Source organism: Oncorhynchus gorbuscha, linkage group LG18 (assembly GCF_021184085.1).
Source record: "Oncorhynchus gorbuscha isolate QuinsamMale2020 ecotype Even-year linkage group LG18, OgorEven_v1.0, whole genome shotgun sequence".
In the NCBI taxonomy this organism is placed as follows: domain Eukaryota; kingdom Metazoa; phylum Chordata; class Actinopteri; order Salmoniformes; family Salmonidae; genus Oncorhynchus; species Oncorhynchus gorbuscha.
Window position 1 is genome coordinate 39,363,435 of NC_060190.1, and position 71,245 is coordinate 39,434,679.

The 71,245-nt window shown below is 43.9% G+C and overlaps 3 protein-coding genes and 1 pseudogene across 8 annotated transcripts; 3 read left to right on the forward strand and 1 right to left on the reverse strand.

The window, feature by feature from the left end:
• The first annotated feature begins 2,782 nt into the window (after nucleotides 1-2,782).
• LOC124003950 (serine/arginine-rich splicing factor 3-like) lies at nucleotides 2,783-11,930 on the forward strand. The gene is made up of 7 exons (XM_046312618.1): nucleotides 2,783-2,888; nucleotides 3,321-3,374; nucleotides 3,577-3,787; nucleotides 3,920-4,066; nucleotides 5,739-5,777; nucleotides 9,315-9,401; nucleotides 11,459-11,930. Exons 2-7 carry the CDS (start codon nucleotides 3,368-3,370, stop codon nucleotides 11,484-11,486), a joined length of 519 nt encoding a protein of 172 aa, XP_046168574.1. The 5' UTR covers nucleotides 2,783-2,888; nucleotides 3,321-3,367; the 3' UTR covers nucleotides 11,487-11,930.
• Nucleotides 11,931-12,083: 153 nt separating this feature from the next.
• Nucleotides 12,084-22,971, forward strand: LOC124003948. 3 transcript variants are annotated; one of them, XM_046312612.1, is made up of 10 exons: nucleotides 12,084-12,735; nucleotides 13,445-15,297; nucleotides 15,457-17,097; nucleotides 20,910-21,060; nucleotides 21,244-21,378; nucleotides 21,515-21,596; nucleotides 21,763-21,877; nucleotides 22,018-22,122; nucleotides 22,308-22,384; nucleotides 22,540-22,971. In XM_046312612.1, the coding sequence occupies exons 2-10, from the start codon at nucleotides 13,498-13,500 to the stop codon at nucleotides 22,631-22,633; spliced, it is 4,200 nt and encodes a 1,399-aa protein (XP_046168568.1). In that variant the 5' UTR covers nucleotides 12,084-12,735; nucleotides 13,445-13,497; the 3' UTR covers nucleotides 22,634-22,971. The 3 variants fall into 3 exon arrangements, with proteins under 3 accessions (XP_046168568.1, XP_046168566.1, XP_046168567.1); XM_046312610.1 differs by having other exon boundaries at nucleotides 13,445-17,097; XM_046312611.1 differs by having other exon boundaries at nucleotides 13,490-17,097.
• LOC124003949 (ectonucleoside triphosphate diphosphohydrolase 8-like) lies at nucleotides 22,701-34,422 on the reverse strand. 4 transcript variants are annotated; one of them, XM_046312616.1, is made up of 11 exons: nucleotides 34,223-34,422; nucleotides 33,794-33,936; nucleotides 33,310-33,466; nucleotides 31,974-32,091; nucleotides 31,279-31,429; nucleotides 30,125-30,284; nucleotides 25,634-25,864; nucleotides 24,808-25,083; nucleotides 24,088-24,198; nucleotides 23,702-23,833; nucleotides 22,701-23,352 (listed from the first exon to the last, which is right to left on the reverse strand). In XM_046312616.1, exons 3-11 carry the CDS (start codon nucleotides 33,436-33,438, stop codon nucleotides 23,143-23,145), a joined length of 1,518 nt encoding a protein of 505 aa, XP_046168572.1. In that variant the 5' UTR covers nucleotides 33,439-33,466; nucleotides 33,794-33,936; nucleotides 34,223-34,422; the 3' UTR covers nucleotides 22,701-23,142. The 4 variants fall into 4 exon arrangements, with proteins under 4 accessions (XP_046168572.1, XP_046168570.1, XP_046168571.1 ...); XM_046312614.1 differs by lacking the exon at nucleotides 33,794-33,936 and having other exon boundaries at nucleotides 34,349-34,422; XM_046312615.1 differs by lacking the exon at nucleotides 33,794-33,936.
• A 26,669-nt stretch (nucleotides 34,423-61,091) lies between these two features.
• On the forward strand, nucleotides 61,092-70,948 carry LOC124004154 (annotated as a pseudogene).
• The last annotated feature ends 297 nt before the right edge of the window (nucleotides 70,949-71,245 follow it).

The following is a 71,245-nucleotide window of genomic DNA, read 5'->3' on the forward strand; positions in this document are numbered from 1 at the left end:
ACAGTGTAGGTCTACCAGGGTGTTTGAAGTTTCAAGTTTTTATTGTCACGTGCACAAGTACAATGCCTTTCTTGCTTGCTCTTTCCCAACAATGCAGCAATCAATATCAGTGGTACTATAAAAAATACATCCAAAGTCAAGTAGAACAAAAACACACGAGAAATTGCCAATACCATATTTATAATGTGCAGGGATACTGGAGTGGTAGGTTTAGATATGTATAGGGGTAAGCTGACAAAGCATTAGGATACTGTATATGATACACAGAGTAGCAGCAGAGTATATGATGATTGTATGTGAGTGTGTGTGCATGTGTGTAGAGTCAGTATGAATGTGTGTGCGTGTTATGTGTGCGTGAGCAAATTAAGTGTGTGTATGTGTGAGTGTGTTGGAGTGTCAGTACGAGTGAGTCTAATTGAGTGTGTAGCGTGTGCATAGAGACAGTGCAAAAAAAAAACATTTTTTTTATAGAAGGATAAGTGCAGATTGTCTGTGTAGCCATTTTGATGGCTATTTAACAGTCTTATGGCTTGGGTATACAAGCTGTTCAAGAACATGTTGGTGTCAGACTTCGCGCTCCGGTTCCGCTTGCCATGCAGAACCAGAGAAAACAGTCAATGGCTTGGGTGGCTAGTCTTCAACAATTTTCTGGGCCTGATATAGAGGCCCTGGATGGCAGGGAGCTCGGCCCAAGTGATGTACTGGGCTGTCTGCACCACCCCCTGTAGCGCCATGCAATTGAGGGCAATGCAGTTGCCATACCAAGCAGTGATGCAGCCAGTCAAAATGCTCTCAATGGTGCAGCTGTAGAACTCTTTTCAACCTCTTGAGGGGAAGATGTTGCGCCTTCTTCACTAATGTTTGCATGTGTGTGGACCATTTTCTATGTCCTTATAGTGATTTGGACACAGAGGAACATGAAGCGCTTGATCCACTCCTCTGCAGCCCTGTCGATGGACAGTGGTCCACAATCAGCTCCTTGGTCTGAGGGAGAGGTTGTTTTCCACAGTTCACCACAGCGCCAGGTCACTGACATCCTCCCTGTAGGCGGTGCCATCGTCACCGGTGATCAGGCCTACCACAGTTGCGTCGTCAGTAAACTTGAAGATGGTGTTGGAGTCGTGCGTGGCCACGGGTGAACAGAGAGTGCAGGAGGGGACTAAGCACATACCCCTGTGGGGCCCCCGTGTTGAGGGTCAACATGGCAGAGATGATGCTGCCTACCCTCACCACCTGGGGTTCGCCCGTCAGGAAGTTCAGGATCCAGTTGCAGAGGGAGGTGTTCAGTCCAGGGTCCCAAGCTTGTTGATGTGTTGAACACTGAGCTGTCAATGAACAACATTCTCAAATAGGTATTCCTTTTATCTAGGTGGGTGAGGGCAGAGTAGTGTGCATTTGAGATTGTGTCGTCTATGGATCTGTTTGTGTGGTATGCAAATTGTAATGGGTCTAGGGTGTCTGGGAGTTGGAGTTGATGTGTGCCATAACCCGCCTTTCAATGCAAATCTAATCAAATTCATTTTTATTGGTCACATACACATATTTAGCAGATGTTACTGTGGGTGTAGCGAAATGCTTGTAAAAGTTGCTTAGGAGTTAGAAGCAGAGGTGCCATATCTGTCGGCTCCATCTTACTTGATGATTACAGATGTGAGTGCTACAGGGCAGTAGTCATTGTGGCAGGTGGCCTTAGGAAGGATGGTGGTCATCTTGAAACATGTGGGGATTACAGACTGGGACAAGGAGAGGATGCAAATGACCGTGAATATGCCTGCCAGCTGTTCTGCACCTGCTCTGAGAATGCCCCCTTGAATTCCGTCCAGCCCGCAGCTTTATGAGTGTTGACCTGATTAAAAACCTTAGTCACGTCGGCCTCAGAGAGCAAGATCACGCAGTCCCCTGGGTCAGCGGGGTCGCTCATGCACAGCTAGGTGTTGTTTTTGTCAAAGCGCACATAAAATGCATTGAGTTCGTCTGGTAGAGAGGCATTGTTGGGCAGATCATGGCTGGGTCTTCCTTAGTAATCTATAATGGACTGTATCCCCTGCCACACTCAGCAGGCGTCAGAGCCCGCTTAATAGGATTCCACTTTGTTCCTATATTGTCCCTTTACTTGTTTGATGGCTCTGCAGACGTCGTAGCAGGACTTCTTGTTCGTGTCCTCAGCTGTTACTTCAGGGTTGGCTACCATAACCCTGTGAGTGGTAGCCCTGTCCTTTAGTTTAGCGCTAATCCTCAATTTTAATCCAGGGCTTTTTGATTGGGGAAGCAGCGAATCTTCACTGTGGGGATAATGTCTGAAATGTACTTGGTAATGAAGCCGGTGACACGGAGGTGGTTAGCGATGTTCTATCTAATACCACACCCCCTTGGGCCTTGTTGATTAATTATAGACTTGGTGGTTTGAGTCCTGAATGCTGATTGCCTGGCAACGTTGGTAAACAATTTATTATAGCAATAAGGCACCTTGGGGGTTTGTGATATATGGACAATATACCATGGCTAAGGGCTGTGTCCAGGCACTCCGCGTTGCGTGGTACATAAGAACAGCCCTTAGCCGTGATACAGTATATTGGCCATATACCACACCTCCTCTTGCCGTTTTGCTTAATTATACCCCATGCTGGATAAACTATATATTACGTACCATGCAATGTATACTTAAGAAGAACCATTGTATAAATAAATACATGTTATTTAGCTATCTGGTCTCGACACAGCTCTTTTTTTTTTAAAGAAAAACACACTTGGTCAGGTAGTCATAATTCTCCACTCCAGTAGACGGCGATAGGCCACTGGTAAAGCACTTTACTGACCCCGAGCTGTCGAGATTATTTATTTCATTTCAACGCCATTTTCCAACACCGTGTGGAGACTACTGCTCGCAGGTAAGAATCGTTTGAGCGTGTTGGGAGACTTTGGCGCAGATATAACGAGTACAATTGTGATTAATAGATGTGGGAATGAAAACCGTTTACGATTTAAAAACATCATACACTGTAAAATTGTTTTGCTTTAGTCGAATAGTTCGATTGAACCGTCAACAAAAGCCATCATCTTGCTAAGCTAACCGCAATGCTCATCCACGGCTAATATTAGCTAATGGAAGCTAACAATGAGCAGCACTGCCAGATTAATACAATACATGTTTTTCCTGTCTAATGTATCCATGCACTTACTTAAAGCTGTAACTAACTTGCGATCGTATTAAGTTACATTTAAACAATCGCGTGGTTGGTAGCTAGCTAAGCACGTTAACTTGCTAGCTAACAATATAGTTAACTAATCAATGCTAACCAAGTCTCCCTCCTTTCTTCCAGATTGATATTTTTCGTCAACCCTTCAACGGAAACGAGTATCCTTCGAGATGGGAGGTAATTACCTAACGTGATATGTACCCAACGTCTTTTTCGGTCTTGTTTCTTATGTGTAAAAAAAAACGATTAGTTTGGTTAGGGGCGTTTGGCCACTTAACACAGCGTTGTCACAAATTACGTCGATGGGAGTGATGTGAATTGTGAATGACTGGATGTAGTACTTGTGGTATCTTATTTTCCTCTTTCCTTTCACTCTTAGAACCTGCTCATCTCAGAGATTGTCCTCTTGATTGTAAGGTATATGTTGGGAACTTGGGCAACAGTGGAAACAAGACTGAGTTGGAGAGGGCGTTTGGGTACTATGGCCCCCTGCGTAGTGTGTGGGTGGCGAGGAACCCCCCAGGCTTTGCCTTTGTCGAGTTTGAGGACCCCAGAGATGCAACTGATGCTGTGAGAGAATTGGATGGGAGGTAAGCCACTACTTAAATGCATTATTGTCCAACAAGAATGGGAAATTCAGTTCATTACTTGAGCAAAACAGTGAGTCATATGCCGTATTCCAGTCTAACTTGTATGCTTCTGCAATTATTTTATGTGAACAGGACTCTGTCTGGCTGCAGAGTGAGAGTTGAGTTGTCCAATGGTGAGAAACGCTCGAGGAGCCGCGGACCCCCACCCTCCTGGAGCCGTCGCCCTGGACGTGATGACTACAGCAGCAGGCGCCGTGGGAGCCCGCCTGTCAGACGCCGGTATGATACATCACCTTTCACCTAGATTTATTATCACTTATCTTTAACATGTAGGCCAACAAGTGTTTATAACCTACCTACCTTGCCAGTCAACCCCACACCCTCCCTTCCATCCCTTCCAACTGTGTCATATGTCCTATCATTTCAATTTAGTGGGCTGGATTTGGCAGGTAGACACACACACCTGCACTGTCTGTAGGTTCGTTAGTGCTGTGATACATTATAACATTTTTACTATGGACACAATCAGAGCTGGGAAAGGATCATTTACTCATCTGAGGGATTGGGTCCCATTTTCAGGTCAAAATTTAGGTGATTTCAAAAGGTTTAATTCAGGCATCATTTGTTGATCTGGGCAATACATTTTAAGGTAAATTCTTTAAGATAAACATCACCCATCAAATTTCGGAAGAAGGGGGCACTTGTTTGATCATTTAATTGCTATCTGGATGTCAGTTTTGTTTCATTTTCTCAGTTTCGTTTTTTGCCTTCGATCTATATTAATAAAAATGAACCCCGTTGCAGAGTCATCACCATGCCTCTTCTCACCACCCTCTGAGACAGTCAGTCAACTAGTCCTCTTACAGCATCATGTGACCACTGACCAGCGCCAGCACTGTGCCCCACCCAATCAGCTTCGCTGGTGCCGTGTCACATGACCCAGGCATGGCCAGTCGTCATGTTCCGCTCCAGCCTATTGGTTCCTGAGCATGCAGCTCTCAGCTTCCTCCTCCTCCAACCTTAACCCAATCGTCAGCGTCGCAGCCCACCTCACAATTCTGACCAGTCAGCGATTTAACTACTTTCCCCAATTATCAACACAACTACCTACAAGCAGCACAGCAGGCCCCGGCTAACCACACAAAGACAGGGAAAATCTACAACTACTGTACCCCCTCCAGCCAACCAACTCCATAACTCCAACATTTGCAACATGTGGCAAATCCTCTCTGCAAATTCTACCTCCCTCGCCATCAGTCTGACTTCCTTGCGTCATTTCTATCTTGTGTCCAAACCCCCAAAAATAGTAAGTTGCTTTTCTCCTGCTTTTTGTAGTGTCATGCTTACCACAGGTTTGGTTTAACAGCTGCTTGACTATGCAATTGGCAGTCATAGAAAGTGTGGCTTGAATTTAGTTTCAAACAACTTTTGAGTACAATTATTATCATTTAGAATCTCCCTCTCATAGATTACAAATAAAGCTTTTGTCCTGAAACTCAAAAGTTGTGGGGTCTTGGCGCTGCCCTGGTTAGCATTAACTGTGTATTACCATTTATGAGGACCAATATAGGTAGTGATTTAAGAAATGTGCCCTTCGTTTGTACAACAAACAGTACAGGTATGTAGCTTTTAAGTCTGCATACTTGTATTTTATAGCTTCTAATTCATTGTCTCACTTTGTTTATATGCTTGTGTTCATTTAAACTTCCCCGGTCTCCTGAGTTTATAAGAGGTCTCATTTTGACCTCAGTTGGTTGTCCAGGCATTCTGTCCTCTAGCAGGGGTGCAGAGGATCCCCTGATCTGTTCCGTCTGCAGAAAGAGGAAGGTTGTGTGTGGTATTGTGTAATGTTCGGAATGATGCTTCTTCGGGAATAAGGAATGTCATGATTGACAGGTGTTATTGATGCAATAATACCCTGTATTAAAACGGTTTTTCCTTCTCCGTCCAGCTCTCCTAGGAGGAGGAGCTTCAGCCGCAGTCGCAGCAGGTGAGCGTAAATGCCTCTACTACATTCTCCAGTGTTACTCTTTGCCCAGCCTCCACACCTTAACCTGTCTCGGATATGTGGGGCGGTAGCGTCCAACCTCTCCAACAGCCAGTAAAAGTGCAGGGTGCCAAATTCAGAACCATAAAAATCTCATAATTCAAATCCCTCAAGCATACAAGTATTTTACACAATTTAAAGATAAAATTTTCGTTAATCCAGCCACAGTGTCTGATTCCAAAAAGGCTTTACAGCGAAAGCACCACAAATGATTGTTAGGTCACCACCAACTCACAGAAAAACACAGCCATTTTTCCAGCCAAAGAGAGGAGTCACAAATAGAGAATGTATCACTAACCTTTGATCTTCATCAGATGACACTCATAGGACTTCATGTTACACAATACATGTATGTTTTGTGCATATTTATATATAAAAATATAATTTTACATTGTTACGTTCAGTAGTTCTAAAACATGCAGTGATTTTGCAGAGAGCCACGTCAATTTACAGAAATATTCATCATAAATGTTGATGAAAATACAAGTGTTACACGTGGAATTAGAGATCTAGTTCTCCTTAATGCAACTGCTGTGTCAGATTTTTTTTTTTTTATGGAAAAAGCAAACCATGCAATAATCTGAGTACATCGGTCAGACAACAAAGCAGCCAAAAAGATATCCGCCATATTGTGTAGTCGACATTAGTCAGAAATAGCATTATCAATATTCCCTTACCTTTGATCTTCATCAGAATGCACTTCCAGGAATCCCAGTTCCACAATAAAAATGTTTGATAAAGTATATAATTTGTCCAAATAGCTTCTTTTGTTAAGGCGTTTGGTAAACAAATCCAAACGCACGTGCAGGTCCAGCCGAACGTCGGACGAAAAGTTCAAAAAGTTCTGTTACAGCCCGTAGAAACTTGTCAAACTAAGTATAGAATCAATCTTTAGGATGTTTTTATCATAAATCTTCAATTATGTTCCAACCGGAGAATTCCTATGTCTGTAGAAAAGCAATGGAACGAGAGCTAACTCTCTCGTGACCGCGCGTCATGAGCCTGTGGCACTCTTCCAGTCACCTGGCCAATCCCCTCTCATTCATTTACATTACATTTAAGTCATTTAGCAGACGCTCTTATCCAGAGCGACTTACAAATTGGTGCATTCACCTTATGACATCCAGTGGGACAGTCACTTAACAATAGTGCATCTAAAACTTAGGGGGGTTGGGGTGAGAGGGATTACTTATCCTATCCTAGGTATTCCTTAAAGAGGTGGGGTTTCAGGTGTCTCCGGAAGGTGGTGATTGACTCCGCTGTCCTGGCGTCGTGAGGGAGTTTGTTCCACCATTGGGGGGCCAGGGCAGCGAACAGTTTTGACTGGGCTGAGCGGGAGCTGTACTTCCTCAGTGGTAGGGAGGCGAGCAGGCCAGAGGTGGATGAACGCAGTGCCCTTGTTTGGGTGTAGGGCCTGATCAGAGCCTGGAGGTACTGAGGTGCCGTTCCCCTCACAGCTCCGTAGGCAAGCACCATGGTCTTGTAGCGGATGCGAGCTTCAACTGGAAGCCAGTGGAGAGAACGGAGGAGCGGGGTGACGTGAGAGAACTTGGGAAGGTTGAACACCAGACGGGCTGCGGCGTTCTGGATGAGTTGAAGGGGTTTAATGGCACAGGCAGGGAGCCCAGCCAACAGCGAGTTGCAGTAATCCAGACGGGAGATGACAAGTGCCTGGATTAGGACCTGCGCCGCTTCCTGTGTGAGGCAGGGTCGTACTCTGCGGATGTTGTAGAGCATGAACCTACAGGAACGGGCCACCGCCTTGATGTTGGTTGAGAACGACAGGGTGTTGTCCAGGATCACGCCAAGGTTCTTGGCGCTCTGGGAGGAGGACACAATGGAGTTGTCAACCGTGATGGCGAGATCATGGAACGGGCAGTCCTTCCCCGGGAGGAAGAGCAGCTCCGTCTTGCCGAGGTTCAGCTTGAGGTGGTGATCCGTCATCCACACTGATATGTCTGCCAGACATGCAGAGATGCGATTCGCCACCTGGTCATCAGAAGGGGGAAAGGAGAAGATTAATTGTGTCATTCGCCCCCACTTCACAGTAGAAGCCTCAAACAAAGTTCTAAAGACTGTTGACATCTAGTGGAAGCCTTAGGAAGTGCAATATGACCCCATTTACACTGTATATTGAAATGGCAAAGAGCTGAAAAACTACAAGCCTCAGATTTCCCACTTCCTGGTTCGATTTTTCTCAGGTTTTTACCTGCCATATGAGTTCTGTTATACTCGCAGACATAATTCAAACAATTTTAGAAATGTCAGTGTTTTCTATCCAATACTACTAATCATATGCATATATTAGCATCTGGGACAGAGTAGCAGGCAGTTTACTCTGGGCACCTTAATCATCCAAGCTACTCAATACTGCCCCCCAGTCACCAAGAAGTTAACAGATTTGTGGTAGCTATCTAACTAGTAGGGATGTAAAGATTCACCAATCTGCATCGGTCCCTGATTTTAAAATACAAGTTCATATTACATTCTTTCCACCTTCCGAAAATACCTCATCTTTTGTGACTGACCACTAACGCATCCTCTCCTTTAGTGGCAAACTGTATGTAACTGTTGCCAGTCATTGATCTACCAGTCATTTTGCATGCCGAACAACCCCAGGCAATATCAGTAGCCTAGTCAAACTGCACTGTGCCCAGCTTTACGTGCTGACCAACATGAGTTAGTCGGCCTGTTCCTGATCGTGCACATCTGCTCGGCACCTTCAGCATTCAAATGCTAAAATGGCTTGTGTGATATTATGCTTTATTGGTTGAGTGAGAACCTGTGCAATTTGCTTGGTTGTTGTCTCTGCAAATGTTAAATGGTGTTTTACTGGAATGAACACTTATCTGGCTATACCTGCTGAACAGGGCTTACTATAGATTTGATTTTGATTGTTAAAGTTCACCATTAGCAGTAGTTTGGGTTAAAAACATTTTTACATCTTAAAGTTAAGTTCCCTATTTGGGGGACTTTGAGCGGTTCTGGGCTGGGCGTTTTGGTGTACAAAACACTTTATGAATGTTGTAGGGTCCCGTGTCTTATAGTGCAAGAAAGCCCCATCTCTCCACTCCTGCTCTACCAGTGGTGCTGAACTGAAGTGTCAGGTTTCAGATGCTACATTTGCTGGGTGACTTGTCACATTTCTGAGCCTATCTAGACTAACAAATTATTTCCTGTCTAATAGTGTTGCACAGTATACCGGTTATATCACGGACCAAAACAACATGGTACTTATGATACCAACATTTTTAGAATACCATAGTACCGTTTCATATGTTACTCCAAAAATGTTCGGCCCTCCCAATCTAAAGAACCCACTGCCGCCTGTTATAAAATGTTTATGCATGGCTCTGACGTGGTCAATACTAATCAATGCTCTAAAGCTTAGTGACCACTGTTCAAATGTAAAATTTCTGACAGTGTGAATACATGCGTGTACATCGGGAAACGCACTCTAATTGACTTGTTCTTCTCTAGGTCTCCGTCACGAGACAGAAGGAGAGATAGGTCTATCTCCAGAGACAGGAACCATAAACCTTCAAGATCCTTCTCAAGGTCCCGGAGGTAAGTGTGCGTTCATGACGTTAAATGGCGTCTGTTTCTTGTCTTTGTTTATCCACGGGCGTTTTCCTATATGGATAGGTGCAGTGGGGTTATTGACACCCTTGACACCCTTGATGAAGATGCACACTACGCTCTAAAATTCTTGTAAATTATATTAATACAATTGCACGTAAATGGATTTTGTTTAATTAACGAGTAATAAAAAATTGTAAAAAAGTTGTGTCAATTATCGACATCCCTGTTTTAATTTCCTTTCAATACCTCACCTAGTGAGGATAATGCCACTGAGCCTTTTTCAGAAATGTTTTATGAGTTGGTTGACACGTTAGAAGGAATCTTAGACTGTTCCTACATACAGAGTCCTTCCAGCGCCTTTGTCTGCCCTTATGGGCTGCAGTCTGCAATTCAAACTACAGGTTTTCAATGGGTTTCAAGTCTGGAGACTGAGATGGCCATTCAAGAGCATCATGAACTTTACCTAGTACCAGGACATTTTAGCCAAAAACCCAATGTGTTTGAATAAAATTATCTATATGCACTGAGCTTGGCCACGCGGTGTACAAAAATAATAAAATAACTGACTGGCGAACGTCACAGGCACTCAAACAGGTAGCACGGTGTTGTCCGGGCTGAAGCTGCAACATAATTAGAGCACGTTCGTTTCTTGTTTCTGACTGAAAAGTGCTGTTACCCAAATAGCTAATTTGTCTAGGAAATTTTCCATATTCCCTTAACCCTTGCTCTCTTTACGTGAAACATGTGTGCATTGTATGCATGTCACCAATAGGGCCTCGCCTATAGCATATCACATCAATAAATTAGTTATAACAAAGTCCGAACACCGCAAGAAACGCAAATGTTTACTGGTTGCTCAGGAGGGAAAGCGGAAGTTGAGGTATGAAAGACATTTGACTTAATTGTAGAAACTACTGGAAATCAAGAAAAATGAGGGTGTAGGAGCAAGTGCTGCGTTTGTATTGTTTGCCAAACAGGTGCTGTTAGATTAATCTATTTCCAAAGACCATTTGGAACCATATAAACAACATTAAGTAAATGATAAATGTTCCAGTCTGTTTGAACAAGAAAATACCATTTCAAAAAATATATATATTTTTTAAAGCCTTTATTAAAGCAGCGACTAAAAACAGTTGCATGAGTTGCGGTTTATTTATTGTCTAGGCTAATTATCCAAAGCACCCTCTTTATTTCGATTTAAAGCAAATGCTTGATAGCATACGAGCCATTCATGCTTTGAAATGCAATGTGATGAAATTAACGAATAAATGATTGCTATGAAATATAGGCCTATGTAAGTTACGGTATTAAGACGAAACAGGACGCGCTCTTAGACCGACAACATGATGGTTATACAGGGCCACAACTAAAAGAAGCCTGCTAACAGTTAAGCTATTCATTATGGACCTAATTAAGTTGGTATCTTCTGTAATCAGTTTTCTTAGACAATTAAGGCAAGGGCTGTTTTTACTCCGCTGCTGCCTCCGCCACATTGTTGGGTGGCAGGTAGCCTAGTGGTTAGGGCATTGGACTTGTAACCGAAAGGTTGCCAGATCAAATCCCCGAGCTGTCAAGGTATAAAAAATTTAAAATCTGTCGTTATGCCACTGAACAAGGCAGTTAACCCACTGTTCCTAGGCCGTCATTGAAAATAAGAATTTGTTCTTAACTGACTTGCCTAGGTAAATGAAGGTAAAGTAATAAATTGTTCAACACCAATATGCTGGTTCACCTCGCTGTTATCCACATGGCAACAAAAAAATCTATTTGACTGCTCGCCTACAGAAATCTCGGTTGACCAACAGTTTTTGACCAAACAATCGCAAAGTCGACTAAATTGGGTCAGCCATAGTATGCACAATACTGGACGTCGCTCTGGATAAGAGCATCTTCTAAATGTAAAATATCTTTACGCTGTCATTTTTGCTCGTCTTTATCAAGGCTGTCAATAATTTCGGACCCCACTGTATTTGTAGGGCTGTGGGCATTGGATTGTAGCGCAAGTTATTAATGTTTCTGACAGATCCTTGTTTTTCCCCCAGCCGCTCTAGGACCACGGAGAGAAAGTGAGTGACAGTCTGAAGTCCAACCCTGAGGATGTCTCTTGTATTGAATCAGGTTTTGGATGAGTGCGTTTCATTTTTAAATCATCTTTTAGATTTGTTTTTTCTTTCTTCCTTTTTATGAAGTGAAACGGCCGTGTCTATCCATCTTTGAAACAATTCCGTCTTTGCAAACTGTATCATTCACAAATTACTGTCTTTATTTTACCAAATGTGTCCTGTATTAATTTGTTTAAATTTACATGATGCATTGTCAAATGAGTTAAAGGATTGGTTTAGAAAATGTTTTCAGTCCACTTGGCAATTATTTCCCCCATAAATTCTGAAGTAGAATTCATACAGGAAGTAGCTGTCACACTGCATGTTGAGTAGAATGTGGTAACTCAACTACTTTGTATTTGTTTCTGTTAAACTGTTTGAAGTGATTGAATTAAACATTTGGTAACAGGTTTCCCTGGGTATAACTTTTTGGATTGTTTTGAGTTATGTTTAATTTACTTTTGATTGTGGCTCACTGAATGCTAGATTCTTGGATGGGAGATGGAGGGATTGATGTGTAAATCAAAGCTTAGTCATTAAATTGTTCTTAAAATGGAATTTTGTGACTCGGATTGAAAATCTGAGTCACAGATTGAATGATTTGGGTAGCTCCGTCTGCATTGCAAATGTATGTCTTTTCAATTTATTCTAAGTTGTATAACTTGCAATCCCTTAAGTCAAAGTGAAATAGGGCAAGGAAACAATGACCACTGCTAATTCAGAGCTGTATTTGGTTAAACAAAATCTGACTGGTATTCCCTTTCACCCATCCAGGATTTACTGTAATCATAACGCCAGTTAAACCATGCAGGGTAATAGGCCCATGTGTGTGATGTGTAAATACATCACTATTGGTTGGTAACAGTAAGAATAAAAAAAAAAAAAAAAAAAATTTAAACTTCGCCATAACGTATTCACAGTGAAGTTCTCATGACCAGAATTGCCTCAAAGCTATTAGTTTAGCAGTTTCAGGAAGGATCCTTTTTGCTCAAGGATGTTTGCACAGTTCAGTTTGTTTCGACATAAGAGCTAGTCTCAATTACACAGGAAGTCTTTGGTCACAGTTGCTGAAATCGGAAACGGTTTCAACAGAAGAGTTAAACCTGGCATGCTATACTAACTAGGACTTGACATCATACAGTGGTTTTTTGGAGACGTTTTTAAAGGATTTCCTGAACATCTCATCTGAAGGTAGAAGTCACAAGTGGATTCTGGAGGTGAGTACATAAAGTATTGTGGTTGTTGGTGGATGTCAGGTTAATTTGCATTGGAACATTTCAAAAGATTAGGTATTACACTGACTACAATTCTTTTAAACACATTTGTGATGACATGGTTTCAGCAACGAAAACACCAGCATCTACATTTACTCATGTCTGCAAATCTCCACCTTTTTTAAAAAGGACATTTGAATTTGAGAATTGTGAGTGGTCACGTTCATCTGCATTTTAAACATGTTTTCTTATTAGTGTGACTTCAAACCAGATCCTAGGCGATAAGCCGGAGCAGTTGAAAGTCGTGAGGCAATGCGGATGTCTAGAGAGACTGTTCTGTGTGACACTGGGGTGTTGACATTGGAAACAGGAAATTATTCATCATACAGTGTTTAAAATGGGGGGTAATTGCAAACCTATTGTTTGCATAACTTGCATGTAATTGATAACCCCGCTGTGATTATTAGCTGGTGCATTTAATGTAAATGTGTATTCGCCTTAGCTTTTGTGAATATCGTGTCTAATCTTGGCTTTGGGTTAAATAATCTTTCAGATAACATTTGTGTGTTAGTTATGCATTAGTTACATAACTGGGAGTGTCGGCTTAAACATCTTAGTGCCTAAACATCTGTGGTGCCTTCACAATAAGTTAATTGTAATTGTGTAAAAGATGCAAAGAGCATATCATAACTGGAAGCCTTTTTAATTCCAGCGAGATTTAAGGATTAACAACCTACCGTCTTGTGTGGTGATCTAGGAAGAACCATGTCTGACAAGAAATCAAGAAAAGTAAAAATGGGGTCGTCACGAAGACTCCCTCGGAATCGAGATGAAAATGAGACTAAGAACGATGAGTCCGAAATGTCGTCAGCGCAAAGGAAAGGAGTTGGGGCTGATTCGGTTTCGATAACCATACAAACGGACCTTTTCTCATCGAAGGGCTTATATTCAACAACGCCACAATTCATGGAAGATGTTAATCCATCACTAAATGACCTCGCAAAGGTGTCTCAACCTGGAAACCCATATCTTCTACAATCACCTGACACTGCAGGGAAGAGGAAGAAAATGGGGTCTACTCGTAGGAATAAAGGCAACCGAGAAGAGACAGACTTTGGGGAGAAGCACCATGACGAAACTGGAGACACCGAAACGTCCTTAGAACTTCAGGCATCTGTTGTGGAATTTGAGTCCCACAGTAACACTGAAGGGCTCCTGCGACCAAACAAAATTGAAATGGACACTGAGAGCAGAAATCAACGCAAGTTTCTTTTGTTTGCTTCTAACACACCCGACGAATCAGATGACAAATGTAAAGAGGAAGTTGGTGAGGATACTGAACCTAGTAGTGAAGCTGTGGCTAGTTATAGGAGTGAATTGCTTCAAGATACTCCTGGAACTGACTCACTCCCCCATCTGTCTCTTGACCTTGCGTTGCAAGCTGTTCAGGGATTCGCTGCTGAACCCATAGCAGAGGACTGGAAGAAACCGGAAGAGGGGAGGCAGGAAAGTGAGCATGCTGAGGCGGAGTCATCCACATTAAACATCTCTAGGCAGTCATCAGATCAATACCTTGAGTCAGACGCTTCAACCATCACAGAAGATTTTGAGTCATTCAGTAACACAATAGTCCTCCAAAGTGGAAAAGGTGAAGAGAAACTTCAACCTGATCTAAATGAGTCCAAAGTCCAAGATATTAACTCTATTGGACCAGGCAATCAGGAAGCATTGCACCAAAGAGATGAAGCAGAGGACTTTGTTGATCTGATAGTTGAAGAAAATATAGTACTGGCATATAGACCTCATTTTAGACAACTGGACAATGTAGAAGGCCATCAACCTGAGCGAAGTGAGGATATTACCTCCTTTTTAAAATCAACCCCCTCGGATAGCTCTTTCGGTCACGACGAACGTGCTCACACAGGATCCAGCTTTCCAGGGAGGAGAAGAAAGATGGGTTCCACTCGCAGGGTGGAAGAAAATGGAGAGGGTAAGATACGTAAATATCGGTATCTTTATGGTGAGGGTGAAGAGGCCATCGTGGGAAAAGAACAAGTGTGTGGCATCGAAGAGACTGAGTGTGAAATGTCTATGGAGCCTAAAGGCAGCGCCAGTGGAGACGAGAAGGAAGGCGAGCAGATGGGAAAGGGGAATTTCCAAACGGAGGAAGACACAGAAAACATAGGAGCGATAGGAGAGCAGTTAGAGTGGGACATGGGAACAGTGGAAGGATTTGGTGTTAAAACATTGGAAAAGCCTCTGATGTTATTGGAACCGGAGCATAGAGCCGATGATGAGAAAGGAGAGGATGTTCTGATTGAACCAACCCCTTTTGACCATGTCATCTATTCATTTGGTATTGATGATCAATTGTATAACAAAGACAACAGAGCCACTGTATTTATAGAAACTGGCCATATAGAAACTGAGAGCAACAGTGAAGCAAGCATGGCTCACATAGTTGACCCATTGTTCCAGTCCAACACTGAAGGCCTCCAATCAGGAGACCCTTTTCTCAGCGAGGAGGAAGTTGGCGATTCTACGTTGCTTGGGAATGATTCTGAAGTGAGTGACTGCAGCCAAATAATATATAATAATGCTCTTACAATCGAGTCCAATGACACCTTGAGCACTGATCCCAATATCTCTCCTAGTCAACTCATCCATACTCCATGTGTGGAAATCACTAACCCCTTTCTCATTCTCAACCCACTATTACTGCAGAGTATTCAAGGGAATGAGGAGGATGCAAACACTGACTCCAATACCACAAGTGGACTGGACACATCAGTCATTTTACTCAGCGAGGGGGAAGTTGGTGATCACGTGCTGCTTGTAAATGAAGTGAGTGTTGGCAGCAAAATTACGTATGATTGCGCAACTCTCACAACAGAGCCCCGCCAAACAGATGAGACTTTGAGCACTGATCCTAATATCTCTGCTAGTCAACTCGTCCAAGCTTCATACTCCGATGAAAGCACCCACTCCTTTCTCAAACCACCCTTACTGCAGAGTGTTCAGGACCAAGGTGATAATGCAGCAAACGCAGACTCCAATCAGAGTTCCTCTCCAAGCAGGAGGAGAAAGATGGGGTCGACTCGCAGGCATCCTGCACAAAGAGAAGGGGGCACAGAGGAAAAACAAGAAGAAATAAAACAAACTGACGTGATAGAAGACAAGAGAGAGGACATGGAGTTTGAAATGTTGATGGAATCAAAGGATGGAGCCGGTAAAGAGAAGAACGAAGGAGAAAAAAGAGATGAGAATGTCCTGACTGACCTCAGCTTTTCTGTCAGTACTTTAAATCAAAAGGGACGAATGGATGGTAACGAAATAGAAAGTAGGAGACAGTCAATCGTAAATGATGAATCCATGGCAACACAACTCATTCTTCAAAGTGAATCTGAGTTGACTGATAGTAGCCGAACTCTTCACAACCCCGATTTTCCCACTGTAGAGTCCTACCTGACCAATGACACACGGAACTCAAATCCTAATGTCTCTGGTTTGCAACACGAAGAAACCGCATTGGAGGTAACACTCTGTGAATCAAGAGAAGACACTGACTCCCCTCCAGATCCCCCCTCACTGCAGAGTTTTCTTGGTCCGAAAGAAACTGCAGGCGCCCCGCGGAGAAAAAGGAAAATGGGTTCCACTCGCAGGGCTCCTCGAGATAGACAAGGAGAGGAGAGACCAGAGGGAAAGGACGATGAGAAAGAAAAAGACACAGAGGTTCTAGAAGATGTAGGAGCGGTCGTGATGGCAGTAGAAATTGAGTCTAGCATAGAAAAGAATGAGCTTGAGGAACTTCTAGAAAAGGTGCCCGTGGGGCAGATGACAGAGACCATAGTAGGAGAATCTGCCTTAGAAAAGTCTGCGTTTGTAGAACTTAACGTGAGAGAGGCGGAGGAGATAGAAGTGAAAATAGCCGCTGAGAGCGAAAGCAACCAAACTTCCTGTGGTTTAGCAGCCCAAGAGTCAGGTGATATGGTTTGTATAGATTCTCATAGACTCACACAAACTGCTTACATGGAACGTCTTTCAACACCAAGCCCCAGTCTTCCTTCGAAATTATCTCTCTCTCCGAGTTGCCAATCTCAGAAGGATGTTAATCAATCCAAAGCTACAGGGAAGAGAAGAAAGATGGGCTCTACCCGTCGGACACCAGGTGGACAACACTCAGAGAAAGAAAATCAGGAGACGGGAGAAAAGGTAATGGGGGCAGAGATTAGAGAGGAAGCCATTGGAGATCCGGACATCAATGTTATTTCGGGACGATTTCAAGAGGAGCACAGGGTTAAAGCTGTCAGTCTGGAGGACCAACAGGAGAGGAAGAGCACAGAGAAGGAGACAATATTCATAGAGGTACTGTGGCATTCCTTACAAATGATTCTCATTCTTGAAAAATGTTTGAATAAAGAAAAGAGATTTGTCACAACTAGGATTGTGATGCGCTTATTGGAAGGCTCATTGGATTTTTTATTTTTTTTAACCTGTCAAGTCAGTTAAGAACAAATTATTATTTACAATGACGGCCTACAGTGGGTTAAGTGCCTGGTTCAGGGGCAGAATGACAGATATTTACCTTGTCAGCTCGGGGATTCGATCCAGCAATGTTTTGGTTACTGGCTCAACACTCTAAACACTAGGCTACCTGCCGCCCCAGAAAGAAGAACTTGTTTGAACCTCTTGTCTGTTTTTTTATTATATACTTGGATATTGTTCATAGGCTGTAAGTCTGACCTCGGCCCTAACCTTTCAAAATGCAGTGCCTTCAGAAAGCATTCATACCCCTTGACTTTTTCCACATGTTACAGCCTGAATTGAAAATGGATTAAATAGGTATTTTTTTCCTCCCCCATCTACATGCAAGACCCCATAATGACAGTGAAAACATGGATCAGGATTTTTTGCTAATTTTTGGTAAAATAAAATGCAGAAATATCTACATAAATATTCACACCCCTGAGTCGATACATTTTAGAATTACATTTGGCAATGATTACAGCTGTGATTGTTTCTGGTTACTGACCAGACCGCTCGCAGGACTTGCAGCACGTCAAGCCTCACAAATTTAACCAAGTTCTATATTAGCGTCTGGCTACGCAGATTAGCACGAGCAGTGTGGTGATTGAGTAACATATATGTGTACATTTATATTGCAGCGCACACGTTGCAAAATAAATGTACACACGTTATTCAATCACCGCATCCACACTGCTCGTGCGTAGCCAGGCGCTAATCTAGAACTTGGTTCTATTTGTGAGGCTTGACACGCTGCCAGTCCTGCCTCTCCTATCTCCTCATTGATTTTTAGGAGCATTTACCCACCTGGGTGATTGAAATATGAATTGAGGTCCAGTTGGTGGTGGTAACGCACCTTAAAGTTCGTCGCCAAATGTCCCCAAATGAATATAGTTGGTTCAGAGTTCGTTTTGATATTTCAACCTGTGTGTCCTGATTGCGTTTCGTGTGGGTTGACGAATCAACATGTGCGCGATGGCACACGCAGACGTTCTGGTCAGCATAAGCTTTGCACACCTGGATTGTACAATATTTGCACATTCTTTTTAAAATTCTTCATGCTCTGTCAAGTTGGTGGTTGATCATTGCAAGACAGCCATTTTCAAGTCTTGCCATTAGAATTTCAAGACAATTTAAGTCAACTTTAACTACACCACTCAGTAACATTTACTGATTATTATTGTCCGGCTGAAAAGTGAAATTGTCTCCGTGTCTGTTGGAAAGCAGACTGAACCAGGTGTTCCCTCTAGGATTTTGCTTGGGCTTAGCTCTATTCCATTTCTTTTTATCCTAAAGAAAACCTCCTCAGTCTGTGCCGATGACAAGTATACCCATAATATGATGCAACCACCATCATGCTTGAAAATGTGAAGAGTAGTAGTCAGTGATGTTGTGTTTGGATTTGTCCCAAACATAAAGCTTTGTATTCAGGATCTAAAATGATTTCTCTATCAGTTTTACTTTAGTGCCTTATTGGAATATTTTTTTTAGTCTGTACAGCCTTTTCACTCTGTCATTTAGGTTAGCATTGTGCAGTAACAATGTCGACCTTTGCCTCTCCTGAGTGCGTTGCAGCGATGGGACAAAAAAGTCTTTCCATAACAAAAGGGTTGAATAGTTAATGATTCAAGACACTTCAGCTTTTTATTTTTTATTAATCAGTGAACATTTCTAAAAACACAATTCCACTTTCACATTATGGAGTATTGTGTGTAAGCCAATAACATGGGAGTGGAAGAAACAGGAAGAGAGGAGGCAGGAAAGTGAGCATGCTGAGGTGGTGTCCTTCACATTTTCCAGCTCTGGGCATTTGTCAGATAATTTCTTTGAGTCAGATGCTTCGACCATCACAGAGGATTTTGAGTCATTCAATAACACAATAGACACTTCAACCTGCTCTGTTTTAAATTCAGGGTGTAACGCAACAAAACCTGGAAAAAGTCAAAGGGGGTGAATACATTCTGAAGGCACGTACAGTGGGGCAAAAAAGTAGTTAGTCAGCCACCAATTGTGCAAGTTCTCCCACTTAAAAAGATGAGAGGCCTGTAATTTTCATCATAGTTACACTTCAACTTTGACAGACATAGTGAGAGAAAAACATCCAGAAAATCACACTGTAGGATTTTTAATGAATTTATTTGCAAATTATGGTGGAAAATAAGTATTTGGTCAATAACAAAAGTTTATCTCAATACTTTGTTTTATACCCTTTGTTGGCAATGACAGGTCAAACGTTTTCTGTAAGTCTTCACAAGGTTTTCACACACTGTTGCTGGTATTTTGGCCCAATTCCTCCATGCAGATCTCCTCGAGAGCAGTGATGTTTTGGGGATGTTGCTGGGCAACACTGACTTTCAACTCCCTCCAAAGATTTTCTATGGGGTTGAGATCTGGAGACTGGCTAGGCCACTCCAGGACCTTGAAATGCTTCTTATGAAGCCACTCCTTCATTGTCCAGGCGGAGTGTTTGGGATCATTGTCATGCTGAAAGACCCAGCCACGTTTCATCTTCAATGCCCTTGCTGATGGAAAGAGGTTTTCACTCAAAATCTCATGATACATAGCCCCATTCATTCTTTCCTTTACACGGGTCAGTCGTCCTGGTCCCTTTGCAGACAAACAGCCCTAAAGCATGATGTTTCCACCCCCATGCTTTGTCCTCCAAACACGACGAGAGACGAGTTGAGTTTTTACCAAAAAGTTATATTTTGGTTTCATCTGACCATATGACATTCTCCCAATCTTCTTCTCGGTCATCCAAATGCTCTCTAGCAAACTTCAGACGGACCTGGACATGTACTGGCTTAAGCAGGGAGACACGTCTGGCACTGCAGGATTGAGTCCCTGGTGGCGTAGTGTGTTACTGATGGTAGGCTTTGTTACTTTGGTCCCAGCTCTCTGCAGGTCATTCACTAGGTCCCCCCCATGTGGTTCTGGGATTTTTGTGATCATTTTGACCCCACGGGGTTAGATCTTGCGTGGAGCCCCAGATCGAGGGAGATTATCAGTGGTCTTGTATGTCTTCCATTTCCTAATAATTGCTCCCACAGTTGATTTCTTCAAACCAAGCTGCTTACCTATTGCAGATTCAGTCTTCCCAGCCTGGTGCAGGTCTACAATTTTGTTTCTGGTGTCCTTCGACAGCTCTTTGGTCTTGGCCATAGTGGAGTTTGGAGTGTGACTGTTTGAGGTTGTGGACAGTTGTATTTTATACTGGTAATGAGTGGAGGACAGAGGAGCCTCTTAAAGAAGAAGTTACAGGTCTGTGAGAGCCATAAATCTTGCTTGTTTGTAGGTGACCAAATACTTATTTTCCACCATAATTTGCAAATAAATTCATTAAACATCCTACAATGTGATTTTCAGTTTTTTTTTTCTCTCATTTTGTCTATCATAGTTGAGTGTACCTATGATGAACATTACAGGCCTCATCTTTTTAAGTGGGAGAACTTGCACAATTGGTGACTAAATACTTTTTTGTTCCACTATGTTAAACATCTCATTTGTTACATCTAAATGTTTTTTTTTACGAACCGTGTATACCAGATAGTATGTTATTGAACACACAACAGTATCACACATTTCACGTTGAAGAGATTAGCATATCCCCCCCCTCCTTTCTTTTGAGAGAGAACGTTTTCTATTTGTCTAAGGTTGTTCCCTCAAGCGCTGCTTTGAGTGGAGGAGGGTTTGAACAAGTGGCTGCAGCTCCACAGCCAGGCCATGGGAATAAAAGAGTTCAAGAAAAGGCAGAGCGTGTGGAGAAGAGCCCGGTCACCAGAGAGAAGAAGAAACAGCCATCTGGTAAGAATAGAATGGCAGCAGTGAGGGGGGGTATAAGGTTAGTCTTGAGTAAGTAAATCGACCTAGAATAAATTTGCTGGAGATGCGTTGTTGAGGCCCTGTGCTTCGCTTGACTTTGAGTGAGATCAGAGAAGTGATAGTGACTGTAATAGACCAGTCTCTCTGATCCCCTTGCCTCCCAAGGTACCTTAGGAAGCAATGGCTCTCGATCAAACCCCTACAACGTGGTGATGGTTGGAAACAGCAGTGTGGGCAAAACGTCCTTCATGAAGCGCTTCCAAAGTGGCGAGTTCTGTATGGACCACTATGCTACCATTGGTGAGTAATCAGTATCCTATTGGTATGTTTGGCACCCTGCCCTTCCATGTCGTGTGAAGAAACAAACACCATGGTACAATGTTACTGTGCTGCTCTTTCGTCTGGTTTCATGTTTGTTTGTTTCTGGTCCGAGCAGGTATTGATACCTGCATACAGCCTGTGACGGTGGATGGCAGCCCAGTGACTTTACAGTTATGGGACACTGCAGGTCAAGAAAGGTGACACTAGCCCTAAGTTCATCACAGTTGGACGTTGTACATCAAGCATTAGATACAGAATCTGTTCCTCTGTTCTTATTTGAACCCATCGTGTGTTTTTATTTGTCAGTATATAATTATTCATATTAGACTATTGTAGCATCTTATTATTTACTCTCTTCCCCAGGTATCACAGTATCACCAGGCAGGTGTTCCACAGAGCCCAGGGTCTAGTGCTGATGTATGACATCACTTCCTCTCAGAGCTTCTGTGACATCCGCTACTGGGTCAACTGCGTTCAGGTAGGGGTCATTTAAATCGTGCCTTTCATTTTTAGAAGCAAAGAACAACTATGTAACAACACAAACAATTGTTTTTGCAGGATTCACTGTTTTCTTCCATTGGTATCTAGTGTGCTGTCATTAACTTTTGTATTTTGTAGGAAGGGGCCCCAGATGACGTCATCGTTATACTTCTTGGGAACAAGGCCGATTGTGCTGATCTAGAACGAGAGGTTCAGACTCGTGAAGGGGAAAACCTGGCAACGGTATGTTACTGTAACTTGAACAGCCAGACTTTGGGCAACTGGGCTGTAGGATTAACATGTGGTAAGGGACTTGTTCTAAATGGGTATTTTACAGTTTTGTAGCTGGTGCTGATATTGAGGTGTGTACCAACCTTCAGGATTTAAATAATTCATACGTACAATACTAATATTGATGTCACTTACAGGGGTACGGCATGCTCTTCATGGAGTGTAGTGCTGCCACAGGTGACAATGTGACTCTGTCTATGGAAACGCTGGCAAGGTAAGGCATGCAGACTGATGTTTAATGTGGAAGCTGTTGTTGGTAGGCGTAGTGTGGATTTGGCTGTTGTCTGTTTTGCGTGTGGTCCTCTTCTGCTTGTGGAAAGTGACTCTCTGTGAATAGTCGAGCATTGATTTGGTGTGTGTTGCTTCAAGGACGCTAAAGCAGTTGGGAGAGGAGACGCGACAGGAAGAGGAAAGCTTGGTGTTGCAGAAAGAACCCCCGAAGAAAAAATCCGGCTGCTGCTGATCAAGGTGGAGAAGATTGAGATGTACCAATCTGCAGCACAGTCTCACACACATTTGTGCCTCATATACCCTTGTGATTGTATTTTTATTTCTAAGTGTAATATATATCAAATGCATTGAACAAATCAGGTAGTAATAGTGATGTGACACTTGAAATGATCCTCCCTTTGGTACTTCCTTCAATTACTGTTTATGGGGGGAAAAGATATAAAATCATTGAGGAATACGTTCATACCAACACTATTCATTTATATTAGGTAGTTATATATTATAGTTGTAGGGTTTCTATTTGCATGAACAATATCAAGCTATGCAGCTTATAAATGCCTAATAAATTCATAATGCATTCAACAGCCTCCATAATTAGTCATATTGACAGAAAATATGACTATTTAACTATTACTGGGAGTTCCAGGAGCTGCCACACTCTTCTGATCTTATTGATCGCTGCTGTTACATCACATTGCATCTCATCATCGGTGACTAGAAGACCGAGACGTTCATCGATTGTCATTTGTTGCCTCGTCCCTCCTGTGGGCTCCAGAGCCACAGTAGGACCAGTACCATCAGGCTGAGGAACACGGCAAACACAATGAAGGAGACCTCCGCTGCCCACTGGCTGTGTTGCACACCTGTCACCACCAGGGGGAGCTCTGAGGGGATCAGGTTGGTCAGGTTCAACATGTAGCCCAGCGTCCAGCCAATGTCTGTGTCTGCCACCTGATAGACACCGATGATGTATATATAAACATATACTGTATCACAAGAGGTTGGTGCCACCTTCATTTGGGGAGGATGGGCTCGTGGTAATGGCTGGGGTGGAATTAGGTGGAATGGTATTGATGACATTCTATTTACTCCGTTCCAGCCATTATTTTGAGCCGTCCTCCCCTCAGCAGCCTCCACTGTCTGGTGTGTAATGTATGATACAGCACATCTATTCATATTGACTGCCGCACAAAAAATACTGAGTTTATTCTGTGGTATAATTTCATTCATTTTGTGTCCTGAAGTTAAATCTTTCAATAGGATGTTGACGTTCTTACATATGCTGTATAGTTAAACACACCTGTCTCTGGAAGTATATGTTTCCCCAGGTCTGGTTGAACTTGTAGCCGTCTAGTAGTACTGTCATTATGTAGTTGGCTGAGGCACAGTAATCACGAAGGTACTTGTCTTTTACAGTGTACTCTTTCTTGAGCTGCCAAAAAAGTCATTACGCACGTTGTAACAACACTGGGACTTAGATCATTACGAGGTAAAGTTTGTAGGCTACTGTGGATTGATATCTGTGCTAAAAAGAATGACATGTTATGGGATGCTCATACTCAATGTTCATTCTCAATCACCTGTTTAGCATGTGATTGAGTATGATTCGATGAATCTGAGTACTGCTATACAGTTTTAAGGAAGCGTACTGGCAATGTGAAAGGTCAGCAGAGGTCTCTATCTCACCGAGCTCCAGGTCCTTTTGCAGAAAGTGTCTATAGTGGTGGTAGCCTGAGACAGAGAGGACTGAGGTGCCAGACCAAGGAAGTCAAATGTGTAATAGTATGCTGAGAAAGCCTGGGGAAAGGAAACAGAATGATGGTGATGATACACACTGAGTGTACAAAACATTAGGATCTCCTTCCTAATAATGAGTTGCACCCCCTTTTGCCCTCAAAACATTGTCAATCCGTCAGGGCGTGGACTCGACAAGGTGCCGGAAGCATTCCACAGCGCTCCAATGGTTCCCACAGTTGTCAAGTTTGCTGGATGTCCTTTGGGCGATAGACTATTCTTGATACACACTGTAAACAACCCAGCAGAGTTGCAGTTCTTGACACAGTCAAACCGGTGCGCCTGGTACGTACTAGCATACCCCTTTTTAAAGGCTCTTAAATGTTTTGTTTTGTGTTGCCTATTCACCCTCTGAATGGCACACATACACAATCGTCTTAAATCCTTCTTTAAGCTGTCTCTTCCCCTGTACTGATTGAGGTGGATTTAACAAGTGACATCAATAAGGGATCATAGCTTTCACCTAGTCTGTCATGGAAAGTGCAGGCCTTCCTAATATTTTTGTACACTGTATATACTGTTAGACATCTTTCAAATACATGGAGTGTTCTATTGAGCCTGCCTGGAGTGCCAGTTGAGTGGGGTTTGCATAGATATTGGATGAATACTCACAAAGAAGTTTCCACTGACAGGGGGCTGGTAGACCCCGTTGAAGCCACAGTCAGGGGCCAGGGAGCAGGCAGCCAGGTTCGTGATGTTCGTGATGTTCTTTATCTGGTTGAGACACTGAAGTGGCTCACTGGTCCCTGTGAAGGTGACCACTGAGGCTGGGTCAAAGGTCACGGGTCTGGTCACGCAGGGGGAGTCGTAGAGGTCACCCAGAGTCAGGGTTAGGTTGTCACCCAGGTGGTAGCAGGGGTGGTTGACTGGGCGGGTAGACCCACTCATCTGGTAGAGGAGGAAGTTTGCTTGAATCGTACAAGAACTTACCTACGGCAGCCATGAAATGCTTCTGACTCAGACGCATTCAGTCGAACTGCTTTAGGGCAATTCTTCACTGAATTGACTGAAATAAATGTATGATGTGTCTTAAAGAAGGCCTGGGTGAGGCTGAAATGTCACATACTGTATATCCCAACTTTAATGAATTCTTATTATAATTATTTTGGATCCATATTTCAAAGGCATGCCAAACATCCTTTTCCCAAATGACCTTTCTTTGGATTTCATTTCAGGAAGATCCAAAACATATCTTTGTTTGTTCAGTATCTTTCTTTAGAACACTACAGCTTGTTTGCTTTTTCTTCCTGAAAACTGGTTTTATACAATATCTACATCTATGGGGAGTTTACCTGGTATTAATACCAGCATTTTGCTACACCTGCAATAACATCTGCTAAGCATGTGTATGTGACCAATAACATGTGATTTGATTTACCTGCAACCATTCTGCAATTCATTCCAGTTTCATCGAACTGGTGACCAGACAGCTACTTACCTTGAGAAGATGAACCTGTAGCTGCCTCATGGTCTGCTCCTTGCCAAAGCACAGGTAGCTGTGTGTGTACACCTCATATTGGTAACCATAGAGCTTGGGTCCCAGGGTGGAGGCAGGGTCCCGTACAGGCTGGCTGGGAGTAAAGGCTATCTGGGTGGAAGAGCCTCCCATATCCAGGGCGCCCCAGATCTTCCTTCCTTTAGGACGCACCCATCCTCCCTCAAAGCCGTGCTGCTTAGGAGAAGTACAAATACTGTATGTTAGCAATAGTTTTAAACTGCAGACCTGCAATTCACCAATGTAACAGGTTATTAGTGGTAACAAATGGTACTCCTTCGGTATATCCACAAACATCTGTTAATTTTGCCTAAACAAGCTTGATACCATTGTCTGAGGAGACCAAGCCTCTGTAGTTGGAATACTTCAGTCAAGGTTAACACTTTGACTCAACCTCACAGATGGAGAAGCCACTGGCCAAGGAATGGTTTGAGGGTCGACTGTGGGCGGGTCGTCGCCGGGCCGCCCCCTCCTACCACATGTTTTTCATTTGCAGAGGCATTCCAGACAGACAAGTGATGGGCAGCGCAGGGTTTGTATATAGCTGTGGGTTTGCCTGGGCATGTTCAGTACAAAAACATTTTTGGAACATTGCAGATAGGAATGCCATGAATAGAAATGACATAATTCCTTAGAATCGGAGGCATGTTTTGTTCTACATGATTTATTTTTGTACATTGGCCAATGTCCTTCTGCTGAACGCTAACCACTATAACAATTTGCCACAATGGAATTTGCGGTTCGCCTTTAAAATTTAATTGAAAGTGATGCAAACGGACTCAAATAGTGGAATCATGCCATATTTGAACTAGAATAATGCTCAACAAAGTTGGAATGTTGTTACATAATTTTAAATTAAATACAGTAATTAGTTTGACAACAAACATAAATTGTTTAAACCACACTGGATGTATTGTGGTGGGATTTTGTAGTGTGTTTTTAAATACTGTTTTCTCAACATCTCATTCTAATATTTCTACTACTATTGTATTTTAGTTGCACTGTTTATACACACTGCATATTTATTTATGTACTGGATTATTGACATGGCTCACTATCTACAATATGAATGACTGCAATGCCCTGATATCCAATGTTTCAGTACCCCTCCCTCGGAATCATGTAAACTCAGCTAAAAAAAATGTCCTCTCACTGTCAACAGTGTTTATTTTCAGCAAACTTAACATGTGTAAATATTTGTAAGAACATAACACGATTCATCAACTGAGACAAACTGAACAAGTTCCACAGACATGTGACTAACAGAAATGGAATCATGTGTCCCTGAACAAAGGGGGGATCAAAATAAAAGTAAGTCAGTATCTGGTGTGGCCACCAGCTGCATTAAGTACTTTGCCAGTTCTTGCTGTGAGGTGTTACCCCATTCTTCCACCAAGGCACCTGCAAGTTCCCTGACATTTCTGGGGGGGAATGGCCCTAGCCCTCACCCTCCGATCCAGCAAGTCCCAGAAGTGCTCAATGGGATTGAGATCCGGGCTCTTCGCTGGCCATTGCAGAACACTGACATTCCTGTCTTGCAGGAAATCACGCACGAACGAGCAGTATGGCTGGTGGCATTGTCATGCTGGAGGGTCATGTCAGGATGAGCCTGCAGGAAGGGTACCACATGAGGGAGGAGGATGTCTTCCCTGTAACGCACAGCGTTGCCTGCAATGACAACAAGCTCCATCCGATGATGCTGTAACACACCGCCACCAGAACATGACGGACCCTCCACCTCCAAATTGATTCCGCTCCAGAGTACAGGCCTCAGTGTAACGCTCATTCCTTTGACGATAAACGCGAATCCGACCATCACCCCCAGTGAGACACAACCGCAACTCGTCTGCAAAGAGCACTTTTTGCCAGTCCTGTCTGGTCCAGCGACGGTGGATTTGTGCCCATGTGCGACAATGTTGCCGGTGACGTCTGGTGAGGACCTGCCCTCGGTCCAGCCTCTCTCAGCCTATTGCGGACAGTCTGAGCACTGATGGAGGGATTGTGCGTTCCTGGTGTAACTCGGGCAGTTGTTGTTGCTGCCATCCAGTACCTGTCCCGCAGGTGTGATGTTCGGATGTACCGATCCTGTGCAGGTGTTGTTACACGTGGTCTGCCACTGCAAGGACGATCAGCTGTCCGTCCTGTCTCCCTGTAGCTCTGTCTTAGACGTCTCACAGTATGGACATTGCAATTCATTGCCTTGGCCACATCTGCAGTCCTCATGCCTCCTTGCAGCATGCCTGGGGGGCGGCAGCGTAGCCTAGTGGTTAGAGCGTTGGACTAGTAACCGGAAGGTTGTTAGTTCAAACCCCCGAGCTGACAAGGTACAAATCTGTCGTTCTGCCCCTGAACAGGCAGTTAACCCACTGTTCCCAGGCCGTCATTGAAAATAAGAATATGTTCTTAACTGACTTGCCTGGTTAAATAAAGGTAAAAAAAAAAATTAAATGCCTAAGGCACGTTCACAGAGATGAGCAGGGACCCTGGGCATCTTTCTTTTGGTGTTTTTCAGATTCAGTAGAAAGGCCTCTTTTTAGTGTCCTAAGTTTTCATAACTTAGACCTTATTTGCCTACCGTCTGTAAGCTGTTAGTGTCTTAACGACTGTCCCACAGGTGCATGTTCATTAATTGTTTATGGTTAATTGAACAAGCATGGGAAACGGTGTTTAAACCCTTTTACAGTGAAGTGATTTGAATTTTTACAAATTATCTTTGAAAGACAGTGTCCTGAAAAAGGGCCGTTTCTTTTTTTGCTGAGATTAGGTTCAGTCGTCCTTTCTTCTGACTGAAGGAAACCTAATGATTGGCACTCCCCATCATCACACAGTGCTATAATGATGGGCTGTTTTCGATTCCTTAAGAAGTATACAGTATCTTGTTTAAATTCATCTGGTGTAGATGTACAGATTGCATTTGGATTACTGTTACAGTGCTATTTGGGTTTATTGGATTAATTCCGCCATTTCTTAATTCAAAAAGTAAAAAATAATGTTTTTTTTATACACAAGCATTTCACTGCACCTGCAATAACATCTACACATCTGTGTACACGACCAGTAAACTTTGATTTGATTTAGACTGCATAATTGCATTTGGGGCATACTTATATTCACTGTACAGTCTGACCCTGTTTCATGGGTGCACAATCCATAGGTATCATGCTTCTCAGTGACACCGACTATGTAGAGTTTACACAAAGATTAGCGTCTTAGCTCTTATTGCCCACAGCCAAACCTGTCCCGTTCTGTGTGCCGCAGCAAGGGGTACTTGCATAGATGGCCCTTTTGTGTGTAACCTATTCTCAGTGGTGGAAAAGTACCCAATTGTCATACCTTTTAATAGAAAATGACTTGAGTGAAAGTCACCTAGTACAATACTACTTGGGTAAAAGTCTAAAAGTATTTGGTTTTAAATGTACATCAGTATCAAAAGTCAATTTAATTGAAAAAATATACTTAAAAGCTCTTGGATCCGCCCCTTTTTTATTCAATTTTTGCCTAAAATGACAGCCAAATCTATCTGCCTAAATCTCAGGCCCTGAAGCAAGCATATGCTTTTCTTGGTGCCATGTGAAAGGAAACACTTATGTTTGTGGGAATGTAGGAGAATGTAACATGAGATATGGTAAAAGATAATACAAAGAGAAAAAAAAACATTTTTTGTATTTTTTGTACCTTTTGAAATGCAAGTAATGTATTATTCCAGCCCAGGTGCAATTTAGATTTAGCAATGTATGTGCAAAGTTTGCCTAATTTGTTTATGACTAACGTTTCATGTTCAAAATTGTGCACTCTCCTCAAATAATAGCATGGTATTGTTTACCTGCTACTGTAAATTGCACAGTGCAGTTAGATTAACAAGAATTTAAGCTTTCTGCCAATATCATATGTCTATGTCCTGGGAAATGTTCTTGTTACTTACAACCTCATGCTAATCGCATTAGCCTATGTTAGCTCAACTGTCCCATGGAAGGGACACCAATCTCAAAGATGTTTTAAGTATCAAAAGTACAAGTATAAATCATTTAAAATAGCTTATATTAAGCAAACCAGGCATCACAATTTTCTTGTTTTTAAAAAGTGCGGACAGTCGGGCACACAGCATCATTTACAAACAAAGCATTTATGTTTAGTGAGTCCTCCAGATCTGAGGCAGTAGGGATGAACAGGGATTTTCTCTTGATAAGCACATGAATTGGGCCATTTTCCTGTCCTGCTAAGCATTCAAAATGTAATGAGTACTTTTGGGTGTCAGGGAAAATGTATGGAGTAAAAAGTGCATAATTTTCTTTAGGAATGTAGTGAATTGAAAGTTTTCAAAAATATAAAGAGTAATGTACAGATACCCAAAAAAACAACTTAAGTAGTACTTTAGTAAAGTATCTTTATTTAAGTACTTTACACCACTGCCTATTCTATAGGCCCTATACACACCTTAATGAAGCCCTCTTGTAGATAGTTGGTGGTGATCCATCCGTAAGCCCCTTCCTCCATCCCAGAGAGAATCCGTGCTCCCCGAAAGTCAAAAGGATACCCCTGGATCACCTTGGTTACTTGCTCCAAAACCTGATCAGACTGGGTCTGATTCTGTAGCCTGAGGAGAGGACAATATTCAGTCACTCTTGCAGGACAATGAAGTCTATTTCAGAAATGCTTATTTTTATTAAAAAAAACAAGTTTTGCAGCCTGGAAGAGCACACAGTACCCAGTCATACTGTACAGGAGGTTAAATAGTCACCACATAGATAAGTGGGATGTTTTCCTCAACCTGGTCTTAGAGCATTTCATATTATTCTGTAAATCCAAGAGACTATTTAGTACCATATGGTAAGCTTCAGGGTGGTTGGTCGGGGTGGGGGATGGGTGGGAGTATAACTTGAACATCTACCAACCCTGGATAGCAATCCAAAGGTTGAGTTCAAATCTCATCTGACAACTTTAGCATTTTAGCAACATTTCAACTACTTAACTTTTTTGCTACTTTGCGACTACTTAGCATGTTAGCTAACACGTCTCCTAACCTTAACCCTTTTAGCTAACCCTTCACCTAACCTGAACCTTTACCCTTTTAGCTAACCCTTCACCTAACCCTAACCTTTACCCTTTTAGCTAAGCCTTCCCCTAACCCTTTTAGTTAACCTTTCACCTAACCATTTTAGCTAACCCTTCACCTAACCCTAACCTTTACCCTTTTAGCTAACCCTTCACCTAACCCTAACCCTTTTAGTTAAACCTTTACCTAACCCTAACCCTTTTAGTTAACCCTTTACCTAACCCTAACCCTTTTAGTTAACCCTTCACCTAACCCTAACCTTTACCCTTTTAGTTAACCCTTTACCTAACCCTAACCCTTTTAGTTAACCCTTCACCTAACCCTAACCCTTTTAGTTAACCCTTCACCTAACCCTTTTAGTTAACCCTTCACCTAACCCTAACCCTTTTAGTTAACCCTTCACCTAACCCTAACCCTTTTAGTTAACCCTTCACCTAACCCTAACCTTTACCCTTTTTATTCATAAAGTCTGATTATTGGGATGTGGTAAATGGAAATGATTACATCAAGATAAAATGGTGCAGTCTTGACTTACTGCAAGAGTCGCATGCCAGCGGTAGCACCAAGGTACACAGGAGTTTCCCTCAGCTGGTTGGCAGGGATGACTGCCAGTGTACTGTCCAGGCACTTCCTCAGACTGAGCCCTGCAGCAGTGGGGTCCCGGGCATAGCTAGAGATGCCATATCCTATGGAAGAGCAAGGGATAGGGGTGTGAGACACTAAAGGCATACACTGTATGTTTTGATATGACAACCATTACTAAGTGATAAATTATGATTCGTCTTGGCCTTGAGATCAAGCTGCAATCAAAATAGGTATAAGATGGCTGAGGGGCATATTGTAACTTCTAAAGTACTGTTCCCCAGGCGCCGAAGACATGGATGTCGATTATGGCTGCCCCCCGCACCTCTCTGATTCAGAGGGGTTGGGTTAAATACGGAAGACACATTTCAGTTGAATGCATTCAGTTGTGCAACTGACTAGGTATCATCCTTTCCCTTTCTAGGGGCGAATCCTAACTCTTCTTCCATTGACATCAACTATTGTTGCCAAATTCTCTAGAAATCCCAGATGAGTAACTCCAGGTTGGGGGGGTCACTGGAATTGTGCAACACTAACGTGTTGACACATGACAAAGTGAACATTTGAGTTGTGTAAGTTAGGATTTACCCTTAAGAATGAGTCAAATAATATAGTAATAATGGTTCACAGACAGCCCTTGGCACTGACCATCAACATCACAGACCAGCATCTGTGACACCACCCCAGTGTTGTTTTCTTTGTTTCCAGGCCAACGGTACATGTAGAGAGAAGTGTGTGTGGATCCAGCGTCAAACACCATCCCGTACTGAAGGACACACAGACAGAGAAGTCAAATACCATTCCATATTGGGGAATCCTGTGTGTATGGGAGAGCCTGTGTGTTTGATACAGAGAGGGATACGTACAGGGAGAGATCTAAACTAAGATTAACATTGTCCTTACTGGGAGAATAAAACAAAACATTTTTGAGTTCAGTCCGTTAGTGATGATAGGAATTGTATTTGTACACTTCCCTTTTGATGTTGAAAACCATCCCATATTGGAAGATTTACAGAGGCCCCGTCTTATCCCGTGAGATACACTACCGTTCAAAAGTTTGGGGTCACTTAGAAATGTCCTTGTTTTTTCAAGAAAAGCATATTTTTCATGGAATATCTACATAGATGTACAGAGGCCCATTATCAGCAACCATTACTCCTGTGTTCTAATGGCACATTGTGTTAGCTAATCACATTTTATCATTTTAAAAGGCTAATTGATCATTAGAAAACTGTCGTCCTGATTAAAGAAGCAATAAAACCGGCCTTCTTTAGACTAGTTGAGTTTCTGGAGCATCAGCATTTGTGTGTTCGATTACAGGCTCAAAAGGACCAGAAACATAGAGCTTTCTTCTGAAACTCATCAGTCTATTCTTGTTCTGTAAAATGGCTATTCCATGCGAGCATGGCCAAGAAACTGAAGATCTGGTACAGCGCCATTTACTAATCCCTTCACAGAACAGCGCAAACTGGCTGTAACCAGAATATAAAGAGTGGTGGGAGCCCCCGGTGCACAACTGAGCAAGAGCACAAGTACATTAGTTTCTAGTTTTAGAAACAGATGCCACACAAGTCCTCAGCTGGCAGCTTCATTACATAGTACCAGCAAAACACCAGTCTCAACATCAACAGTGAAGAGGTGACTCCGCGTTGCTGGCCTTCTAGACATTTCAAAGACAAAGACATTTCTAAGTGACCCCAAACTTTTGAACGGTAAATGTATGTACTTTATAAAAATAACATTGAAATCTGAGATATGATGAAAGCAATGTGATATCCAGAAGGGACAAGGCTGAGAATTGTGGAGGGGAAAATGTTGGAATGGAATTCCCAAAGTTAAAGGATTTAAAACTTTTTCAGGTGAATTCTGGAATTTTACATGGGTGATTTCCCGTAGTGAATTTCCATCAATTCTGCCCCTGATAAGGGCTGTGAAGTCAATGACAGCAGTCACATCACAGATCACAGTTGTAATTTCTCATCACCTGCATGCGATGGGGGAGATCCACTGAGTGGTGCTGAACTAATGTGAGGATTAGAGCGATGACGGCCATGCTTCCCATCACTACCACCACCGCAGCCATTGCTGCCTGTTTCACCATTGACATCTTCATTCCAAACACACCTGTAAACCAACTCTCCCTGACACACGCACACACAACAAAGCAAATTACACGTTGGTGTTCTTTTTATTGCCACCAATGTGGAAGATAACATCCAGTTCACCGTTGACATCTTCGAACACACCTGTAAGCCCACTCTCCCTGACACACATACACACAGAGAGAGCCAATGTCACCCTAATAGACCATTTGTTCAGAACCAATCAACCTTTGGTTATCAAAAACAAATGACCCTGGAGTTGTTTCATGCCATCAATGTGAACATTGTAGAGTTCATGCATTTCTTCATTCATAGACCAGATGGATACATAGTGAATCCTAAAAAAACATTCAAATCTCATCTTACGTGTCTGCTTTGTCTTATCTGATTCTCATCAGAGGGTCATGGACCCTGTTACCACAGGAATTGTGAGTCTATCTTCTTTATTAAGCGACTTGTCTCCTCTGCCCCTGTATCCTCTTCTTCAAGGGGTAAAGAAATGACAAAGCCTGCCGCACAATATCTTATCTTAAAATGCTGTCTGCACATGCAAACCTCATATCACATACAGTATTTGTCTTGGTTTACTGCATATCGCTTTTATAGATGTTTAAATGATGCCTTGCATACTGAACAGATAATGCAGCCTTTAATATAATCATGAAAGACAAAAAGGAGCAGTGACTGACTAGTAGTCAACCATTAACAGAGAAAACTAAACTAACAAGCGATGACGATAGATGTTTTCCACTTAAATCCTCCACGGTTCAACATGGTCAAAACAACTGGACTTACCGACAAGGAAGTTTCTTCTCTGTGATCTCTACTCCCTGACCCCAAGGTCAAACTAGAACCATATGCGTTATCTTAGAAATTATCTGAATTGACTAAATGTTCAGTCTGTTAAGATCTTACACTGACCAGAGCATAGGCGTTCCACCTTTCTCTTGTGCTCTCACTCACACTCTCTCTCCCATTCACTTGCTCTCTCTCTCTCTCTCTGTTTCCGTCTCTCTCACCTCCCCTTAATAAACTCACATTCTCCCTCCTCCCCCCAAGATCTGATGTAAAGTAGAATGTGTCATCTTTATTCCTCACGTGGTAGGCTGAACTGTAATGTTAAAGCTCACAAATACTCACAAATGATATTACATTGATCAAGTGGACCTTTTTGACGTGTGTGATGTCTCATGTTTGGCCACTCAACACGTAATTGAAATGACATTTGCATACGAAGTTGCAAAGTTGGTTGGCCCTCTTTGATGTCGCTGTAAGTTGATACATTGCTATGTTTTCATTCATAAAGCCCATTTACAAAAGTCTCACTGTACCTAAACTTTAGACGTACTGTATGAGCTACCACAACCGGTCACAGGGATGGCTAACTCTGGAAATTCATTTGGTCTCTACTGAGTTAGGTACAGTAGAACAATCTTCAACACTTTGTGTTTTGGTGTGTGTTTTGGTGCCTCGAGGGCAATTCAGAAAGCTGATTGAGGACCTTATTACGGATGACTGTGTTTGTTTCTTATGACCGTGTTTTTCTCTCTTTCTTTCTGCTTGCATTTTGTATTTTGATTTCTGTATTTTATGTCATTTCTGTAATTCAAGGCTCATCTGTAAAAGAGATCTTGGTGTCAGTATGACTCCCTGATGAAGCTAAAGGTTGAATAAAATAAATACAGGGAAGGAGAGGGGTTCCAAAACCGCTATCTTATCTTCACTCTCCCGCCGAAACCAGACCAGACCCTAACTAAATTCAATTTGTACCTTTTATAAATACACACGCAATATTTGTATGTAACTTTAAAATCGACAAAATGAATTTACTATAGTTCCATAGTTTGTGCAGTTACTCAATAGGGTGGGGTTCCATGGGAAAGTTATGATATTTCCAAATATTTAATGTTTCATCACATAATATTATTTGTCGATGGTGTGATTGTTCATAGTGTGCATTGCATGTTTTGTTTCAGAAGTGAGTAACGAATGAAACGAATGTGTTTCTGAGCCAAGGACATTGACAGCCTTCATGGATCACACAACAAACTGTGATAGAAGTGGCACAGACAGCACACTGTTGTGTGCAGACAGAATGAGTTATTTGTAGCCACTAGCTCCTGTACACTGATAATACTTATATAAGTATTATTCAAGGATCTACTATATTCAAGGATGTACTCCAATGTTAAAATGTGTCATTCAATTTACATTGATAAACACTCCTATACTGTAAGTGGTATAGAGATATACACTATCAAAAACAAAAGTATGTGGACAACCCTTCAAATTAGTGGATTTGGCTATGTCACCAACACCTGTTGCCGACAATTGTATAAAATCGAGCACACAGCCATGCAATCTCCATAGACAAACCTTGGCAGAAGAATGGCCTTGCTGAAGAGCTCAGTGACTTTCACAATGGCAGTCATAGGATGCCACATTTCCAACAAGTCAGTTTGTGAGATTTCTGCCCTGCTTGAGCTTCCCAGGTCAACTGTAAGTGCTGTTATTGTGAAGTGGAAACATTTTAGGAGCAACAACAGCTCAGCCGCAAAGTGGTAAGCCACACAAGCTCACAGAATAGGACTGCCGAGTGCTGAAGCGTGTGGTGCGTAAAAATCGTCTGTCCTTGTTTACAGCACTCACTACTGAGTTCCAAACTGCCCTTGGAAGCAACGTCAGCACAAAAACTGTTCATCGGAAGCTTCATGAAATGGGTTTCCATGGTCGAGCAGCCGCACACAAGCCTAAGATCACCCTGCACAATGCCAAGCGTCGGCTGGAGTGGTGTAAAGCTCGCCGCCATTGGACTCTGGACCTGTAGAAATGCGTTCTCTATAGTGATGAATCACGCTTCACCATCTGGCAGTCCAACGGATGAATCTGGGTCTGGCAGAAGCCAGTTGAACGCTACCTACCTGAATGCATAGTGCCAACTGTAAAGTTTGGTGGAGGAGGAATAATGTTCTGGGGCTGTTTTTCATGGTTCGGGTTAGGCCCCTTAGTTCCAGTGAATGGAAATCTTAATGCTACAGCATACAACATTCTAGACAATGCTGTGCTTCCAACTTTGTGGCAACAGTTTGGGGAATGCCCTTTCCGGTTTCAGCACGACAATGTCTCTGTGCACAAAGCGAGGTCCATACAGAAATGGTTTGTCAAGATCGATTTGGAAGAACTTGACCTGCATGCACAGAGCCCTGACATCAACCCCCATCGAACACCTTTGGGATGAATTGGAATGCTGAATTTGAGCTAGGCCTAATCACCCAACATCAGTGCTCGACCTCACTAATGCTCGTGGCTGAACGGAAGCAAGTCCCCGCAGCAATGTTCCAACATCTAGTGGAAAGCCTTCCCAGAAGAGTGGAGACTGTTATAGTAGTAAAGGGGGGGACAAACTCTGTATTAATGCCCATGATTTTGGAATGAGATGTTCAACGAGCTGATGTCCACATACTTTTGGTTATGTAGTGTATCAATGTTAGATAACTTCCTCTAGCAGTTGCTGCATTTTTCCACATCTCCATGGCAATGACCCTCTGGACTCCGAGCACCTGTGTGAGCAACCTCTCATATGTCTTTTCTCCACACTCACTATGGCACCATGACTAGTTCCCTACAAAGGCTTACCTCTGTCCTGCGCCTCCCACACAAAGACTGCAGCCCGTCACAGTCAATTATGAATTTACGTTCTGCATTGATAACGGTTGGGTGTGAATAAAAACGACCAATAATTACAGATCTGTCTCTGTTTACAGAATACCGGTGCTTCGTTCAATTGTTCAGAATCACAAAAACATGGTAATTGCACAAGCATACACACATGCATTCATGCACATGTACACACACACACGCACAATCAAACACGCCAAGTTGCTTTATAGATGGAGCGATCGATTACACATCTTTTTGTTGTTGTGATAACCATTTAAATACTTAACTACTTGCAGTTATTCTTTATCAATCCCCAAATCTCAGAACATTACCTGAAGCTGCATGGAACATGACCACTAAAGTTCGAGAGAACGAGGGTTGGGAAAGTTACCCAATTTTTGCAACCTTCCATGACAGAACATTTACTAGGCTACTGGAAGCTAGTGACGTCGACTCCAAAATAATGAATTCCATTCTACCACTGAAGTTCCACAGAATATTACTAGATTCATGATGATAGACCAACACAACTGAAGTAGGCTAGAGCAATTGTTTCCCTCTTCCCTTTGAGGAAAGCATTGAGAAACGCTTCCAGTCTTTGGTTCCACGGAAGGTCAATGGGACATGGTTTTGCTGAAACTAAGGAAAAAGATAAATTGCCACGTCCACGTGCATCCCATGTTCATCCGGTTGACCAAACATTCTGTTTAATTAACATGAATAAAGACACACGCATACTGTTTTGATATTTGTGGATACAATGTCACATATAGCACTGGGTAGGCTTATGTCTCTGTATCATCTTGATAGTTTTGTACTAACTATTAATTGATTGATTCGTGTGTTTCATTCTTGATAGCTCTAATAGAAAATTGCTTTACTTGGGTTTAGGTTGCATTAAATACTCCAGCACGTAGCACGTTTAGGTGGTGGGCCATAGCAAGCTATCTGATTTAGCGTCTGAGATGGTGGCTCTCTGTCGAGGTAGGAGCTGGTTTTAACACGTTGTGTATATTTATTTCTTCTGCGTACATTTCTGTCTATTGGCAATGTCAATTGTTGCCATTTTTTTCTTAAATACTTACTTTCATGTTCGCTAGCTGGACATGCAAAAACCTGCAAATTACTGACCTGTAAATCAATCAAAACTCGTGTACTATCCATGGTACTATCTCTGCTGATCACCTCTGCCAATTATGTTATCCATACTTACGGTAGTAGACAGCTGGTTCCAGCTCGAGAGAGGGAGATCTCCGTCCGACAAACTGCTGTATTTAGTTATAGAAAAGTTCTAGTTTACAGCTTGCATTGATGGTAAATATAGCTATCTATTTAGTTATATTTAGTTCTATAGCTATTTAGTTATATTTACCGTCAATGCAAGCTATAAAATGACCCTCAACATATTGTAGATAGCTGCAACCTTAGTAATGAAGCTAGCTTGCTGGTTAGCTAGCAAGCTACAGCAAGTAGATATACTGCTAGCCAGCAGGAGCAGATTGCTTTAATCACTAGCTAGCGTGTCATTCCTGGACAAGGAGGGTTTTAATTATTCGTTTATTCCAAGTAATAGTTTAAGACTACAAAAATCTATAGGACAAGTAGTGTAAAGGTAACACAGTCATCAAGGCAGGACCCACTAATGTATTTTATCCTGACAAATAAGAGGTGCCACATTTGTCCCTGTCCATAGCTGGAGTAGGATGATCACGGAGCACCCTGCCTCAGACTGTCAGGATGTTCATTTCCGTGCATACAAGCTACATTCCTTCGCTGTGATGATTTATTTGATTAATTCTTGTCCCTCACTTTTGTCTCACAGGGTCTATTCAGCTCTCCTGTGTCCTGCTCCCAGAGATCAACCAAGTGTTATTCGCCAAGCATGAGCTGATTCCCTCCCCTGTGAGGAGAACCGTCCTACTGCAGTTTGGACTTGCCCTGCTGTCTCTATTTAGACATTGGGACCAGATGCTGTATGTCTTTGCCTGTTGTCTTTCTTTGTGGGTTTTGGATGTTGTCTTATACAGTATAGTGCATTTTAGTGTTGAAGAACACCTACTACAGATACACGTGCTTGTTTGAGAATCTTTATTCATGATTGTCTCTCACTTTTGTCTCCCATTATCTATTCACCAAGAAGTCCTGCGGTTTGAATCAGCCCTGACATCACTATTTAGACATTGAGACCACATGTGCATTTGCCTGTTGTCTTTTCTTTGTGAGTTTTGTCTCACACAATCTAGTGCATTTTAGAGTCGATTAACACATACTGCAGATATACGTGCTTGTTTGAGCAGCTTGAAGACTAAATTCAATGTATAATCAGTTTACAAGTGACCAACATATGATTTTACTATTGTAACATTCTATTGTCCCCGTCAGAAGCCCAGGCTTTTGCCATAGACGGTAGAGTTCTCGTCTCTGGACCACAACAAGCTTTTAGAATGCATTCTGATAAGGCACTTGTCTCTCTACATCGGTCAGCTACATTGTGGACCAGGATGGGAACCTTTCGATATGCCTATGAGGGGCTTGGCACACAAATGGGGGAATACTGAAGCATGTGTTGATGATAGTTCTACTGTCTACATCACAGGCCCAGGCTTTTGGCATAGACGGTAAAAAAAAGCTCTAATTTATGAACTGCAATATTGTAAGATTGTTCCCTCCACGGAACTTGATATACATTGATTTGTAGGCTACACTATATTTAGATACTTCCAATACTGCCTGAGACACGTGTAGAAAAAGACTGCCTGAGATAGACACCTTTGCTATGTGTTGCCGTACTCAACAAATGGTGAAACGCCGTTAGAGATAGTGTTCTTTGCTCAAATACATACGCATTGGATCGTACATTATGCAAAACATGCCAAGCCAATCTTTGTATTCAGTCTTTTAGTATACTATAAATATGCTGTCATCACACTTCAATACATGTATTAACAGTGTACTTTAAATTCATAGTTTTTTCTGTCTTTTATTATACTATAAATATACTATAATCAACCTTCAACACACTTAATAGCAGTGTGCTTTAAAATAATTTTCTTCAGTCTTTTAGTATACTATAGATATGCGATCAACATTCAACACATTTATTAAAAGTGTACTTTAAATGTATAGTTTTTCAGTATTTTAGTATACTATACATATACTATCATCACCCTTCAATACATTTATTAAAAATAATATATATAATAATATAAATAATAAATATACTTCAATTTCAAATGCTTTAATTGTAATTTAATATTGTAATTCAAAATACACATGGAGTTGTTTTATAGTTAAATCATTTATACAGTATACAGTACAGTTTGGACACCTACTCATTCAAGGGTTTTTCTTTATTTTTTACTATTTTCTACATTGTAGAATAATAGTGAAGACATCAAAACTATGAAATAACACACATGGGATCATGTAGTAACCAAAAAGTGTTAAACAAATCAAAATATGTTTTATATTTGAGATTATTCAAAGTAGCCACCTTTTACCTTGATGACAGCTTTGCACAGTTTTGGCATTCTCAACCAGCTTCATGACTACATGATTCCATATGTGTTATTTCATAGTTTTGATGTCTTCACTATTATTCTACAATGTAGAAAATAGTCAAAATAAAGAAAAACCCTTGGATGAGTAGGTGTGTCCAAACTTTTGACTGGTTCTGTTCTTCTTTTTTTATGAAACTCTGTGGGTGATTAAGTATACATACCCCTTGGATTTTTACACAATTTATTGTGTTACGAAGTGGGGTTAAAATGTATTTCATTGTAATTTCAAACAATGTCAACAATTTATTCAAAATACTAAAATGTCAAAGTGGAATAATTTTTTATTTTTGGGGGATCAATAAAAAGTAGATAATGGGCTAATAGTGGACTAAAGGCTCATATAGGCTTACCCAATAATACTAACCTCTGTAATCACTGCCAAATGTTTTTCTAACATGTACTGACTTAGAGAGCTGAATACTTACGCAACGACTACACAACCGTTCAAAAGTTTGGAGTCAATTAGAAATGTCCTTGTTTTTGAAAGAAAAGCACATTTTTTGTCCATTAAAATAACATCAAATTGATCAGTAAATGACTACTGTAGCTGGAAAAAGTTGATTTTTTAAAATGGAATATCTACAGAGGCCCATTATCAGCAAACATCACTCCTGTGTTCCAATGGCACGTTGTGTTAGCTAATCAAATTTTTATCATTTTAAAAGGCTAATTGAAAAACATTAGAAAACCCCTTTGAAATTATGTTAGCACAGCTGAAAACTGTTGTTCTGACTAAAGAAGCAATAAAACTGGCCTTCTTTAGACTAGTTGAGCATCTGGAGCATTAGCATTTGTGGGTTTGATTACAGGCTCAAAATGTCCAGAAACAAAGAGCTTTCTTCTGAAACTCGTCAGTCTATTCTTGTTCTGAGAAATGAAGGCTACTCCATGCGAGCATTTACCAAGAAACTGAAGATCTTGTACAACGCTGTGTACTACAGAACAGTACAGAACAGCGCATATTGCCTCTAGCCAGAAAGAGGAGTGTGAGTCCCCGGTGCACAACTGAGCAAGAGGACAAGTACATTAGAGTGTCTAGTTTGAGAAACAGACACCTCACAAGTGCTCAACTGGCAGCCTCATTAAATAGTACGAGAAAAACACCAGTCTCAACGTCAACAGTGAAGAGGCGACTCCACGATGCTGGCCTTCTAGGCAGAGTTCCTATGTCCAGTGTCTGTGTTATTTTTCCCATCTTAATCTTTTTATTGGCCAGTCTGAGATATGGCTTTTTCTTTGCAACTCTGCCTAGAAGGCCAGCATCCCGTAGTCGCCTCTTCACTGTCGATGGTGAGACTGGTGTTTTGCGGGGACTATTTTCTTCCAACCTACGTTTTGTGAATGTTTAAATGATGTATTCGACAAGAAAAATACAATACTTTGTGTGTTATTAGTTTAAGCACACTGTGTTTATCTATTGTTGTGACTAAGATGAATATCATATCAGATCAAATTGTATGTCTAATTTATGCAGAAATCCAGGTAATTCCAAAGGGTTCACATACTTTTTCTTGCCACTGTACATAAATGGTACTTAAGGTGTTTTCAAAGTATATTTATTTTGCTCTTTATCAAATATACTAAGAATATACTTCAGTACAAAAAAAGTGTCCCCATTTATATAATTTAAAATGTATTTAATATACTTAAATGCTAATAAAATATAAATAAAATATTTACTTAAATATATTAATGAAGTATGATTTAAGTATATTAAAATATACATATATTTTTTTACCTGGGATGTCTCATAATAGAATAATAAATGGATTGGCAAGATTTTAGCACCATCAACTTTTAGAGGGTTAGTAGGAAAGTTGGTCATTTAAACCCCCTAAATATACTCACACTCACTGAACATTTAGTATTTGAAACTCAAACATTTATTTCCCAACCGCTTTTTCTATGATCTTACAGGCTCTTTATCATTCTCCATACTTTATATTCCAACACATCCAAGATTATGCATGCCCTCCATGGTATTGGGAAGCTGTTTTTGAGAAAGTATCTGGTTTAGAAATCAAACTCTGGTTGTCTTATTGCAGAGCACATTGTACAACTGTTTATAGAAAATATTGTATTGCAAGATATGCTGTATGTGTGTGCTATGCCATATGTATTGGCTAATATGCATATGCAGTGGTCGTTTTTAAAGGTCCCGCACAGTCATTCTATTTTCTAAGTAAAAATAGCATTTGAATGACCAAAACATCACCCATAATATTTGTACGCTATATTAAGGGGGTTTTCTTACCATTTCATCTTTAATTATCAGGAAGCCTGAAAGAACAGGCTGAGTGAGTGGGAAGCTTATATTCATCAGCTCGCCTTAACTGACAGCTCTTTGAAATGCCCTTGTGGTCATTGCAGGTAACACGGTAACCGATGGGACAAGGCATTGATGATAAGGTAAACAATGGGTCTGATGTCATTCCAACCTGGACTCAGGGTTAACATAGTAGATGTAAATCGGGGACACTCCAATTAGTGTGATATGTTACATTTCGTATGGTATGTATTCATTTATGGATGTCAGTCATCCATTTCGTACAATATGTTATGATTTGCAATTCGTACAGTATGTTAAGAATTTGTCAAACGTATATAGTTACTAAACAATAGCAATGCAATTGTGTCTTGCTGCTGTTTGTCTTATATCCAACAGTCCATGGTCGACCATGAGATAATTTTGCAGAGAAAATGGGTTGAGGCATACTATTTAGGCTTGGAATGACCCGCCTGGTGTCATCGTAAACATAGTTGTCATGCAGGTGATAGAGGACCCAAAAGCGACTTAACAGAAACAGAGTTTATTCAAGTCCAAACAGGGAATAACAGAAATCCTCTAGTCTGTAGAGGGGAATAACAAGAGAAGCGGCCACAGACTGCAGGTCGCTTCGGGTAGGCGCAGGCCGTAGTAGACAGAGACACCTGCTCACACGCAGCATCTGATGAAGGCAAAAAACACGACAGGACAGGGCGAAACACAATCACAGCATGGTGAATACAAAACAAGGAACCGACGGGACAGGAACGGAACACAAAGGAATAAATAGGGACTCTAATCAGGGGAAAGGATCGGGAACAGGTGTGGGAAGACTAAATGATGATTAGGGGAATAGGAACAGCTGGGAGCAGGAACGGAACGATAGAGAGAAGAGAGAGCGAGAGAGTGAGAGGGGAGGGGAGAGAGAGGGATAGAAAGAGGGAAAGAACCCAATAAGACCAGCAGAGGGAAACGAACAGAATGGGGAGCACAGGGACAAGACATGATAATAAATGACAAACATGACAGTACCCCCCCACTCACCGAGCGCCTCCTGGCGCACTCGAGGAGGAATCCTGGCGGCAACGGAGGAAATCATCGATGAGTGAACGGTCCAGCACGTCCCGAGACGGAACCCAACTCCTCTCCTCAGGACCGTAACCCTCCCAATCCACAAGGTATTGGTGACCCCGTCCCCGAGAACGCATGTCCATGATCTTATGTACCTTGTAAATAGGTGCGCTCTCGACAAGGACGGGAGGGGGGGAGGGAAGACGAACGGGGGTGCGAAGAAAGGGCTTAACACAGGAGACATGGAAGACAGGATGGACGCGACGAAGATGTCGCGGAAGAAGCAGTCGCACAGCGACAGGACTGACGACCTGGGAGACACGGAACGGACCAATGAACCGCGGAGTCAACTTACGAGAAGCTGTCGTAAGAGGAAGGTTGCGAGTGGAAAGCCACACTCTCTGGCCGCAACAATACCTTGGACTCTTAATCCTGCGTTTATTGGCGGCTCTCACAGTCTTCCCCGCAGACAAAGGCAGACCGGCAATGAAGTCCAAGGCGATGTGAGACCATGGTCGAGAAGGAACGGGGAGCGGTCTGAGACGACCGGCAGGAGGAGAGCTACCCGACTTAGTCTGCGCGCAGTCCGAACAAGCAGCCACGAAACGGCGCGTGTCACGCTCCTGAGTCGGCCACCAAAAGCGCTGGCGAATAGACGCAAGAGTGCCTCCAACACCGGGATGACCAGCTAACTTGGCAGAGTGAGCCCACTGAAGAACAGCCAGACGAGTGGAAACAGGAACGAAAAGGAGGTTACTAGGACAAGCGCGCGGCGACGCAGTGTGCGTGAGTGCTTGCTTAACCTGTCTTTCAATTCCCCAGACTGTTAACCCGACAACACGCCCATAAGGAAGAATCCCCTCGGGATCAGTAGAAGCCACAGAAGAACTAAACAGACGGGATAAGGCATCAGGCTTGGTGTTCTTGCTACCCGGACGGCAAGAAATCACAAACTCGAAACGAGCGAAAAACAACGCCCAACGAGCTTGACGGGCATTAAGTCGTCTGGCAGAGCGGATGTACTCAAGGTTCTTATGGTCTGTCCAAACGACAAAAGGAACGGTCGCCCCCTCCAACCACTGTCGCCATTCGCCCAGGGCTAAGCGGATGGCGAGCAGTTCACGGTTACCCACATCATAGTTGCGCTCAGATGGCGACAGGCGATGAGAAAAATAAGCGCAAGGATGAACCTTATCGTCAGACTGGAAGCGCTGGGATAGAATGGCTCCCACGCCTACCTCTGAAGCGTCAACCTCGACAATGAATTGTCTAGTGACGTCAGGAGTAACGAGGATAGGAGCGGACGTAAAACGTTCTTTTAGAAGATCAAAAGCTCCCTGGGCGGAACCGGACCACTTAAAACACGTCTTGACAGAAGTAAGAGCTGTGAGAGGGGCAGCAACTTGACCGAAATTACGAATGAAACGCCGATAGAAATTAGCGAAACCTAAAAGCGCTGCAACTCGACACGTGACCTTGGAACGGGCCAATCACTGACAGCTTGGACCTTAGCGGAATCCATCTGAATGCCTTCAGCGGAAATAACGGAACCGAGAAAAGTAACGGAGGAGACATGAAAAGAGCACTTCTCAGCCTTTACGTAGAGACAATTCTCTAAAAGGCGCTGTAGAACACGTCGAACGTGCTGAACATGAATCTCGAGTGACGGAGAAAAAATCAGGATATCGTCAAGATAGACAAAAACAAAGATGTTCAGCATGTCTCTCAGAACATCATTAACTAATGCCTGAAAAACAGCTGGCGCATTGGCGAGACCGAACGGCAGAACCCGGTACTCAAAATGCCCTAACGGAGTGTTAAACGCCGTTCTCCACTCGTCCCCCTCTCTGATGCGCACGAGATGGTAAGCGTTACGAAGGTCCAACTTAGTAAAGCACCTGGCTCCCTGCAGAATCTCGAAGGCTGATGACATAAGGGGAAGCGGATAACGATTCTTAACCGTTATGTCATTCAGCCCTCGATAATCCACGCAGGGGCGCAGAGTACCGTCCTTCTTCTTAACAAAAAGAACCCCGCCCCGGCCGGAGAGGAAGAAGGCACTATGGTACCGGCGTCAAGAGACACAGACAAATAATCCTCGAGAGCCTTACGTTCGGGAGCCGACAGAGAGTATAGTCTACCTCGAGGAGGAGTGGTCCCCGGAAGGAGATCAATACTACAATCATACGACCGGTGAGGAGGAAGGGAGTTGGCTCGGGACCGACTGAAGACCGTGCGCAGATCATGATATTCCTCCGGCACTCCTGTCAAATCGCCAGGTTCCTCCTGAGAAGTAGGGACAGAAGAAACGGGAGGGATGGCAGACATTAAACACTTCACATGACAAGAAACGTTCCAGGATAGGATAGAATTACTAGACCAATTAATAGAAGGATTATGACATACTAGCCAGGGATGACCCAAAACAACAGGTGTAAACGGTGAACGGAAAATCAAAAAAGAAATAGTCTCACTGTGGTTACCAGATACTGTGAGAGTTAAAGGTAGTGTCTCAAATTTGATACTGGGAAGATGACTACCATCTAAGGCAAACATGGGCGTAGGCTTGTCTAACGGTCTGAAAGGAATGTTATGTTTCCGAACCCATGCTTCGTCCATGAAACAACCCTCAGCCCCAGAGTCAATCAAGGCACTGCATGTAGCACCCGAACCGGTCCAGCGTAGATGGACCGACATAGTAGTACAAGATCTAGATGAAGAGACCTGAGTAGTAGCGCTCACCAGTAGCCCTCCGCTTACTGATGGGCTCTGGCCTCTTACTGGACATGAATTAACAAAATGTCCAGCAACTCCGCAATAGAGGCACAGGCGGTTGGTGATCCTCCGTTCCCTCTCCTTAGTCGAGATGCGAATCCCTCCCAGCTGCATGGGCTCAGTCTCAAAGCCAGAGGAGGGAGATGGTTGCGATGCGGAGCAGGGAAACACCGTTGATGCGAGCTCTCTTCCACGAGCCCGGTGACGAAGATCTACCCGTCGTTCTATGCGGATGGCGAGAGCAATCAAAGAGTCCACATCTGAAGGAACCTCCCGGGAGAGAATCTCATCCTTAACCACTGCGTGGAGTCCCTCCAGAAAACGAGCGAGCAGCGCCGGCTCGTTCCACTCACTAGAGGCAGCAAGAGTGCGAAACTCAATAGAATAATCCGTTATGGACCGTTCACCTTGGCATAAGGAAGCCAGGGCCCTAGAAGCCTCCCTACCAAAAACTGAACGGTCAAAAACCCGAATCATCTCCTCTTTAAAGTTCTGGAACTTGTTAGAGCAATCAGCCCTTGCCTCCCAGATAGCTGTGCCCCATTCTCGAGCCCGGCCAGTAAGGAGTGAAATGACGTAAGCAACCCGAGCTCTCTCTCTAGAGTATGTGTTGGGTTGGAGAGAGAACACAATCTCACACTGCGTGAGAAAGGAGCGGCACTCAGTGGGCTGCCCGGAGTAGCAAGGTGGGTTATTAACCCTAGGTTCTGGAGGCTCGGCAGGCCAGGAAGTAACAGGTGGCACGAGACGTAGACTCTGGAACTGTCCAGAGAGGTCGGAAACCTGAGCGGCCAGGTTCTCCACGGCATGGCGAGCAGCAGACAATTCCTGCTCGTGTCTGCCGAGCATGGCTCCTTGGATCTTGACGGCAGTGTAACGAGCGTCTGAAGTCGCTGGGTCCATTCCTTGGTCGGTTCCTTCTGTCATGCAGGTGATAGAGGACCCAAAAGCGACTTAACAGAAACAGAGTTTATTCAAGTCCAAACAGGGAATAACAGAAATCCTCTAGTCTGTAGAGGGGAATAACAAGAGAAGCGGCCACAGACTGCAGGTCGCTTCGGGTAGGCGCAGGCCGTAGTAGACAGAGACACCTGCTCACACGCAGCATCTGATGAAGGCAAAAAACACGACAGGACAGGGCGAAACACAATCACAGCATGGTGAATACAAAACAAGGAACCGACGGGACAGGAACGGAACACAAAGGAATAAATAGGGACTCTAATCAGGGGAAAGGATCGGGAACAGGTGTGGGAAGACTAAATTATGATTAGGGGAATAGGAACAGCTGGGAGCAGGAACGGAACGATAGAGAGAAGAGAGAGCGAGAGAGTGAGAGGGGGAGGGGGAGAGAGAGGGATAGAAAGAGGGAAAGAACCCAATAAGACCAGCAGAGGGAAACGAACAGAATGGGGAGCACAGGGACAAGACATGATAATAAATGACAAACATGACAATAGTAAATCAGGGACATAGTAAACGTAAATCCAGGACATCTAAATTAGCATGATATGTTAAGTTTGATATGGTTACATAAAACAGAAGGTTACGCACGGCAACAGAAGTATGATGATTGTTTGGTGGTGGATGGGTAGGTGTGTAACGCGAATGTCTAGCAACCCAAAGATTGTGTGTTGAAATCTCATCATGAGCAATTTTAGCAATATAGCTCATTTGTAACAACTTACTACATTTTAGCTACTTTGTGACTACTTAGCATGTTAGCTAACCCTTCCATTAAACCTACCCCTTTAACCTAACCTTAGCCGCAACAATTATGAAATCGTAACATATACTATGTTATTTTTATTGTATATGTTTTATTTTTTCCTCAGTAGAGCTTTGAGATAGCTCTGTAATGAAAAGCTATACAAATTAAATGTGTTATTATTACTTAAGGGAATGTAAATGAAAACAGCCTACAATAAGTGTCTGGACAATTTCTTGGTGCCTCTTCGTTAGCATTATAAATGACAATACGTTCAGAATTGTACTGTATGTATTGATCAGACATTTATTTGATCATTTACAATAGGCCAGCAAAGACAAAATATTGATCAACATGAATACTCAAGAGAAATAATGGTGAGACACACAGGAGGCTGCTGAGGACAGCTCATAATAATGGCTGGAATGGAATGGTATCAAACACATGGAAACCATGTGTTGGATGTATTTGATGCTATTCCACTTATTCCTCTCCAGTAATTACCACGAGTCTGTCCTCCCCAATTAAGGTGCTACCAACCTTCTGCGGCGAGACATCATTTTTTTTTTTTTTTTAAGAATTAGAGCCATGTACCCCACTTCAATCAAGCAGGATTCAGTCGTCCACTTGGCTTTAGTCACCCTCAAGATTGAAGTGGGAAACAAATCCAGATGTGGCCTCCTTCCTGTCAGGCCTCTCACACTGAGCAGACAGGGGTCCTGGGATGGTCAGCTCGCACAGCTTCCCCACTTACGACGTTGGATCAAGGGTGACCTCGTTGAAGAGGTGATCAAGGAGCCTGTCTACGTAGCTTGCAATGTTTTTGAAAAGGGAAATGTTTGTTAAATGGGTAGTGAATTTAATGTCCTTTAATTCAGTGTTCTGATTATGATGCTATCAATTCGATGATGTAGGGATCTCATTCTACAATGTGTTTTCTGGTGTTTTTGAAGTACTCAATTTGGAATATGCAATATTTAGTTGTGTACTTTTTTGTGAAACTCAATTGATGCAGATTTGAAATTATTAACTATGACAGTATGTTGGGTCTGTCTTCACAGTCTTCACAGCATATTCCTTCTTCTTTGCCTTGGGAAAGCTGATTTTGTATCACTGCACTCTTGCTGCAGTGGTTGCCTAGGAAGCTGTGCAGACAGAGATGTTGAATTTTCTAAAATGTCAATCATTACAGATTGATGATAGTGGAAAGACAAAAGGAGATGGAAAGTGAAATAATAATCCCCCCACCAAATAGAGAACTAAAACATCTCTCTCAGGTCAGGGTGTGACAGATGGCTAGGAAAAACTCCCTAGAAATGCTGGAAGCTAATCTGGAACCTAGGCTGGAACCTGGCACTGAGGGGTGCAATGTCTGTCCCCACCCTGAGTGTTGATGATTGATCATGCAGAAAGCAGAGAGAGAAGGCTGTAGAAAAGCCAGATTTAGACATTGCATATAATTTAATAGTTCCATTTCACGTCATGCTGTTCAATGAAATAATTTATTATAATTTACAGATTACTCGAAATTATTTATCCAGGGAAAAGGGAGTGGGTTTGGGCAGGAAATCTCAGTAACTCGGTTTCTGCTATTCAAACCAAGTAGAGCCCGGTCATGTCCTTTCCAAAAAAAACTGCTTAGGGATGTGCTCATTTGAACCATACATATTACTTTTTTTATATTTTATGAATATTCAAAACATACAATATACTTGCAGTCATACCAGTCATCCAACAGATTCCCGTTCAGCACGACACACAGAAGCATCCAGAATCAATGCCCTGCTCAAGGGCATGTTGACCGATCTACCACCAGGCCATAAAACGTGAACCCAAACTTTTATCTTTGACCATCATTCTATATCTCACACCGAAACTCCACTCCCACTTGTCTCCAATTCCACATACCAACCCTCAGCTTCCCTCAGCCCATCCCACCTATCTCTGCTGGCCACCCGTTTCTACAGAACGCATACCTTTCAACTATGCTGTGATGCTTAACGTACAATCTAATAGAAAGATAGATAGATAGATAGCGAGTTGAAGATAAATGCTTTTACTAAGAGTATTAGTATATTCGTAATTGACTGACCCGGTCTCTCCAGATCTCCTACCAGTACTATTTCGAGGGTCAATTTTAGATCAATGCTATCCATTTTCAGCCGTTCTTGAACCTGTAACCAGAAACAGGCTACCTGAGGGCAATACCAAAATAAATGGTCTATTGTTTATGTATCCTCACAACAAAATCTGCAGAGCTTCGATGATTGTATGCCCCAAATATTCAACATTTTGTTGGTGGCAAGAATTCGATATAATAATTTTAGCTGAAAAGCACCAAGTCTTGAATCTTGCGTTTTATAGATGTATCTTGCGTTGTTTTATATATCAATTCATACATGGAATCGGTACATCAAAAATCTCTTCCCAACTATTTTCCAATCTGTATGACACAGTTGACAACATCCTGGTCCTCAAATGAAACTGGTAACTTTCCTATTTATGCTATTTTTATTCCTCTGCCAGTTTTGATCCTTTAAATTGGGCAGACAGACCAGTTCCCTACCTCCTCCCGCTGCCACCCGCCTCCTCCATTTTTAGGGCAATGCTGTAATCAATTGGTTGTACTCTTGAATTGAGCAGACCTTTCCGTACAATTCTGATAACTCCATGAAGGAAATAACTCAACCCTTCCAATTTACAATATCATTTAAGAATAAAATACCCTTTTCAAACATCTTTCCCATAAATACAAGTATTTTATCAACCAGCAAATTTGAGTTCAGCCGTAATATTTGTTGTAATATTTATTTTTAGGGGGATGAAATTGAAATTGTAGCAAGCTCTGCAATGCTTGTTTGAAAAAGAGAGATACTTTTTTCAAAGTATCATTTTCAATAAATTGAAAATGAGACATGGCAATCTGCACAAAGGCAAAAAGGCCATTTTTAAACAAGCTTTTCTTAGTAACCTACTTGAGCACCTAGGGTTTAAATAAAACTTTTGAATGAGTGAAGCTTTTAGAGAGATGTTTAGTGCTTTATATTTAATAATCTCAACCCACCCAATTCATATTCATTATATAGATAGGCACGTTTTATTTTGTCTGGTTTAGCGTCCCAGATAAAGCTAAATATTTTTTGCTCATATGATTTGAAAAATGAATCATCAGGAGTAGGCAGCGCCATAAGTAAGTGAATTGACTGAGGAGTTAATCAGGGCAATTTGTCCATAAATAGACAGGTATTTACCTCTCCATGGTTGCAGGATCTTGTCTATTTTTACAAGTTTTCTATTGAAATTCATTGTGGAGAGCTTATTTATATCTTTTGTGATATGAATACCGAGTATGTCTACTTCACCATCAGCCCATTTTATAGGTAAGCTGCAGGGTAATGTAACAGTTGTATTTTTTAAGGATCCAATACGTAATATTGTACACTTGTACAATAGGTTTTAGTCCAGAGAGTACAGAAAAGTTATCTAGATCTTCAATGAGACATTGCATGGATCTAGCTTGCGGACTTAATATAAAACTTGAGTCATCAGCATACATGGACACCTTTGTTTTCAAGCCTTGGATTTCTAATCCTCTAATGTTTTTATTGGATCTGATTTTAATAGCTAGCATTTCTGTAACTAACGAATACATATGGTGACAGTGGACACCCTTGTTTAACTCCTGTTGACAATTCGAAACTCTGAGAAGTAGCCATTATGTACTATTTTACACCTGGGGTTGCTATACATTATTTTTACCCATTTTATAAGAAAATTAACTGATGTTGAGAAAATCCAGGCATTTATAAATAAAATCCAGTCTTACTTTATCAAATGCCTTTTCAAAATCCACTATATATACCATTCCTGGCTTCTTATATGTTTCATGATGTTTTATTATTTCTAGTAGTTGTCGTATATTATCTCCAATGTATCGTCCATGTCTGTTTAGGATGAACAATACCTGGTAAAACCCTTTTAATTCTGAGTGCTATGCATTTTGCTATTATTTTTGCATCACAACATTGAAGTGTAAGGGGCCTCCAGTTTTTTAGATAGACTGGGTCTTTATATTTGCCATCTGGGTCTTGTTTTAATAATAGAGAAATCAGACCTTCCTGCTGAGTACCTGACAGACTACCATTTCTATGGGAGTAGTTAAAACAATCTAACAATGGAGTTTTTAGTATATAAAAAAATACTTGATATACCTCTACTGGTATGTCGTCAAGCCCTGGGGTTTTTCCAGACTGAAAGGATATAATAGCCTCAAAAAGTTATTCCTCTGTAATTTGGCCTTCGTACTGAACTTTCTGTACTTTTGTTAATTTTCCAATCTTTTATATTAATCTTCATTCAATGGGAAAGGATGAGACGGAAAAGACAACATCTGCCTAAAATAATTAGCTTCCTCTTTTAAAATATAATTCAGAGAACCATAGATAACTCCGTCTTCAGTAACGAGTTTCTGCTAATTTTTGTTAGCGTTACTGTATTGGAGATTCATGAAGAATTTTGTGCGTTTTTCTCCTTATTCCACACAGTTTTCTTTATTTTTGTAGTAGATTACATTAGATCGTTCATGAATACGTTCCTCGAGTTCTTTTTGTTTTTCCTCTAACTTTTGTATCTCTGTAGTATCGTTTTTATTGCTATCTACCTGTACTATTAGTTCATGGATTTCCCTTGTTAGTCTTGTCTCTTTAGCCAGAAACTGTTTGTTATTATTTATGAATATTGAATTAAATTACCCCTGAAGGTACATTCAAAGGTATCTCGAACAATAAAGAGATTTGCTGAATCTATATTATACTGGAAAAATTCAGTTAGAAATGATTTAGTCTTAGTTCAAAATGAGTTGTCCTCCAGTAAACTTTGATAAAATGTCTAATATCCCCGTCCATGTGGAAAACCTATAAGAGTTATGTGAATGCCAATTAGATGATGATCCGATCGCATTATGTCTCCTATTAAACCTTTTTAACCTTTGATGTAAGAGAGAAAGAGACAAGGAAGTAGTCAAGACGACAAGCTTGATTAAGTCTCCTCCATGTATATCTGACTAGGTCGGGGTTTTTTAGGCTCCAAATATCCACTATTTCTAATGTGTCCATAATATTTGTGATTTCCTTAAGGGCACGGTGATGATAGTTTGTAGTGATTACCTTTAATGTCCATTCAGGTACTTAACACTGTTATAGTCTCATACCATAATGATTAGATCATTTGTTGCCTGTAAATTCAATAAATTGGTATAAATGTTTTCGAAGAAGTGTGAATCATCCTGATTTGGACCATATAGATTATTGAGCCAAATCTCTTTTTCTTGTCCACTTTCATATTCAAAAGGATCCACCTTCCTTGCGAATCATTCCAGACTATTTGCACATTCAGATCGAAATGTTTGTTAATTAATATTATCACACCCTTTGAGTTCCTTTGTCCATGACGGAAAATTATTTCACCACCCCATTTATTTTTCTCGCAACTTCATCTAAGGATGTAGTGAGTTTCCCTTGCCTGTTGCCTGTGAGCCAATGCCACAGAAAATTGAGACAAGATATTATGTGTGTAGCAAATCTGAGTAGGTTGATGTGTATGATATTGGATGTGATGTAGTGAGAGTTTGTACGATGTCAAGAGACTATAACATGTGATGTCCAAATAAATAATAACTCAATTTGCACGGTCGAGTGTCTATGTGTGTAACATGTGTCATGTTTTGTCATTTATTATCTTGTCTTGTCCCTGTGCTTCCCATTTTATTCGTTTCCCTCTGCTGGTCTTATTAGGTTCTTTCCCTCTTTCTATCCCTCTCTCTCCCCCTCCCTCTCTCACTCTCTCGCTCTCTCTTCTCTCTATCGTTCCGTTCCTGCTCCCAGCTGTTCCTATTCCCCTAATCATCATTTAGTCTTCCCACACCTGTTCCCGATCCTTTTCCCTGATTAGAGTCCCTATTTCTCCCCTTGTTATTCGTTTCTGCCCTGTCGGTTCCTTGTTTAGAATTCACCGTGCTGTGTTTGTGTATCGCCCTGTCGTGTCGTGTTTTCCTCAGATGCTGCGTGGTGAGCAGGTGTCTGAGTCTGTCTGGTTCAAGTGCCTTCCCGAGGCAACCTGCTGTTCACCTGCTGTTCAAGATCGAGTCTCCAGTTTGTCCTCGTCATTTCGAGTGAAAGTTGTGTTTTTTTGATTGTATTTACTTTACTGGATTAAAGACTCTGTTTTCGCCAAGTCGCTTTTGGGTCCTCTTTCACCTGCATGACAGAAGGAACCGACCAAGGAATGGACCCAGCGACTTCAGACGCTCGTTACACTGCCGTCAAGATCCAAGGAGCCATGCTCGGCAGACACGAGCAGGAATTGTCTGCTGCTCGCCATGCCGTGGAGAACCTGGCCGCTCAGGTTTCCGACCTCTCTGGACAGTTCCAGAGTCTTCGTCTCGTGCCACCTGTTACTTCCTGGCCTGTCGAGCCTCCAGAACCTAGGGTTAATAACCCACCTTGCTACTCCGGGCAGCCCACTGAGTGCCGCTCCTTTCTCACGCAGTGTGAGATTGTGTTCTCTCTCCAACCCAACACATACTCTAGAGAGAGAGCTCGGGTTGCTTACGTCATTTCACTCCTTACTGGCCGGGCTCGAGAATGGGGCACAGCTATCTGGGAGGCAAGGGCTGATTGCTCTAACAAGTACCAGAACTTTAAACAGGAGATGATTCGGGTTTTTGACCGTTCAGTTTTTGGTAGGGAGGCTTCTAGGGCCCTGGCTTCCCTATGCCAAGGTGAACGGTCCATAACGGATTATTCTATTGAGTTTCGCACTCTTGCTGCCTCTAGTGAGTGGAACGAGCCGGCGCTGCTCGCTCGTTTTCTGGAGGGACTCCACGCAGTGGTTAAGGATGAGATTCTCTCCCGGGAGGTTCCTTCAGATGTGGACTCTTTGATTGCTCTCGCCATCCGCATAGAACGACGGGTAGATCTTCGTCACCGGGCTCGTGGAAGAGAGCTCGCATCAACGGTGTTTCCCTGCTCCGCATCGCAACCATCTCCCTCCTCTTGGCTCAGAGACTGAGCCCATGCAGCTGGGAGGGATTCGCATCTCGACTAAGGAGAGGGAACGGAGGATCACCAACCGCCTGTGCCTCTATTGCGGAGTTGCTGGACATTTTGTTAATTCATGTCCAGTAAAAGCCAGAGCTCATCTGTAAGCGGAGGGCTACAGGTGAGCGCAACTACTCAAGTTTCCCCCTTCTGATGACCAGGTGGCGAATCGCATCTCTGCATGTCTGGCAGACATATCAGTGTGGATGACGGATCACCACCTCAAGCTGAACTTCGGCAAGACGGAGCTGCTCTTCCTCCCGGGGAAGGACTGCCCGTTCCATGATCTCGCCATCACGGTTGACAACTCCATTGTGTCCTCCTCCCAGAGCGCTAAGAACCTTGGCGTGATCCTGGACAACAAACTGTCGTTCTCAACTAACATCAAGGCGGTGGCCCGTTCCTGTAGGTTCATGCTCTACAACATCCGCAGAGTACGACCCTGCCTCACACAGGAAGCGGCGCAGGTCCTAATCCAGGCACTTGTCATCTCCCGTCTGGATTACTGCAACTCGCTGTTGGCTGGGCTCCCTGCCTGTGCCATTAAACCCTACAACTCATCCAGAACGCCGCAGCCCGTCTAGTGTTCAACCTTCCCAAGTTCTCTCACGTCACCCCGCTCCTCCGCTCTCTCCACTGGCTTCCAGTTGAAGCTCGCATCCGCTACAAGACCATGGTGCTTGCCTACGGAGCTGTGAGGGGAACGGCACCTCAGTACCTCCAGGCTCTGATCAGGCCCTACACCCAAATAAGGGCACTGCGTTCATCCACCTCTGGCCTGCTCGCCTCCCTACCACTGAGGAAGTACAGTTCCCGCTCAGCTCAGTCAAAACTGTTCGCTGCTCTGGCTCCCCAATGGTGGAACAAACTCCCTCACGACGCCAGGACAGCGGAGTCAATCACCACCTTCCGGAGACACCTGAAACCCCACCTCTTTAAGGAATACCTAGGATAGGATAAAGTAATCCTTCTCACCCCCCTCCCCCCTTAAAATATTTAGATGCACTATTGTAAAGTGGTTGTTCCACTGGATGTCATAAGGTGAATGCACCAATTTGTAAGTCGCTCTGGATAAGAGCGTCTGCTAAATGACTTAAATGTAAATGTAAATGTAAGTCTCTCCATCAAAATCCTGTACTACTTTGTCGGTCCATCTACGCTGGACCGGTTCGGGTGCTACATGTAGTGCCTTGATAGACTCTGGGGCTGAGGGTTGTTTCATGGACGAAGCATGGGTTCGGAAACATGACATTCCTTTCAGAGAGTTAGAGAAGCCTACGCCCATGTTCGCCTTAGATGGTAGTCATCTTCCCAGTATCAGATTTGAGACACTACCTTTAACCCTCACAGTATCTGGTAACCACAGTGAGACTATTTCTTTTTTGATTTTTCGTTCACCGTTTACACCTGTTGTTTTGGGTCATCCCTGGCTAGTATGTCATAATCCTTCTATTAATTGGTCTAGTAATTCTATCCTATCCTGGAACGTTTCTTGTCATGTGAAGTGTTTAATGTCTGCCATCCCTCCCGTTTCTTCTGTCCCTACTTCTCAGGAGGAACCTGGCGATTTGACAGGAGTGCCGGAGGAATATCATGATCTGCGCACGGTCTTCAGTCGGTCCCGAGCCAACTCCCTTCCTCCTCACCGGTCGTATGATTGTAGTATTGATCTCCTTCCGGGGACCACTCCTCCTCGGGGTAGACTATACTCTCTGTCGGCTCCCGAACGTAAGGCTCTCGAGGATTATTTGTCTGTGTCTCTTGACGCCGGTACCATAGTGCCTTCTTCCTCTCCGGCCGGGGCGGGGTTCTTTTTGTTAAGAAGAAGGACGGTACTCTGCGCCCCTGCGTGGATTATCGAGGGCTGAATGACATAACGGTTAAGAATCGTTATCCGCTTCCCCTTATGTCATCAGCCTTCGAGATTCTGCAGGGAGCCAGGTGCTTTACTAAGTTGGACCTTCGTAACGCTTACCATCTCGTGCGCATCAGAGAGGGGGACGAGTGGAAAACGGCGTTTAACACTCCGTTAGGGCATTTTGAGTACCGGGTTCTGCCGTTTGGTCTCGCCAATGCGCCAGCTGTTTTTCAGGCATTAGTTAATGATGTTCTGAGAGACATGCTGAACATCTTTGTTTTTGTCTATCTTGACGATATCCTGATTTTTTCACCGTCACTCGAGATTCATGTTCAGCACGTTCGACGTGTTCTACAGCGCCTTTTAGAGAATTGTCTCTACGTAAAGGCTGAGAAGTGCTCTTTTCATGTCTCCTCCGTTACTTTTCTCGGTTCCGTTATTTCCGCTGAAGGCATTCAGATGGATTCCGCTAAGGTCCAAGCTGTCAGTGATTGGCCCGTTCCAAGGTCACGTGTCGAGTTGCAGCGCTTTTTAGGTTTCGCTAATTTCTATCGGCGTTTCATTCGTAATTTCGGTCAAGTTGCTGCCCCTCTCACAGCTCTTACTTCTGTCAAGACGTGTTTTAAGTGGTCCGGTTCCGCCCAGGGAGCTTTTGATCTTCTAAAAGAACGTTTTACGTCCGCTCCTATCCTCGTTACTCCTGACGTCACTAGACAATTCATTGTCGAGGTTGACGCCTTCAGAGGTAGGCGTGGGAGCCATTCTATCCCAGCGCTTCCAGTCTGACGATAAGGTTCATCCTTGCGCTTATTTTTCTCATCGCCTGTCGCCATCTGAGCGCAACTATGATGTGGGTAACCGTGAACTGCTCGCCATCCGCTTAGCCCTAGGCGAATGGCGACAGTGGTTGGAGGGGGCGACCGTTCCTTTGTCGTTTGGACAGACCATAAGAACCTTGAGTACATCCGTTCTGCCAAACGACTTAATGCCCGTCAAGCTCGTTGGGCGTTGTTTTTCGCTCGTTTCGAGTTTGTGATTTCTTACCGTCCGGGTAGCAAGAACACCAAGCCTGATGCCTTATCCCGTCTGTTTAGTTCTTCTGTGGCTTCTACTGATCCCGAGGGGATTCTTCCTTATGGGCGTGTTGTCGGGTTAACAGTCTGGGAATTGAAAGACAGGTTAAGCAAGCACTCACGCACACTGCGTCGCCGCGCGCTTGTCCTAGTAACCTCCTTTTCGTTCCTGTTTCCACTCGTCTGGCTGTTCTTCAGTGGGCTCACTCTGCCAAGTTAGCTGGTCATCCCGGTGTTCGAGGCACTCTTGCGTCTATTCGCCAGCGCTTTTGGTGGCCGACTCAGGAGCGTGACACGCGCCGTTTCGTGGCTGCTTGTTCGGACTGCGCGCAGACTAAGTCGGGTAACTCTCCTCCTGCCGGTCGTCTCAGACCGCTCCCCATTCCTTCTCGACCATGGTCTCACATCGCCCTAGACTTCATTACCGGTCTGCCTTTGTCTGCGGGGAAGACTGTGATTCTTACGGTTGTCGATAGGTTCTCTAAGGCGGCACATTTCATTCCCCTCGCTAAACTTCCTTCCGCTAAGGAGACGGCACAAATCATTATCGAGAATGTATTCAGAATTCATGGCCTCCCGTTAGACGCCGTTTCAGACAGAGGCCCGCAATTCACGTCACAGTTTTGGAGGGAGTTCTGTCGTTTGATTGGTGCGTCCGTCAGTCTCTCTTCCGGGTTTCATCCCCAGTCTAACGGTCAAGCAGAGAGGGCCAATCAGACGATTGGTCGCATACTACGCAGCCTTTCTTTCAGAAACCCTGCGTCTTGGGCAGAACAGCTCCCCTGGGCAGAATACGCTCACAATTCGCTTCCTTCGTCTGCTACCGGGTTATCTCCGTTTCAGAGTAGTCTGGGTTACCAGCCTCCTCTGTTCTCATCCCAGCTTGCCGAGTCCAGCGTTCCCTCCGCTCAAGCGTTTGTCCAACGTTGTGAGCGCACCTGGAGGAGGGTGAGGTCTGCACTTTGCCGTTACAGGGCACAGACTGTGAGAGCCGCCAATAAACGCAGGATTAAGAGTCCAAGGTATTGTTGCGGCCAGAGAGTGTGGCTTTCCACTCGCAACCTTCCTCTTACGACAGCTTCTCGTAAGTTGACTCCGCGGTTCATTGGTCCGTTCCGTGTCTCCCAGGTCGTCAATCCTGTCGCTGTGCGACTGCTTCTTCCGCGACATCTTCGTCGCGTCCATCCTGTCTTCCATGTCTCCTGTGTTAAGCCCTTTCTTCGCACCCCCGTTCGTCTTCCCTCCCCCTCCCGTCCTTGTCGAGAGCGCACCTATTTACAAGGTACATAAGATCATGGACATGCGTTCTCGGGGACGGGGTCACCAATACTTAGTGGATTGGGAGGGTTACGGTCCTGAGGAGAGGAGTTGGGTTCCGTCTCGGGACGTGCTGGACCGTTCACTCATTGATGATTTCCTCCGTTGCCGCCAGGATTCCTCCTCGAGTGCGCCAGGAGGCGCTCGGTGAGTGGGGGGGTACTGTCATGTTTTGTCATTTATTATCTTGTCTTGTCCCTGTGCTTCCCATTTTATTCGTTTCCCTCTGCTGGTCTTATTAGGTTCTTTCCCTCTTTCTATCCCTCTCTCTCCCCCTCCCTCTCTCACTCTCTCGCTCTCTCTTCTCTCTATCGTTCCGTTCCTGCTCCCAGCTGTTCCTATTCCCCTAATCATCATTTAGTCTTCCCACACCTGTTCCCGATCCTTTTCCCTGATTAGAGTCCCTATTTCTCCCCTTGTTATTCGTTTCTGCCCTGTCGGTTCCTTGTTTAGAATTCACCGTGCTGTGTTTGTGTATCGCCCTGTCGTGTCGTGTTTTCCTCAGATGCTGCGTGGTGAGCAGGTGTCTGAGTCTGTCTGGTTCAAGTGCCTTCCCGAGGCAACCTGCTGTTCACCTGCTGTTCAAGATCGAGTCTCCAGTTTGTCCTCGTCATTTCGAGTGAAAGTTGTGTTTTTTTGATTGTATTTACTTTACTGGATTAAAGACTCTGTTTTCGCCAAGTCGCTTTTGGGTCCTCTTTCACCTGCATGACAACATGTAGTGCGTTTAGCCTTAATATTCATGATGATAATTGTAACTCATATCACCATCATAGTTGCATCAAAATTACCTTTAAAATAATTTGAAAAACACATCCCAGCATTTCCATAGCAATTGACGTTTCAAATTATCATGAAAGAGACCTTGCATTACTCTAGAGACGGCTTCACTACAATACAAATGTATTCCGTACAATATGTTATTATTCCCCAATGCCCCTATTCTGATATCTTCCCTTTGTTTGTTGTAAACATATATAAACTTGAAGACAAATGCATAAAAAAGATAGACAAACAATAAACACATTAAATTAAAAAACAGTTCTCGACAATAGAGGGAGAGAAGAGAAGAGAAAAGAGAGAAAGTGAGAGAAGAGAGCGAGATCAGGTGTGTGTGTATGTATAAGTCTGTATGTGTAAGCAAGCATGTAATTGAGTACGTGTGTTCATTTCCAATTCATAATGTTCAGATATTTTTACAGTTCCCATACATTTTCTTGTAACCTGAAGTCCCTTGGGCCTCCATTACTGCACTGATGAAGTTTTCACTTTTCATGTAATGTTTGAGGATGTAAATCATCATGACATCTGTTTCTCCTCAGTTGTTGGCCAGGCAAACAAGGCTTTGACTGATCTCTACAGATCTCATGTCACTAGAATAAGCATTCCTCTCTATTTATGTTACATGTAAAAGAGTATGCAGTTAATTGGAGGTGGAAAATCCATATGGCATTGTTGTGATACAATGCTGAGATTTTTTTACTTAATTTATTCACGATTATACATTCGAGGGTGAATTCGGGATGGCCACAGACAACTTCTCTCACACAGGCCGCCTCACAGAGAGAACCACATATGGTAGTTACAGCGCTTTGTTTTTCTGTCTTCCACCTTACTGAAAGAAATACTGAATCTATAAACACCTTATCTTGACTGCATTGCAACCCTTGACGTGCCTTCCAGAACACATCACATGGCCAGCTGGAGAAAGTCCTGGCCATGATCCAGGGATCCAATCAGAAGGCCTTGCTCATGTATGTCCACCATTCATTCTAGTTCTGTGGTCCACCTCTTATCCCTCTCTGTCCACCTTGCTCTATCTACTCACTGAGCCACGGCGTATAGCAATTAGAGCATTGCCAAAGAAAGTTTACAGACCCTTTTGGCTTTTTCCACATTTTGTTACGTTACAGCCTTATTCTAAAATGGATGGAAAAATACTAATAAAAAATCAGCAATCTACACACACTACCCCATTGGGACAACGCGAAAACCGAGGTTTAGACATTTTTTGCAAATGTATTCAAAATTAGAAGCAGAAATACCTTATTTAAATAAGTATTCAGACCCTTTGCTACGAGACTCTAAATTGAGCTCAGGCGTATCCTGTTTCCATTGATCATCCTTGAGATGTTTCTGTAACTTGATTGGAGTCCACCTGTGCTAAATTCAATTGATTGAATATGATTTGGAAAGGAACGCACTTGTCTATATAAGGTCCCACTGTTGACAGTGCATGTCAGAGCAAAAACCAAGCCATGAGGTTGAAGGAATTGTCCTTGGAGCTCCTAGACAGGATTGTGTCGGGGCACAGATCTGGGGAAGGGTACCTAAACATTTCTCCAGCATTGAGGATTCCCAAGAACACAATGGCCTCCATCATTGTCCTTCTGGAAGGTTCTCCCATTTTCACAGAGGAACTCTGGTGCTCTGTCAGCGTGACCATCGGCTTCTTGGTCACCTCCATGACCAAGGCCCTTCTTCCCCGGTTGCTCAGTTTGGCCGCGAGGCCAGCTCTAGGAAGAGTCTTGGTGGTTCCAAACTTCTTCTATTTGAGAACCATCTCTGCAGCACTCCACCAATCAAGCCTTTATGGTAGTGGCCAGACAGAAGCCACTCCTCAGTAAAAGGCACATGACAGCTCGCTTGGAATTTGCCAAAAAACACCTAAAGACCCTCAGACCATGTGAAACGAGATTCTCTGGTCTGATGAAACCAAGATGTAACTTTTTGGCCTGAATGCCAAGCATCACGTCTGGAGGAAACCTGGCGCCATCCCTACGATGAAGCATGGTGGTGGCAGAATCATGCTGTGGGGATGTTTTTCAGACGCAGGGATTGAGAGACTCGACAAGTTCGAGGCAAAAATAAACAGAGCAAAGTACAGAGAGATCCTTGAAAAAAAAACTGTTCCAGAGCTCCCAGAACCTCAGACTGAGGTGAAGGTTCACCTTCCAACAGGACAATGACCCGAAGCACATAGCCAAAATAACTTTGGGAAAAGTCTCTGAATGTCCTTGAGTGGCCCAGCCAGAGCCCGTACTTTAACCCAATGTAACATTTCTGGAGAGACCTGAAAATAGCTGTGCAGCAACACTCCCCATCCAACCAGACAGAGGTTGAGAGGACCTGCATGAAGAATGGGAGATTCTCCCAAAAAAAAAGGTGTGCCGAGCTTGTATCGTCATACCCAAGAAGATGCGAGGCTGTAATCGCTGTCAATGGTGCTACAACAAAGTACTGTGTAAAGGGTCTGAATACTTATGTAAATGTATAATTTCATTTTTTTTTATTAGCAAAAATGTCTAAACTTGTTTTTGCTTTGTCATTATGGGGTATTGTGTGTAGATTGAGGGGGGGTGACTATTTTAATACATTTTATTATAAGGCTGTAATCTCTCAAAATGTGGATTAAGTCAAGGGGTCTGAATACTTCCCGAAGGCACAGTTGTCAGTGCCAGCTCAAGCTTATTTGTAATTTTGCTATAATTAGTGTGGAAGAGTTCCATACGTGGTCGCATCGGCACTTCGCTCCCGCAGGTAGTATAACTTTTTCATTACATTTCATTATATTTCATTATAGCACAACGGTTTGATTTGTCTAATCTTAGCAATTTCTTCTCAGCTAGCTACATAGCCGTCTTTGTATCAAAGATAATTGCGTAATTATCGTATTTCGCCGTCCTAACGTAGTCTTCACTAGCCAGCTAGCTAACGTCCACTGATTAAACATTTACATTTACATTTAAGTCGTTTAGCAGACGCTCTTATCCAGAGCGACTTACAAATTGGTGCATTCACCTTATGACATCCAGTAGAACAGTCACTTTACAATAGTGCATCTAAATCTTAAAGGGGGGTGAGAAGGATTACTTATCCTATCCTAGGTATTCCTTAAAGAGGTGGGGTTTCAGGTGTCTCCGGAAGGTGGTGATTGACTCCGCTGTCCTGGCGTCGTGAGGGAGTTTGTTCCACCATTGGGGGGCCAGAGCAGCGAACAGTTTTGACTGGGCTGAGCAGGAACTGTACTTCCTCAGTGGTAGGGAGGCGAGCAGGCCAGAGGTGGATGAACGCAGTGCCCTTGTTTGGGTGTAGGGCCTGATCAGAGCCTGGAGGTACTGAGGTGCCGTTCCCCTCACAGCTCCGTAGGCAAGCACCATGGTCTTGTAGCGGATGCGAGCTTCAACTGGAAGCCAGTGGAGAGAGCGGAGGAGCGGGGTGACGTGAGAGAACTTGGGAAGGTTGAACACCAGACGGGCTGCGGCGTTCTGGATGAGTTGTAGGGGTTTAATGGCACAGGCAGGGAGCCCAGCCAACAGCGAGTTGCAGTAATCCAGACGGGAGATGACAAGTGCCTGGATTAGGACCTGCGCCGCTTCCTGTGTGAGGCAGGGTCGTACTCTGCGGATGTTGTAGAGCATGAACCTACAGGAATGGGCCACCGCCTTGATGTTAGTTGAGAACGACAGGGTGTTGTCCAGGATCACGCCAAAGTTCTTAGCGCTCTGGGAGGAGGACACAATGGAGTTGTCAACCGTGATGGCGAGATCATGGAACGGGCAGTCCTTCCCCGGGAGGAAGAGCAGCTCCGTCTTGCCGAAGTTCAGCTTGAGGTGGTGATCCGTCATCCACACTGATATGTCTGCCAGACATGCAGAGATGCGATTCGCCACCTGGTCATCAGAAGGGGAAAGGAGAAGATTAATTGTGTGTCGTCTGCATAGCAATGATAGGAGAGACCATGTGATGTTATGACAGAGCCAAGTGACTTGGTGTATAGCGAGAATAGGAGAGGGCCTAGAACAGAGCCCTGGGGGACACCAGTGGTGAGAGCGCGTGGTGAGGAGACAGATTCTCGCCACGCCACCTGGTAGGAGCGACCTGTCAGGTAGGACGCAATCCAAGCGTGGGCCGTGCCGGAGATGCCCAACTCGGAGAGGGTGGAGAGGAGGATCTGATGGTTCACAGTATCGAAGGCAGCCGATAGGTCTAGAAGGATGAGAGCAGAGGAGAGAGAGTTAGCTTTAGCGGTGCGGAGCGCCTCCGTGATACAGAGAAGAGCAGTCTCAGTTGAATGACTAGTCTTGAAACCTGACTGATTTGGATCAAGAAGGTCATTCTGAGAGAGATAGCGGGAGAGCTGACCAAGGACGGCACGTTCAAGAGTTTTGGAGAGAAAAGAAAGAAGGGATACTGGTCTGTAGTTGTTAACATCGGAGGGATCGAGTGTAGGTTTTTTCAGAAGGAGTGCAACTCTCGCTCTCTTGAAGACGGAAGGGACGTAGCCAGCGGTCAGGGATAAGTTGATGAGCGAGGTGAGGTAAGGGAGAAGGTCTCCGGAAATGGTCTGGAGAAGAGAGGAGGGGATAGGGTCGAGCGGGCAGGTTGTTGGGCGGCCGGCCGTCACAAGACGCGAGATTTCATCTGGAGAGAGAGGGGAGAAAGAGGTCAGAGCACAGGGTAGGGCAGTGTGAGCAGAACCAGCGGTGTCGTTTGACTTAGCAAACGAGGATCGGATGTCGTCGACCTTCTTTTCAAAATGGTTGACGAAGTCATCTGCAGAGAGGGAGGAGGGGGGGAGGGGGAGGAGGATTCAGGAGGGTGGAGAAGGTGGCAAAGAGCTTCCTAGGGTTAGAGGCAGATGCTTGGAATTTAGCGTGGTAGAAAGTGGCTTTAGCAGCAGAGACAGAGGAGGAAAATGTAGAGAGGAGGGAGTGAAAGGATGCCAGGTCCGCAGGGAGGCAAGTTTTCCTCCATTTCCGCTCGGCTGCCCGGAGCCCTGTTCTGTGAGCTCGCAATGAGTCATCGAGCCACGGAGCGGGAGGGGAGGACCGAGCCGGCCTGGAGGATAGGGGACATAGAGAGTCAAAGGATGCAGAGAGGGAGGAGAGGAGGGTTGAGGAGGCAGAATCAGGAGATAGGTTGGAGAAGGTTTGAGCGGAGGGAAGAGATGATAGAATGGAAGAGGAGAGAGTAGCGGGGGAGAGAGAGCGAAGGTTGGGACGGCGCGATACCATCCGAGTAGGGGCAGTGTGGGAGGTGTTGGATGAGAGGGAGAGGGAAAAGGATTACAAGGTAGTGGTCGGAGACTTGGAGGGGAGTTGCAATGAGGTTAGTGGAAGAACAGCATCTAGTAAAGATGAGGTCGAGCGTATTGCCTGCCTTGTGAGTAGGGGGGGAAGGTGAGAGGGTGAGGTCAAAAGAGGAGAGGAGTGGAAAGAAGGAGGCAGAGAGGAATCAGTCAAAGGTAGACGTGGGGAGGTTAAAGTCGCCCAGAACTGTGAGAGGTGAGCCGTCCTCAGGAAAGGAGCTTATCAAGGCATCAAGCTCATTGATGAACTCTCCGAGGGAACCTGGAGGGCGATAAATGATAAGGATGTTAAGCTTGAAAGGGTAACTGTGACAGCATGGAATTCAAAGGAGGCGATAGACAGATGGGTAAGGGGAGAAAGAGAGAATGACCACTTGGGAGAGATGAGGATCCCGGTGCCACCACCCCGCTGACCAGAAGCTCTCGGGGTGTGCGAGAACACGTGGGCGGACAAAGAGAGAGCAGTAGGAGTAGCAGTGTTGTCTGTGGTGATCCATGTTTCCGTCAGTGCCAAGAAGTCGAGGGACTGGAGGGAGGCATAGGCTGAGATGAACTCTGCCTTGTTGACCGCAGATCGGCAGTTCCAGAGGCTACCGGAGACCTGGAACTCCACGTGGGTCGTGCGCGCTGGGACCACCAGATTAGGGTGGCCGCGGCCACGCGGTGTGGAGCGTTTGTATGGTCTGTGCAGAGAGGAGAGAACAGGGATAAACAGACACATAGTTGACAGGCTACAGAAGAGGCTACGCTAATGCAAAGGAGATTGGAATGACAAGTGGACTACACGTCTCGAATGTTCAGAAAGTTAAGCTACGTAGCAAGAATCTTATTGACTAAAATGATTAAAATGATACAGTACTGCTGAAGTAGGCTAGCTGGCAGTGGGTGCGTTGTTGACACTACACTAATCAAGTCGTTCCGTTGAGTGTAATAGTTTCTGCAGTGCTGCTATTCGGGGGCTAGCTGGCTAGCTAGTAGTGTTGTTTACGTTACGTTAAAAGAACGACAATAGCTGGCTAGCTAACCTAGAAAATCGCTCTAGACTACACAGCTATCTTTGATACAAAGACGGCTATGTAGCTAGCTATGTAGCTAGCTACGATCAAACAAATCAAACCGTTGTACTGTAATGAAATGAAATGAAAATGTGATACTACCTGTGAATGCGACCGGGTTGTGAGTCTATTCGGTAGACGTTGGCTAGCTGTTGGCTAGCTGTTGGCTAGCTGTTGGCTAGCTAGCAGAGTCTCCTACGTTAAGGACGACAAATAGCTGGCTAGCTAACCTCGGTAAATTAAGATAATCACTCTAAGACTACACACTCTAAACCTAAACAACACAATTATCTTGGATACGAAGATACGAAGACAGCAAAGACAGCTATGTAGCTAGCTAACACTACACTAATCAAGTCGTTCAGTTGAGTGTAATAGTTTCTCCAGTGCAGCTAATCCTTGGCACTGACAGAAACATGGATCACCACAGATAACACTGCTACTCCTACTGCTCTCTCTTCGTCCGCCCACGTGTTCTCGCACACCCCGAGAGCTTCTGGTCAGCGGGGTGGTGGCATCGGGATCCTTATCTCTCCCAAGTGGTCATTCTCTCTTTCTCCCCTTACCCATCTGTCTATCGCCTCCTTTGAATTTCATGCTGTCACAGTTACCAGCCCTTTCAAGCTTAACATCCTTATCATTTATCGCCCTCCAGGTCCCCTCGGAGAGTTCATCAATGAGCTTGATGCATTGATAAGCTCCTTTCCTGAGGACGGCTCACCTCTCACAGTTCTGGGCGACTTTAACCTCCCCACGTCTACCTTTGACTCATTCCTCTCTGCCTCCTTCTTTCCACTCCTCTCCTCTTTTGACCTCACCCTCTCACCTTCCCCCCCTACTCACAAGGCAGGCAATACGCTCGACCTCATCTTTACTAGATGCTGTTCTTCCACTAACCTCATTGCAACTCCCCTCCAAGTCTCCGACCACTACCTTGTATCCTGTTCCCTCTCGCTCTCATCCAACACTTCCCACACTGCCCCTACTCGGATGGTATCGCGCCGTCCCAACCTTCGCTCTCTCTACCCCGCTACTCTCTCCTCTTCCATCCTATCATCTCTTCCCTCTGCTCAAACCTTCTCCAACCTATCTCCTGATTCTGCCTCCTCAACCCTCCTCTCCTCCCTTTCTGCATCCTTTGACTCTATGTTCCCTATCTTCCAGGCCGGCTCGGTCCTCCCCTCCCGCTCCGTGGCTTGACGACTCATTGCGAGCTCACAGAACAGGGCTCCGGGCAGCCGAGCGGAAATGGAGGAAAACTCGCCTCCCTGCGGACCTGGCATCCTTTCGCTCCCTCCTCTCTACATTTTCCTCCTCTGTCTCTGCTGCTAAAGCCACTTTCTACCACTCTAAATTCCAAGCATCTGCCTCTAACCCTAGGAAGCTCTTTGCCACCTTCTCCTCCCTCCTGAATCCCCCCCCCCCTCCCTCTCTGCAGATGACTTCGTCAACCATTTTGAAAAGAAGGTCGACGACATCTGATCCTCGTTTGCTAAGTCAAACGACACCGCTGGTTCTGCTCACACTGCCCTACCCTGTGCTCTGACCTCTTTCTCCCCTCTCTCTCCAGATGAAATCTCGCGTCTTGTGACGGCCGGCCGCCCAACAACCTGCCCGCTCGACCCTATCCCCTCCTCTCTTCTCCAGACCATTTCCGGAGACCTTCTCCCTTACCTCACCTCGCTCATCAACTTATCCCTGACCGCTGGCTACGTCCCTTCCGTCTTCAAGAGAGCGAGAGTTGCACCCCTTCTGAAAAAACCTACACTCGATCCCTCCGATGTTAACAACTACAGACCAGTATCCCTTCTTTCTTTTCTCTCCAAAACTCTTGAACGTGCCGTCCTTGGTCAGCTCTCCCGCTATCTCTCTCAGAATGATCTTCTTGATCCAAATCAGTCAGGTTTCAAGACTAGTCATTCAACTGAGACTGCTCTTCTCTGTATCATGGAGGCGCTCCGCACCGCTAAAGCTAACTCTCTCTCCTCTGCTCTCATCCTTCTAGACCTATCGGCTGCCTTCGATACTGTGAACCATCAGATCCTCCTCTCCACCCTCTCCGAGTTGGGCATCTCCGGCACGGCCCACGCTTGGATTGCGTCCTACCTGACAGGTCGCTCCTACCAGGTGGCGTGGCGAGAATCTGTCTCCTCACCACGCGCTCTCACCACTGGTGTCCCCCAGGGCTCTGTTCTAGGCCCTCTCCTATTCTCGCTATACACCAAGTCACTTGGCTCTGTCATAACATCACATGGTCTCTCCTATCATTGCTATGCAGACGACACACAATTAATCTTCTCCTTTCCCCCTTCTGATGACCAGGTGGCGAATCGCATCTCTGCATGTCTGGCAGACATATCAGTGTGGATGACGGATCACCACCTCAAGCTGAACTTCGGCAAGACGGAGCTGCTCTTCCTCCCGGGGAAGGACTGCCCGTTCCATGATCTCGCCATCACGGTTGACAACTCCATTGTGTCCTCCTCCCAGAGCGCTAAGAACTTTGGCGTGATCCTGGACAACACCCTGTCGTTCTCAGCTAACATCAAGGCGGTGGCCCATTCCTGTAGGTTCATGCTCTACAACATCCGCAGAGTACGACCCTGCCTCACACAGGAAGAGGAGCAGGTCCTAATCCAGGCACTTGTCATCTCCCGTCTGGATTACTGCAACTCGCTGTTGGCTGGGCTCCCTGCCTGTGCCATTAAACCCCTACAACTCATCCAGAACGCCGCAGCCCGTCTGGTGTTCAACCTTCCCAAGTTCTCTCACGTCACCCCGCTCCTCCGCTCTCTCCACTGGCTTCCAGTTGAAGCTCGCATCCGCTACAAGACCATGGTGCTTGCCTACGGAGCTGTGAGGGGAACGGCACCTCAGTACCTCCAGGCTCTGATCAGGCCCTACACCCAAACAAGGGCACTGCGTTCATCCACCTCTGGCCTGCTCGCCTCCCTACCACTGAGGAAGTACAGTTCCTGCTCAGCCCAGTCAAAACTGTTCGCTGCTCTGGCCCCCCAATGGTGGAACAAACTCCCTCACGACGCCAGGACAGCGGAGTCAATCACCACCTTCCGGAGACACCTGAAACCCCACCTCTTTAAGGAATACCTAGGATAGGATAAGTAATCCTTCTCACCCCCCTTTAAGATTTAGATGCACTATTGTAAAGTGACTGTTCTACTGGATGTCATAAGGTGAATGCACCAATTTGTAAGTCGCTCTGGATAAGAGCGTCTGCTAAATTACTTAAATGTAATGTAAATGTAGTGTGCAGAGCAGTGTAGGATAACTGTGTTTGTTCTGGCAGGTACTCTAAGGTGGACATGAACACCCAGGAGGCCTATGAGCTGGCTGCGAAGGGGAAACTCCATCCCGACTGGAACTCTCCCCCTATTATGACAGGCCTGCGTTTATTACACTTCCAACCACCCCACTATACCTTGGGTAAGTATTTCACCTGTACTGTACAATACCCTCCTGAATAGACACTTGCTCACACACATGGCTACAGAGCAACACTCATACATGCAATAGGACTTGGCACATGTCCCTTTTTCACTGATAAACTGCAACAGTCACCTTAATGTTGCATTCGATATGTATTAGATATTCTGTAATAGTTTGCTAATTCCATTTTTCACATTACATTAATCAGAGGTGCAGTGTTTGAATGAAACCCAGCGATACCTGTGCAGAATCTTCCATGAGTTGGGCTTGGAGCTCCGCAGCACGACTGTATGTAAAGCAGTGCGCCGCACGAGTGACGGACCCTTGACCGTACAGCACACTTTGACCCGCCAACACTGGACTGCCCCTGATGTTACACAGGCCATCCAACAGTCCAGGAAGGCTAGAAAATCCAAGAGCACACAGCCAGGGGAGAATACAGGAACAGCCAGGCGAAGACAGGAAATAGAGGAAGAAGCAGCAGTCACTGGTGATTCCCACCGGTTACACTTGGTATTGACCTCAAAAGCATTTGGCTCTTGATGTCCTTGGGATTAGATATCCTTGAATAGACTGGTTTTAGTCAATCAATGCAGATGTGGAAAGACAGCTATTTTTCAAGTGCAATGTCTGCTTTTTTTGTAAAATGTGTGACCTCTTTATGTTTGTGTATCAATGTGTTTATTCATCTTATAAATGAAACAATATTCCAACTGTGATGATATATGATATCAAAATACACTTTAGCGACCAAGAAATACCAGAATGAATTACACTACAACCAAGTCAACACTAGATGGCAGCACAAGACAAATTTGATTAGCCACATTTCAGAAATCA

Coding starts and splice junctions, on each gene's coding strand:
- LOC124003948 (XM_046312610.1), top strand. CDS start 13,498: ATGTCTGACAAGAAATCAAGAAAAGTAAAAATGGGGTCGTCACGAAGA. Junction 21,061..21,243: donor GAAGAAGAAACAGCCATCTG/GTAAGAATAGAA, acceptor TTGCCTCCCAAG/GTACCTTAGGAAGCAATGGC. Junction 21,379..21,514: donor GGACCACTATGCTACCATTG/GTGAGTAATCAG, acceptor TGGTCCGAGCAG/GTATTGATACCTGCATACAG.
- LOC124003950 (XM_046312618.1), top strand. Junction 3,788..3,919: donor GTGAGAGAATTGGATGGGAG/GTAAGCCACTAC, acceptor TTATGTGAACAG/GACTCTGTCTGGCTGCAGAG. Junction 5,778..9,314: donor TTCAGCCGCAGTCGCAGCAG/GTGAGCGTAAAT, acceptor GTTCTTCTCTAG/GTCTCCGTCACGAGACAGAA.
- LOC124003949 (XM_046312614.1), bottom strand. Junction 32,092..33,309: donor ATCTCCCCCATCGCATGCAG/GTGATGAGAAAT, acceptor TGTGTCCTTCAG/TACGGGATGGTGTTTGACGC. Junction 30,285..31,278: donor GCTGGCATGCGACTCTTGCA/GTAAGTCAAGAC, acceptor TCCTCTCCTCAG/GCTACAGAATCAGACCCAGT.